Source organism: Heterodontus francisci, chromosome 29 (genome assembly GCF_036365525.1).
Source record: "Heterodontus francisci isolate sHetFra1 chromosome 29, sHetFra1.hap1, whole genome shotgun sequence".
Lineage (NCBI taxonomy): Eukaryota > Metazoa > Chordata > Chondrichthyes > Heterodontiformes > Heterodontidae > Heterodontus > Heterodontus francisci.
Window position 1 is genome coordinate 49,864,052 of NC_090399.1, and position 72,089 is coordinate 49,936,140.

Below are 72,089 nucleotides of genomic sequence, written 5' to 3' on the forward strand. Positions count from 1 at the left end.
TATGCCTGTGCTGGGACGAGGGAGCAGTACCCCAGGACATGCGCGATGCCAACATCATCACCCTCTATAAAAACAAAGGTGACCGCGGTGACTGCAACAACTACCGTGGAATCTCCCTGCTCAGCATAGTGGGGAAAGTCTTTGCTCGAGTCGCTCTGAACAGGCTCCAGAAGCTGGCCGAGCGCGTCTACCCTGAGGCACAGTGTGGCTTTCGTGCAGAGAGATCGACTATTGACATGCTGTTCTCCCTTCGTCAGATACAGGAGAAATGCCGTGAACAACAGATGCCCCTCTACATTGCTTTCATTGATCTCACCAAAGCCTTTGACCTCGTCAGCAGACGTGGTCTCTTCAGACTACTAGAAAAGATCGGATGTCCACCAAAGCTACTAAGTATCATCACCTCATTCCATGACAATATGAAAGGCACAATTCAACATGGTGGCTCCTCATCAGAGCCCTTTCCTATCCTGAGTGGTGTGAAACAGGGCTGTGTTCTCGCACCCACACTTTTTGGGATTTTCTTCTCCCTGCTGCTTTCACATGCGTTCAAATCCTCTGAAGAAGGAATTTTCCTCCACACAAGATCAGGGGGCAGGTTGTTCAACCTTGCCCGTCTAAGAGCGAAGTCCAAAGTACGGAAAGTCCTCATCAGAGAACTCCTCTTTGCTGACGATGCTGCTTTAACATCTCACACTGAAGAATGCCTGCAGAGTCTCATCGACAGGTTTGCGTCTGCCTGCAATGAATTTGGCCTAACCATCAGCCTCAAGAAAACGAACATCATGGGGCAGGATGTCAGAAATGCTCCATCCATCAATATTGGCGACCACGCTCTGGAAGTGGTTCAAGAGTTCACCTACCTAGGCTCAACTATCACCAGTAACCTGTCTCTAGATGCAGAAATCAACAAGCGCATGGGTAAGGCTTCCACTGCTATGTCCAGACTGGCCAAGAGAGTGTGGGAAAATGGCGCACTGACACGGAACACAAAAGTCCGAGTGTATCAGGCCTGTGTCCTCAGTACCTTGCTCTACGGCAGCGAGACCTGGACAACGTATGCCAGCCAAGAGCGACGTCTCAATTCATTCCATCTTCGCTGCCTTCGGAGAATACTTGGCATCAGGTGGCAGGACTATATCTCCAACACAGAAGTCCTTGAAGCGGCCAACACCCCCAGCTTATACACACTACTGAGTCAGCGGCGCTTGAGATGGCTTGGCCATGTGAGCCGCATGGAAGATGGCAGGATCCCCAAAGACACATTGTACAGCGAGCTCGCCACTGGTATCAGACCCACCGGCCGTCCATGTCTCCGTTATAAAGACGTCTGCAAACGCGACATGAAATCGTGTGACATTGATCACAAGTCGTGGGAGTCAGTTGCCAGCATTCGCCAGAGCTGGCGGGCAGCCATAAAGACAGGGCTAAATTGTGGCGAGTCGAAGAGACTTAGTAGTTGGCAGGAAAAAAGACAGAGGCGCAAGGGGAGAGCCAACTGTGCAACAGCCCCAACAAACAAATTTCTCTGCAGCACCTGTGGAAGAGCCTGTCACTCCAGAATTGGCCTTTATAGCCACTCCAGGCGCTGCTTCACAAACCACTGACCACCTCCAGGCGCGTATCCATTGTCTCTCGAGATAAGGAGGCCCAAAAGAAAGAATATTTCTGTGGAAAGCCTTGGGCTGTTTTACTATAACTAACAGTGCTATATAAATATAAGTTGTTTGTAGCCACATGATTCATAAAGACAAAACCTGCAGAAAGATGAGCAGTTGTCCTGGATCTAGAACAGGACGTCTGGAGGGCAGGTTACAAGGGAAAACTGCAGGAAAAGACTCAGATGATCAACGACATTGGGTAAATGACGTGGGGAGAAATAATACAGGGACCTGAACATGCAGTTACCCAAAGATGACCTTGAAATTCAGTGATAGGAGATGTGTTGGTTCACATGTACAGTTACAAGAGGTCAATGTGAGCCATTTCTGTTCTTCCTGTCATTGCTGAGTTTTGCTAATTCCTTGTGCTGCTTTATTTTGCTTGACTGGACTCGTGGCTTTAGGGTTTGATTCCAATGGTCTGATTATGTCCAGGAGAGACACTGCCATGTGACAAAGATTAAATTACTTATGTAGAAACAAGTGAAATATGCTGCTGTTAAATAGAAATATGTTGAGAGGGTGGAAGCTTCAGATCCTGCAGAGCTCGGGAAACTGGTGTGTCACCTCTGGATCTGAATTCAGCCCAGGTGAAGGGTGGAAATCTGGCCTGGTGTAATGTGGCAGTGGTCAGTCCTGAATGGATGGTTTCACTGCTCCGAATGGTTCCTAATTGAGCAGTAATTGTATAAACTCAGCAGCCTGGCTCTGAGAGGTTACACGAGTACTGGTGTGGCTAGTGACACACTGTCACCGTGTGCACATCCTCTCCTGACTGAACTGGTCACCAAGGCCTTTCCTGACATAGGAGAACCTGGCAAAAGATATTCTCAGCTTTGATGATGATAAATTAAACCTGGCACGCACACGAAGGGACTGAAGGGGGTGGGAGTGTCGTAGCTGTGGGGTTAGTCACAGGGTGTTCACTGATTTGCTTGTTTTATTCAGTTTTGGTAGATTGATCCTGTTTGAATCCTTTGGGAAAAATGGTCACCATGGAAACACTGCAATGTTGACCAATGATCAGCCTGCACCACCTGAAACCCCCAGAGTGAGTCAGGAAGTTCCTGCCTTTCAGGATGGGGACGGCCTTCACTGTGTTGAATGTGGGAAGTGGTTCTGCTGTGCCTGCCGAATGGACGCTCGCCTGCGAGTTCAGACGGGAGAGAAACCATTTCGGTTTAAAGTCTGTCAAAAGAGACTGCCCACCTCGTCGAAGCTGGTGATACATCAACACACTCACACCGCAGAGAAACCATTTTCTTGCCAAGTGTGTCAGAGGAGATTCTACACATCATGTGAGCTGACAGTTCACCACCAACCCAGACTGGAGAGAAACTCTTTGAATGTGATGTGTATAAGAAAAGGGTTTATAGCTCCAATAACGTTTTACAGCATCAGCAAACTCACAGCGGAGATAAACCATTTAAATGTACAGTGTCTAACAAGAGATTACACACCTCCTATAACTTGAAGGTGCATCAGTGAACCTTCACTGGAGGAGAAGCAGTTTGAATGTCCCCGGTGTGCCAAGTGGTTTATTTGGTCTTGCTCCTTGGTTGATCATCAGCAAATCCACACTGGAGAGAAACTATTCAAATGCACAGTGTGCACAAAGCAGTTTAGGAAGTCTGCTTACTTGACAGCTCATCAGCAGGTTCACACTGGGGAGAAAGCGTTTGAATGCTCTGTGTGTGCAAAGTGTTTTAACTTATCCAATATCTTGCTGCAGCATCAGAGAATCCACACTGAAGAGAAACCATTTGAATGTAGTGTGTGCAGAAAGAAATTTGACATGTCCAGCCACTTGATAAATCATCAGTGAACGCACACTGGGGAAAAGCCATTCGAATATATTTTGTGTGCAAAGCACTTTCAGCAATCCAGCCACGTAATAGATCATCAGCGAACCCACACTGGAGAGAAACCGTTTGAATGCACTGTGTGCACAAAGCAGTTTGACTCCTCCATTCATTTGATGCAGCACCAGAGAACCCACACCAGGGAGAAGCCATTGTCAGGCAGGCACCCCACCTGCCAAGAATGAGTCACATATTTTGCCACATGAATATTAAAATGTAAAATTGTTGCTGGGAAGAAAAGAAGGCCTATTCCAAGGGGTTGCCAAGCCCCTGACTTGGAAAGGACAAAGGGGCCACTCCCTGCTCCAGTTTAATCCACAATGGATATTTGATTACCAGACTTTGAAGGTGGAGAGGCTAACATTCCAGGTTAACTGCTAAGATGGCCGAATACACAAACAGATGTGGTCAGACCAGTTTAGTCACATGACTAACTGGCTGTTGGAGTTATTTGAATTTGCCACAGAGAATTTGAAGGCAGAAAGCTCTTTACTCCTGGACTGAGAACATCTCTCTGCTGTCTGTTCCCATCTCTTGCTCACGGAACTGAAGACCCATTGAAGACACATGAACCCCAAGAGAGAAAATGCTGCTACAGTGAACAAGGTTTAAGAAGAATACTGGGCCCCAATGAAAAGCAAGAGGACCTACAAAAGGACTACAGTGAGCTCGAAGCACAGTAACAAGAAACTCTGCTGATATTGCCTCAAACCTCTCTATTTTTCTTCTCTTTTCTGTCTATATTTGCATGTACGTATCACATATGCACGCGAGCGTGGGGCGCAGTGTGTATCCATAGGGGTAACCATATTAGAGTTTAAGTTTTAATAAATTTCACTTTTCTTCCTTCAGCCTAAGAAGGCCTATTTGTGCTCATTTCTTTGCCATTTAATTGGGAAAGCGATGAACAAGGATTCACCAAAGGGGGAGCTCAAAGTATAGTGTGTTTAAAATTAAACCCTGTTACACTAAGACCAGGTGAAGGCTGAAAGAGACTCCGAGACACCTTTCTCACGTGGTCATAACACTGTTCAGATGCACCAAGTGCTCGAAGCAGTTTAATTCATCCAGTTGTTTGCTGCAACATCAGCAAATCCATAGTGAGGAGGCCACTTGACCTGTTCTGTGTTGTGAGATACAATTTGAGACGTCTGGTTGTCTGTCACACCAGTGAACTGACACCAGAGAGAAAGTGTTGAATGCACTGGGTTCACAACTGTCCCTGTTTCACTAAGATTCACATGGTGAAAGCAACTAAAAACAGTTGAGGTTTGCAGTTGGTCAGTCTTTAGAATGGCCTCTTTTGCTGCAGTATCTGTGCCAATGAAGTTGATTATATCACTGCTCACAATCTCCGAACACCCTATCACACTTTCCCCGGTGAATGACAGAATTGTTGACTAACAGCACTGCATTTCTCCAAGGGAATGTGTAATTAGAAGAGCGTCATAGAAATTCTAGCACCGGCAGAGTAGGCCATCTGGCTCATTGTACCCTGTTAGCTCTGTAACTGGAACCCTGTCACTCCAATCCTGAATTCTTTTTTTCCCAAGTGTCCACGTTACGCATTTGCAGAAAGCGTTTTGGCCGTGTGGTTGACAGTGTGGAGGAGAGCTTTCGACTGTAGAAAGATATGGATGGCCTGGTCAGTTGGGCTGGAAAGTGGAATTCAATCCGGAGAAGTGTGAGGTAATGCATTTTGTGAAGTGCAGCAAGGCAAGGGAATATTCAATAAATAGGAGGATACTGATTGGTGTGGAGGAACAGAGGGACTTTGGAGTGTATGTCCCACTGATCCTTAAAGGTAGCAGAATAGGTCAATCAGGTGGTTAAGAAGGCGTATAGCACGCTTTCCTTTATTAGCCGAGGCATAGACTATAAGAGCAGGGAGGTTATGCTGGTACTGTATTCAACACTCATTAGACCACAGCTAGAGTACTGTGTACTGTCCTGGTCAACAGTTATAGGATAGGTGTGATTGCCCTGGAGAGGGTACAGAGGAGATTTACAGGAGATATTGCCAGAACTGGAAAATATTGGTCAGGGGTCCTCCTCTGAGCACTGTCTCCGGTTAGAGAGGGGGATTGGTCAGGGGCCCTGCTCCGATCACTGTCCCCGGGTTAGAGGGATTGGTCAGGGGTCCTGCTCCGATCACTGACCTTGGGTTAGAGAGAGGGATTGGTCAGGGGTCCTGCTCCGATCACTGACCTTGGGTTAGAGAGAGGGATTTGTCAGGGGTCCTGCTCCGATCATTGTCCTTGGGTTAGAGAGAGGGATTGGTCAGGGGTCCTGCTCCGATCACTGACCTTGGGTTAGAGAGAGGGATTGGTCAGGGGGCCTGCTCCGATCACTGACCTTTGGTTAGAGAGAGGGATTGGTCAGGTGTCCTGCTCCGATCACTTGTCCCCGGTTAGAGAGGGGGATTGGTCAGGGGTCCTGCTCACTGAATCGGGACAAAAGGCGCCATTTAATGTTATTGTTCAATATCAGGAAATACCTTTTGATGCCAACATAATTAAAATAATCTATTTAACTTGTGGCTGCTAAGAATCTTCTGGCACAAACCTTGGCTTCATGAAGAGACTGTTTTATTAAATAGCAGAATAATTAGAATTATACAATTATGTACAACTGATGCACAATCTAGAATTGTTTTAACGGCACAAAAACACCATTTCCCTTCAAAAATGCATGCCCTTTTCTAAAAACAAAGGCCCACCCCAGACTAACCCCTTATCAAAAGTTTTATTTGTGCTCATGATTAACTTCAACTTGCCGAGGCGCTCGAAATATCTCAGTATTCCTGGGTTGTGGTGTAGCTCGTGGTATGCAGTCAGGTTCAGTGCAGGATCTTCAGCTGGTCTGCAGTCAGGTTATGTGCAGGATCTTCAGCTGGTCTGCAGTCAGGTTATGTGCAGGATCTTCAGCTGCTCTGCAGTCAGGTTATGTGCAGGATCTTCAGCTGGTCTGCAGTCAGGTTATGTGCAGGATCCTCAGCTGGTCTGCAGTCAGGTTAAGTGCAGGATCTTCAGCTGGTCTGCAGTCAGGTGAAGTGCAGGATCTTCAGCTGGTCTGCAGTCAGGTTATGTGCAGGATCTTCAGCTGGTCTGCAGTCAGGTTATGTGCAGGATCCTCAGCTGGTCTGCAGTCAGGTTATGTGCAGGATCTTCAGCTGGTCTGCAGTCAGGTTATGTGCAAGATCTTCAGCTGGTCTGCAGTCAGGTTATGTGCAGGATCTTCAGCTGGTCTGCAGTCAGGTTATGTGTAAGATCTTCAGCTGGTCTGCAGTCAGGATAAGTGCAGGATCTTCAGCTGGTCTGCAGTCAGGTTAAGTGCAGGATTTTCAGCTGGTCTGCAGTCAGGTTATGTGCAGGATTTTCAGCTGGTCTGCAGTCAGGTTAAGTGCAGGATTTTCAGCTGGTCTGCAGTCAGGTTATGTGCAGGATCTTCAGCTGGTCTGCAGTCAGGTTATGTGCAAGATCTTCAGCTGGTCTGCAGTCAGGTTATGTGCAGGATCTTCAGCTGGTCTGCAGTCAGGATAAGTGCAGGATCTTCAGCTGGTCTGCAGTCAGGTTAAGTGCAGGATTTTCAGCTGGTCTGCAGTCAGGTTATGTGCAGGATTTTCAGCTGGTCTGCAGTCAGGTTAAGTGCAGGATTTTCAGCTGGTCTGCAGTCAGGTTATGTGCAGGATCTTCAGCTGGTCTGCAGTCAGGTTATGTGCAGGATCTTCAGCTGGTCTGCAGTCAGGTTCAGTGCAGGATCTTCAGCTGGTCTGCAGTCACGTTATGTGCAGGCTCTTCAGCTGGTCTGCAGTCAGATTATGTGCAGAATCTTCAGCTGGTCTGCAGTCAGGTTATGTGCAGGATCTTCAGCTGGTCTGCAGTCAGGTTATGTGCAGGATCTTCAGCTGGTCTTCAGTTAGGTTATGTGCAGGATCTTCAGCTGGTCTGCAGTCAGGTTATGTGCAGGATCTTCAGCTGGTCTTCAGTCAGGTTATGTGCAGGATCTTCAGCTGGTCTGCAGTCAGGTTCAGTGCAGGATCTTCAGCTGGTCTGCAGTCACGTTATGTGCAGGATCTTCAGCTGGTCTGCAGTCAGATTATGTGCAGGATCTTCAGCTGGTCTTCAGTCAGGTTATGTGCAGGATCTTCAGCTGGTCTGCAGTCAGATTATGTGCAGGATCTTCAGCTGGTCTGCAGTCAGGTTCAGTGCAGGATCTTCAGCTGGTCTGCAGTCACGTTATGTGCAGGATCTTCAGCTGGTCTGCAGTCAGATTATGTGCAGGATCTTCAGCTGGTCTTCAGTCAGGTTATGTGCAGGATCTTCAGCTGGTCTGCAGTCAGGTTATGTGCAGGATCTTCAGCTGGTCTGCAGTCAGGTTAAGTGCAGGATTTTCAGCTGGTCTGCAGTCAGGTTAAGCGCAGGCTCTTCAGCTGGTCTGCAGTCAGGTTATGTGCAGGATCTTCAGCTGGTCTGCAGTCAGGTTATGTGCAGGATCTTCAGCTGGTCTGCAGTCAGGTTATGTGCAGGATCTTCAGCTGGTCTGCAGTCAGGTTATGTGCAGGATCTTCAGCTGGTCTGCAGTCAGGTTATGTGCAGGATCTTCAGCTGGTCTGCAGTCAGGTTATGTGCAGGATCTTCAGCTGGTCTGCAGTCAGGTTATGTGCAGGATCTTCAGCTGGTCTGCAGTCAGGTTATGTGCAGGATCTTCAGCTGGTCTGCAGTCAGGTTAAGTGCAGGATCTTCAGCTGGTCTTCAGTCAGGTTATGTGCAGGATCTTCAGCTGGTCTTCAGTCAGGTTATGTGCAGGATCTTCAGCTGGTCTGCAGTCAGGTTAAGTGCAGGATCTTCAGCTGGTCTGCAGTCAGGTTAAGTGCAGGATCTTCAGCTGGTCTGCAGTCAGGTTAAGTGCAGGATCTTCAGCTGGTCTGCAGTCAGGTTATGTGCAGGATCTTCAGCTGGTCTTCAGTCAGGTTATGTGCAGGATCTTCAGCTGGTCTGCAGTCAGATTATGTGCAGGATCTTCAGCTGGTCTGCAGTCAGGTTATGTGCAGGATTTTCAGCTGGTCTGCAGTCAGGTTAAGTGCAGGATTTTCAGCTGGTCTGCAGTCAGGTTAAGCGCAGGCTCTTCAGCTGGTCTGCAGTCAGGTTATGTGCAGGATCTTCAGCTGGTCTGCAGTCAGGTTAAGCACAGGCTCTTCAGCTGGTCTGCAGTCAGGTTATGTGCAGGATCTTCAGCTGAGTATATGTATTTTTACTGTGTGTGAACAGTGCAGTGTGTCTCCAGGATCACATTGCTCCAGTTTCCTGACAGCAAACAGCGTTCCTGGATTCACAAAGAGCAGCAGGGCCTCTCCCGGTGGAATGACCAGGACTGAAGAGTTGCAGATTGGATAGCTGGTGTAAAGCGAGCAGGAGCTCACATTGGGGACCTCTTTAATTTGCACAGTAACACACGTCCCAGTTTGTGATCACAGCCCAAGAGCTCAGAGCCAGGAACATGTACAGTTCACCAGCCCAACACTCTCAACCCTATCATTTATTGCCAAGACCCTTTCCCAGTGCTGTTTCCTGCTGTGTCTCCAAGTTCGTGTGTGATATTTGCAATATTCACTCAGCAGTGGACATATTCTCTCTGTACTCTGACACATCAGTTTGGGAATCTACAGTTCAAAATGCCGCAGTTTAAGAGGAGCAGCATTTTTACCCTTAAAATATGATCCAGGATAGAAAAAAGGAAAGAGTTTCTCAGTGAATGTGTCAGTGAAAGTGTACAGAATGGACAGATCATCAGCGTTGTAAAAGGTCACCTCTCCTCCCTCATAGTCCAGGTAAACTCCGATGGTCCTGGGGTTCACACGTGGAGTCAGTAGGATGTGTCTGGTTTCAGTGACTGCATAGACACATTCATTGCTCAGCCACACAGTCCAGTAACCATGATTAGGCCCCAGCTTTATCGTTCCCTTCCGGTTAATTGACTCTCTGGCCACACCCAATGCCCACTCAGTCTTGTTCCTGACCTCGACCTCCCTGTAGTGTTTCCCTGATGTGAATCCTTGTGATCCCAGGATACATGGAACCCTGCCAAATCTCTCCGGGCTATCAGGGAGCTGCAATGCAGTGTCACTGTGTCTCACAGTGCAATTGTTAGACAGGATGAGATAACAACTCGCTGTGTTTGGGTCCAGGGTCAGTGAGGCTGGGACTGGGGAATAAAAATAACATCATGTAAAATATTTTAAACAGAGGAAACTGAATTGAAACAGGTTACTTACTATCTGATGTCTTTACTACTGGACTTGGCAATCAGCTCATATACGTAAATATCAGTAAATATTACAGACTGAGTACAGTGTACAGTTAGATATATTCCCAGACTTCAGTGTGCACAGTGAACAGATATTACAAACTGGGTACAATGTACAGTTAGATAATACTCTAGACTCCAGTATATAGAAAACAGATGTTACAGACTAGGTACAGTGCACAGTTAGATTTAACTAGACCCCAATAAAGACAGTGAACAGATGATACAGGATCTCAGTCTGATCATTGTCCAGTTGTCCTGGGTAAGAAAGGAACACAATCAACTCGGTGTCCCAGTCTGATCACTGTCCAGTGAGTCCTACTGAAAAGTGTGTGTGTCTGAAAATGAAATAAGATGATGTTCTGATGCCCTCGTGCTTGAATCACTCAATCTACGGTCTCACATCAAGAATGGCCCCTTGAGTGAGGTCCCTGATGGTGCTGTTCCCCTCTGATCTGTACCCAGTAACTGGCAGTACCTTCAGGAGAGGGGGAAGAGGGCAGGAAACTACAGAAAGTGGACACAAAGCTGTGGAGTTTCTTACCTGGAGAGATGATCTGTTTCATTTCTTTCCACACTGCGTAGAGTAATGGGCCTCGAAATACTGCGTATTTCATCCTTGGAAACACCAGTATCTCTTCATCTTCACCTCTCTCTGCTCCTTCATCTTCCTCACCTTTGTCCAGGTACCTGTTTCAATGGGATTGGTTTAATCATTCACTACAGGATGCAAACTGTGATCACAGTGTCAGACCGTGTGTGAATTTGAATTGGATGCTCACCTTTCTCTCAATCGTTTCAGCTCCTGCAAGACAGAGAATCAGAAACATGTTAATAAATATACAGTGCTGTTCAGAATGTGTTTTAATGATATCATCAGTTGTTTTAATAAAATGTGAATGGATCTGTGTGGAGTTTTCACTGACGGGTACCAGTGCTGTGATAGCATGTCAGTTACCCCTGGAGTACACTCGACAGTATTTCCTTTGCTGCTGAAGATTTTGGAGGTTCACTGATCAGTTCCTTTTATTTCTAGTCTCTATTTTCCCAGTAACTCAGAGCCTGTCTCAGGTCTGTTTCCCTGAGCTGAGGACGGTGATGTTATTCCTGACCTCCGAATCCCTCAATAGGGAGATAACAGTTTATTCACCAGCTCCTGGGCACTTCCAGACAGCTCTGGGGAAACATGCACCTGTGTATCAGACAAGAACAGGCTTATTGTGATGCCCACACAGTCAAACAGCCTCCTACTCACTGTTTGCATGGGTATCACACATGGGACTGAATCCCAATATGTCACTGCTCTCAGGACTAGTACACATGGGACTGAACCCCAGTATGTCACTGCTCTCAGGACTGATACACATGGGACTGAACCCCAATATGTCACTGCTTTCAGGACTAGTACACATGGGACTGAACCCCAGTATGTCACTGCTTTCAGGACTGATACACATGGGACTGAACGCCAATATGTCACTGCTTTCAGGACTAGTACACATGGGACTGAACCCCAATATGTCACTGCTGTCAGGGCTAGTACACATGGGACTGAGCCCCAATATGTCACTGCTCTCAGGGCTTGTACAATGGAACTGAATCCCAATATGTCACTGCTCTTAGGGCTAGTACACATGGGACTGAGCCCCAATATGTCACTGCTCTCAGGGCTTGTACAATGGAACTGAATCCCAATATGTCACTGCTCTCAGGACTAGTACACATGGGACTGAACCCCAATATGTCACTGCTGTCAGGACTAGTACACATGGGACTGAGCCCCAATATGTCACTGCTGTCAGGACTAGTACACATGGGACTGAACCCCAATATGTCACTGCTCTCAGGACTAGTACACATGGGACTGAGCCCCAATATGTCACTGCTGTCAGGACTAGTACACATGGGACTGAACCCCAATATGTCACTGCTCTTAGGGCTAGTACACATGGGACTGAACCCCAATATGTCACTGCTGTCAGGACTAGTACACATGGGACTGAACCCCAATATGTCACTGCTTTCAGGACTAGTACACATGGGACTGAACCCCAATATGTCACTGCTGTCAGGACTAGTACACATGGGACTGAACCCCAATATGTCACTGCTGTCAGGACTAGTACACATGGGACTGAACCCCAATATGTCACTGCTTTCAGGACTAGTACACATGGGACTGAACCCCAATATGTCACTGCTCTCAGGACTGATACACATGGGACTGAGCCCCAATATGTCACTGCTCTCAGGGCTTGTACAATGGAACTGAATCCCAATATGTCACTGCTCTTAGGGCTAGTACACATGGGACTGAGCCCCAATATGTCACTGCTCTCAGGGCTTGTACAATGGAACTGAATCCCAATATGTCACTGCTCTCAGGACTAGTACACATGGGACTGAACCCCAATATGTCACTGCTCTCAGGACTAGTACACATGGGACTGAACCCCAATATGTCACTGCTCTTAGGGCTAGTACACATGGGACTGAACCCCAATATGTCACTGCTGTCAGGACTAGTACACATGGGACTGAACCCCAATATGTCACTGCTGTCAGGACTAGTACACATGGGACTGAACCCCAATATGTCACTGCTGTCAGGACTAGTACACATGGGACTGAACCCCAATATGTCACTGCTTTCAGGACTAGTACACATGGGACTGAACCCCAATATGTCACTGCTGTCAGGACTAGTACACATGGGACTGAGCCCCAATATGTCACTGCTGTCAGGACTAGTACACATGGGACTGAACCCCAATATGTCACTGCTCTTAGGGCTAGTACACATGGGACTGAACCCCAATATGTCACTGCTGTCAGGACTAGTACACATGGGACTGAACCCCAATATGTCACTGCTTTCAGGACTAGTACACATGGGACTGAACCCCAATATGTCACTGCTGTCAGGACTAGTACACATGGGACTGAACCCCAATATGTCACTGCTTTCAGGACTAGTACACATGGGACTGAACCCCAATATGTCACTGCTTTCAGGACTAGTACACATGGGACTGAACCCCAATATGTCACTGCTGTCAGGACTAGTACACATGGGACTGAACCCCAATATGTCACTGCTGTCAGGACTAGTACACATGGGACTGAACCCCAATATGTCACTGCTTTCAGGACTAGTACACATGGGACTGAACCCCAATATGTCACTGCTGTCAGGACTAGTACACATGGGACTGAACCCCAATATGTCACTGCTGTCAGGACTAGTACACATGGGACTGAACCCCAATATGTCACTGCTGTCAGGACTAGTACACATGGGACTGAACCCCAATATGTCACTGCTGTCAGGACTAGTACACATGGGACTGAGCCCCAATATGTCACTGCTCTCAGGGCTTGTACAATGGGACTGAATCCCAATATGTCACTGCTGTCAGGACTAGTACACATGGGACTGAACCCCAACATGTCACAGGCAAGAAGTGGGGAAAATTAAGGAGCCATGTCACAAATACTCAATGAGGAAACCTCAGTAACCTGTAGGAGATATTCAGAATGTGAGTTCACAGGATATTGACGAGTCAGGGAAACCATTCCACCCATCAATTCTTCCATCTGAACAGGCTATCAGCACTCCCCCACATTGCATCATCTGATTGGTTCCTCTCCTAATACGAACATATGAATTAGGAGGAGGCCATTCAGCCCTTTCGATTCTGCTCTGCCATTTAATACAATCATGGCTGATCTGATTGTGGCCTCAACTCCACTTTCCTGCCCACCCCAATATCCTTTGACTCCCTTGTTAGTCAAGAATTTATCTACCTCTGCCTTAAAAATTTTCAATGACCCTGCTATCCTGTGGCTCATTCCATGTATTCCTCACTGTTGTAAGAGATAAACTTCCTAATATCAGTCCCAAAATTACATTTCCCAGATTCACTTGTCCAACAATTAAAGTTGGATTCTGACTTTCCTTCACCATCCTGTTTAATCTCCGTTCCACCTGAATAAAACCACCTCTCTGACACTTATTTTGACATTGGGTGATTATGTAACATGGGTGATATTGGCTCGGCCTCCCGTAAACACTTCTCTCCATTTCTGTTTCTATTGAGGTTATATTGGGAGATGTGTTCACTGGGTAACTGAGCTGATATCACACGGTTTACTCTCTCAATATTCCCTCCTCCTTTGCAAAGTGAAGCATTTCTCTCCAGTCTTTCCTTGTGGCTGAGAATGCTGACACTGGGAATTAGCCTCACCGCTCTGCTCTGCACTGCCTCACTCCACGGTTACTAGAGCTAAACACATTATTATCTCAAATGACATAGAGTCTACAGCACAGCAACAGCCCTGCAGCCCAAGTGGTTTAGGCTGGTGTCTGTGCTCCACACGAACCTCCTCTCACCCCTCTTCATCTAACTTCATCAACATTAGCTTCTTTTCTCACTCATGTGTTTATCCAGCTTCCCTTTAAATGTATCTACATTATTTTCCTCAACTCCAAATGTGGTTTAACCCAGGTTCTGCACAGGTTTAAATGTGTGTGTGTGTCCATTGACAGGAAAGGAAAATTCGGCAGAATGTAAAACCAGCTTCTGATACACTATCGCCCATTTTGTGCTGTCTCCCCAGGGGAATTTACATCTTTCTGTCTGTGGAACCACCTGCTAATGACCTTCAACCCTACAGTTTGTCTTGGTTGGGTCTGGTTTCCTCCAAACCCTTTCCCCATGTATTTAGCTTGATTTCTGATTGCTGCCTCAATGTTCCTCAGAAATCTCTTTATCTTTCCTTAGTTTAGGTGCAGCCCAGCTCTTTCCCACACCTTTACTGGACTTTTTACTCTGGTTCCAGTTATACTGCAGCCAGTTTGAGGAGCTGACAGTGTGGGATAGCCTCCTTGACACTGAGAACTCAATCCTGATGGATACCTCTTTGTCCTCAGTTATACTGCACATTGCATTGTTGTGATGTGGTTTGAGCCCTATTATTAAATGCTGTTTACACTCACACCGACAGCTTGGGGATTGGATTGTAACGGGTCACCTTGAGAAAAGAGATACTGTCTTGCTGATCGATGTCTACACAAAGCTTCAATATGTTCTCCTCAAGTGATGCCAATTCCTGTTCAATTCCTTTCAGGTTCTTCTCCATTGGTCGCAGATCTTCCTCCTTTTGCCTCCGCAGCCCTTCGATTAAATTTTTCTCCTTTTCTTCAAGATATCGATGAATTTTGGCAAATTGTGCAGAGATATCTTGTTCCAGGGATGCTGTGAGTTCCTAAGATGGTGAGAGATCATTTAAGCAGTGGGTTGTTAAAGGGTCACAGTGTTTAAAGGTAACAAGAGTAATACTCACACTCAGTTCTGAAATCCTCCTCTCCTGCTGCTCTTTTAATTCACTTTTACTTTTCTTTTCATCCTCCATGGAATCCAAGGACAATTTCAGCTGGTCCTAGAAATGGAATCAGATCTCACTGTAATCCATTGCAATGTCTGGTATTGTATTCACAAACTGTGGAGACAGGTGTTCAGGGAATGTTACATGTGACACTAGTGTGTACCCCTTTCTTAACAAAGGAAAATTGAAAAGTATTCAATTAGACCAGGTACAGCTTCAAAGCAACTACTGGTTTATTTTATAGAAAATATAGAAATGTGTTTGATAGATAGGTGCAGGGAAGATGTTTCCACTTTTCAGGAAAGCAAAATTAGGAAATTAGGAGTGCAGTAACATCATGGTTATGTTACTGGATGAGTAATCCAGAGGCCTGGACGAAAGGTGCAGAGATGTGAGTTTAAATCCCATCATGGCAGCTGGGGAATTTAAATTCAGTTAAATACATCTGGAATAAAAAAAACTCTATCAGTAATGGTGACCAAGAAACATAAGAACATAAGAAATCGGAGCAGAAGGAGACTATATGGCTCCTCAAGGTGCTCCACTCTTTATTAAGCTCATGGCCACTATCTCTCCCTACCCCCATTTCCCTTAATTAGAGACAGACATCGAGCAATCTCATCCTTAAAGATACTCAACGACTGAGTTTCCACAACCCTCTGGGGTAGAGAATTCCAAATATTCACAACCCTCTGAGTGAAGACATTTCTCCTCATCTCAATCTGAAATGTCCATCCCCTTATCCTGAGACTATGCCCTCTAGTTCTAGACTCTCCAGCCAGGAGAAACAACCTCTCAGCATCTATCCTGTCCAGCACTCTCAGCTGTTTGCTGATGATTGCACAATGTTCAGCACCATTCGCGACAACTCAGATACTGAGGCAGTCCGTGTCCATATGCAGTGAGACCTGGACAACATTCAGGCTTGGGATGATAAGTGGCAAGTTATATTCATGCCACACGAGTGCCAGGCTGTGATCACCTCCAACAAGAGAGAATCCAACCATCTCTCCTTGACATTCAATGGCAATACCATCAGTGAATCCCCCATTATCAACAGCCTGGGGGTTACCATTGATCAGAAACTGAACTGGAGTAGCTATATAAATAACATAGCTACAAGAGCAGGCTAGAGGCTAGGAATCCTGTGGCTAGTAACTCACCTCCTGACTCCCCAAAGCCTGTCCAGCATCTACAAGGCACAAGTTATGTGTGATGGAATATTTTCCACTTGCCTGGATGAGTGCAGCGCCAACAATACTCAAGAAGATCGATACCATCCAGGATAAAGCAGCCCGCTTGATTGGCACCCTATCCACCACCTTCAACATTCACTCCCACCACCATCGACACAGAGTGACAGCAGTGTGTACCATCTACAAGATGCCCTGCAACAACTCGCCAAGCTCCTTCAACAGCACCTTCCAAATCCGCGACCTCTACCACCGAGAAGGACAAGGGCAGCAGTTGCATGGGAACATCACCATCTCCAAGCCACACACCATCCTGACTTGGAATATTATCACCGTTCCTTCACTATCGCTGGGTCAAAATCCTGGAACTCCCTCCCTAATAGTACCTACCCCACATGGACTGCAGTGGTTCAAGAAGGCAGCTCACCACCAGCTTCTCAAGGGCAATTAGGGATGAGCAATAAATGCTAGCCGAGCCAGCAATGCACTCATCTCGTGAAAGAATAAAAGAATTGAATCTTTTGGTTTCAACATGTTCACCTCTCATTCTTCTAAACTCCAGAGACTATAGGCCTATTCTGCTCTATCTCGCCTCATAAGACTAATCAACCTTCCTTGCACTCCCTCTATGGCAAGTATGTCCTTCCTTAGGTACAGAGACTAAAATTGTGCACATACTCCAGAGTGTGGGCTCATGAAAGCTCTAGAATTGTGCCAAGATTTCTTTATTCTTGTGCTTGAACCACCTTACAATAAAGGCCTTTCTAATTGCTTGCTGTACCTGCATTTCAATTTGTTTTGTTTCATGTACATCAACACTGAACTCCCTCTGAACACCAAGATTTAATAGTCTTTCAACATTTAAAAAATATACAAGTTTTTTTCTTCCTATCGAAGTGAATAACCTCATCTTTCCCTACATTATACTTCATCTGCCACCTTCTTTCCCACTCACCTAACCTGAGTTTATTCCTTTACAGACGCAACTTATTGAATACCTTTTGAAAATCCAAATATACTACATCCACTGGTACTCTGCTAGTTGCATCTTGAAAAAACTCTTAACAGATTTGCCAAACATGATTTTCTTTTATAACACCATGTTGACTCTGCCTAGTTATATTATGATTTTCTAAGTGCCATTACCATTTCTGTAGTAATGGATTCCAGTATTTCCCTGATAACTGATATCAGACTATTTGACCTGTAGTTTCATTTTCTCTCTACCTCCTTTCTTGGAAAGCAGTGTGATATTAGCAACCTTCCAATCCACTCAGACCGTTCCCGAAGCCAGGGGATATTGGAAGATCACAACCATTGCATCTCTGTAACTGTCTCTTTTAGAACACTAGGTTATCAGCTGTCAGGTCCGAGGGATTTGTTGGCTTTCAGCTCCATTAATTTCTCCAGTACCTTTTGTACTAATATTAATTATTTTAAATTTCTCACTCTCATTAGTCCATTGATTCCCCACTAGTTCTGGTATTTTTTGTGTCTTCCATAGTCACACAAAATATTTGTTTAATGTCTCTGCCATTTCCTTATTCCCTACTTTTAATTTTCTTGTCTCAAACTCTAAGGAAACCACATTTACTTTTGCTACTCTCTTCCTTTTTACAATCTCTTTTTACATTTCCTGCTATTTTACTCATTCTGCTTTCTACACCTTCATTTCTTTTGGTCATGCTTACTGGTATCTAAAACTCTCTCAATCCTCAGGGCTTATTAGTCTTCTGGACAATATTATAGTCCTCTTATTCTAATACTATTCTTAAACTCTTTCGTTAGCCACAGATGGATAATTTTTCCTGTGGAGTTTCTTATTTCTCAATGGAATGTAGATTCATTGAGAGTTATGAAATATTTCTTTAAATATTTGCCATTGCTCATCTCTCGTCATACCTTTTAATCTAATTTTCCAATCTACCTTAGCGAATGCAACCCTTATACCTGTGTACTTGGCTTTAATTAATTTCAATATTCTAGTTTCAGACTTAGGTACGTCACTCTCAAGCACAAGTGAAATTCTATCATATTATGATCACGTTTTCCAGAGGATGCCTTACTATGAGGTTACTAATTAACCCTGTCTCATTACAAAAAAAAGATCTAAAATAGACTTTTCCCTGGTTGTTTCCACAAAACTGATATTACAGTTTGATCCCATTACAGAACCTGGCTGATATTCATTCCATTCAAATCAATTGGAAATGAAAATCGAGGTTGTTTCTATAACAGGTGGCTGATCTGTAGTGCCAGGTTCATGTTCAGGGGCACTGAGTGGGAAGTTGGAAATCTACTGCAGAGACAGATAGGTCAAAACAACAACAACTTGCATTTATTTTCACCTTGAATGCTGCAAAACATCCTAAAGCGCTCCATAGGAATAATTATCCCACAAAATGTGATACTGAGCTACATAAGGAGGTAATAGAGCAGGTGACCAAAATTTTGACCAAAGGGGTAGGTTTTCAGGAGTGCCTTCAAGGAGAAGAGAGAGGTTGTGAGGCTAGAGAGGTTTCGGGAGATTTCCCAGAGTTTAGGGCCTGGGCAGCTGACGGTTCAGCTGCCAATGCTGAAGGGATGAAAATTTGGGATGGACAAGAGGCTAGATTGGAGGAACAAAGGGATTTCGGATGGTTATGGGGCTGGAGGAGGTTGTAGATAGGGAGGGGCAATACTATGGAGGGATTTGAACAGGAGGATAAGAATTTTAAATTGAAGGTATTGCCAGACCTGGTAATGTGGTCAATGGAGTGAGTGTGTTCCTATTTCCTGTCAGTGTAGGGTTATAGGCTGTGCCCCATCTATAATGAACGATACTTCAGTTAAAGCCACATTACACTGCAGTAATAGTATGAAAAACAGTCTTAATGCAGGAAACTTCCTTAAAGCTACATTACACTACTGCTACGTTGCCAATTCTCCAGGATTATTCTGGAATCTCCAGGAATTGAAGTTTAATCTCGAGGAATTAAAAACAAAAAGTGCTGGAAATACTCAGCAGGTCTGGCAGCATCTGTGGAGAGAGAAGCAAAGTTAATGTTTCAGGTCAGTGACCTTTCATCAGAGCTGGCAAAGGTTAGAAATATAATAGGTTTTAAGCAAATAAAGTGGGGGTGGGGTAAAATAGAACAAAAGGGAAGGACAGAGGGTCACAGAGAATAACTGACAAGGAGGTCATGGGGAAAAAGCAAAGAGTGTGTCAATGGTGTGGTGAAAGACAAAGCGTTAGTGCAGAGAGGGTGTGAAATTACAGAATAAGGAAAGCCCTAGCCAAAAACACAAACATGAAAAATAACAGTGGGCAGGCACATGGTAAAAAAAAATGATGAAACAAACTAAAATAAAATGAAATAAAAATAAAAAGTCAAATTAAAAATCAAAAAGGGGTGTAGGGAGTAATCATGCTCTGAAATTATTTAATTCAATGTCAGGTATAGGCAGCTGGGATCAAGCAAGTCCCTCGAGGAGTATAGGGGATGTAGGAGTACACTTAAGAAGGAATAAAAGCAAAATACTGCGGATGCTGGAAATCTGAAACAAAAACAAGAAATGCTGGAGTCACTCAGCAGGTCTGGCAGCATCTGTGGAAAGAGAAGCAGAGTTAACGTTTCGGGTCAGTGACCCTTCAACGTTAACTCTGCTTCTCTTTCCACAGATGCTGCCAGACCTGCTGAGTGACTCCAGCACTAAAGAAGGAAATTAGGAGGGCGAAAAGGGGCCATGAGATTTCCCTGGCAGATAAGATAAAGGAGAATCCTAAAAGATTCTATAAGTATATTAAAAGGGTAGCTAGGGAGAGAGTAGGTCCCCTTAAGGATCAGTGTGGTAATCTATGTGTGGAGCCACAGGAAATGGGCGAGGTCTTAAATGAATACTTCTCATCTGTATTTACCATGGAGAAGGAAATGGAAACTAGTGAGTTCAAGGGATGGAACAGCGATATCCTGGAGCATATCAGCATTATAAAGGAGGAAGTGTTGGAGGTTTTGACGCACATTAAGGTGGGTAAATCCACAGGGCCTGACCAGGTGTATCCTAGGATGCTATGGGAAGCAAGGGAGGAGATTGCTGGGGCCCTGGCAGAGATTTTTGTATCATTGTTAGCCACGGGTAAGGTACTGGAAGACTGGAGGATAACTAATGTTGTGCCTTTATTTAAGAAGGGCAGCAGGGATAAGCCAGGGAACTACAGGCCGGTGAGCCTTACATCAGTGGTGGGAAAGTTATTGGAAGGGATTCTGAGAGACAGGATTTATATGCTTTTGGAAAGGCAAGATCTGATTAGGGATAGCCAGCATGGCTTTGGACGTGGGAAATCATGTCTCACAAATTTGATTAAGTTTTTTGAGGAGGTGACCAAGAGAATTGACGAGGGCAGGGTGATGGACGTTGTCTACATGGACTTTAGCAAGGCCTTTGACAAGGCCCCGCATGGTAGGTTGGTCTGGGAGGTTCAAACACATGGTATCCAGGGTGAGCTAGCCAATTGGATACAAAATTGGATTGGTGATAGGAGGCAGAGGGTGGTAGTGGAGGGTTGCTTTTCAGATTGGAGGCCGGTGACCAGTGGTGTGCCGCAGCGATCGGTGCTGGGCCCTCTGTTGTTTGTCAAATACCTATTAATGACTTGGATGTGAATGCAGGGGGCATGATTAGTAAGTTTGCAGATGACACCAAAACTGGTGGTATAGTGGACAGTGAAGAAGGTTGTCTAAGGTTACAACAGGATATAGATCAAGTGGGCAAGGGGTTGGCAAATGGAATTTAATGCAGACAAGTGTGAAGTGATGCATTTTGGGAAGTTAAACCAGGGCAGGACATATACAGTGAATGGCAGGGCCCTGGGAAGTATCGTTGAGCAGAGAGACCTTGGGGTGCAAGTACATAGTTCCCTGAATGTGGCAACACAGGTAGACAGGGTGGTGAAGAAGGCATATGGCATGCTTGCCTTCATCAGCCAAGGCATTGAGTACAAGAGTTGGGACATCATGTTACAGTTGTACATAACGTTGGTTAGGCTGTATTTAGAGTACTGTGTGCAGTTCTGTTCGCCGCACTACAGGAAAGATGTGATTAAGCTAGAGAGGGTGCAGAAAAGATTCACAAGGATGTTGCCAGGTTTGGAGGGCTTGAGTTATAAAGAGAGATTGGATAGGCTAGGTCTGTTTTCCCTGGAGCGAAGGAGGCTGAGAGGGGACATGATAGAGGTATATAAAATTATGAGAGGCATAGATAGGGTAGATAGCCAGAGTCTGTTTCCCATGGTAGGGGTGAGACTAAAATTAGGGGGCATAGATTTAAGGTGAGAGGGAGGAGGTTTAAAGAGGATCAAAGGGGTAAATTTTTCACACAAAGAATAGTGGGTATCTGGAATGAGCTGCCTGAGGAGGTGGTGGAGGCAGGAACAGTAGCAACATTTAAGAGGCATCTGGACAGGTACTTGAATGAGAAAGGCATAGAGTGATATGGAATTAATGCAGGCAGGTGGGATTCGTATGATAGGCATTATGGTCGGCATGAAGGCTGTGGGCCGAAGGGCCTGTTTCTATGCTGTACGACGCTGACTCAATGTTCACTCCTGTCGACTGTATCATGCCTGATCAGTAAATGAGGTGCTGTTCCTTGAGCTTGCGTTGATGTTCACTGGAAAACTGGATCCTTGTTCCCATCCTACTCTGGCCCCCTCCCTCAACTCTTTTTCCGGTACATTGATGACTATATCAGTGCCGTTTCCTGCTCCCACCCCGAACTGGAAAAATTTATCAACTTTGTTTACAATTTCCTCACCTTTTACATGGTCCATCTCAGACACTTCCCTTCCCTTCCTCGACTTCTCTGTCTCCATCTCTGGGGATAGGCTGTCTACTAATATTCATTATAAACCCACTGTCTCCCACGGCTACCTTGACTACACTTCCTCACACCCTGTCTCCTGCAAGGACTCCATTCCACTCTCCCAGTTTCTCCATCTCTGCCGCAGCTGCTCTGATGAAGCAGCCTCCCACAACAGCGCTTCTGAAACGTCTTCCTTTTTCTTTAATCGACGATCCCCCCCCCCCACTGCTGTTGACAGGGCCCTCAACCAGGGTCTGGCCCATTTCCCGTACCTCTGCCCTCACCACTTCCCCTCCCTCCCAGAACCATGACAGGGTTCCCCTTGTCCTCACTTTCCACCCCACCAGCCTCCACATCCAAAGGATCATCCTCTGCCATTTCTGCCACCTCCAGCGTGATGCCACTACCAAATACATCTTCCCCTCCCCTGTCAGCATTCTGAAAGGATCGTTCCCTCCGCAACACCCTGGTCCCATTATACAGCACAGAAACAGGCCCTTCAACCATCATGTCCCTGCCGGCTATTCTAATCCCATTTTCCAGCACTTGGCCCATAGCCTTGTATGCTATGGCATTTCAAGTGCTCATCTGGATACTTCTTAAATGTTGTGAGGGTTCCTGCCTCCACCACCCCTTCAGGAAGTGTGTGCCAAATTCTAACCAACAGCTTCCTTTTTGTTCTCTTTTGCCGCCCCCCCCACTTTATTTGCTTAAAATCTATTACATTTCTAACCTTTGCCAGTTCTGACGAAAGGTCACAGACCTGAAACGTTAAATTTGCTTCTCTCTCCACAGATGCTGCCAGACATGCTGAGTATTTCCAGCACTTTTTGTTTTTATTTCAGATTTCTAGCATCTGCAGTATTTAACTTTTTTTAATCTCCAGGAATTTGCTGCAAGTAAACGGAACAAATAAAATTATAGGGACAATAAAAAAAATTACTTTGCCTACATTTTTACAAATGTGTTTTTAATGGGGAAAAAGGCTGTTTGACTGATGGTCAGAATCATCCAATCAGGTAATAAGAGCCAGATTACTTTCCAATTGGCTAGGAAGACAGGGCTTGGAAGGATGGACATGTGGAGCGACCAATGGCATGAGCCCGGGGGCGGGGTTGTTACTGTGAGAGGACATGTGATTTAACCTCCAGGGATACATCCAAAACAGAGTTGGTTACCCTGACTACAGCAGTCGGGCGAACACAAATTGGAACGGAGGAAAATGTTGCTTGAATCGGTATTAAGCTCGTGTGAGTGTAAATATCTGCTGCAATACAATAGTTCACACACTATTAACAGATCATCTCTCAGATTGCTCACTGTCACAATGTCAGTACTGAGCTGAAAGTGAGCAAACAGGAGGACTGAGCAAAATTTGTTCATTAATTTCAAACAGCACTCATAACATCCCAATAAATACTGTGAACAATGGAGACAGTAACTCTGTGTCCCCTTACCTTGTACTTTTGAACCGCCACCTGTAGAGACAGAAACTTGTGAGTTGAATGTGCGGGAGAGTCGACACAACTGGCACAGACCAGAGTCTCATCCTCCTCACAGAACAACAGCAGCTTCTCATCGTGTTCCTCACAGTGAAACTGAGCCTCCTCCGGATTCAGGTTCAGCTCCAGCTGCCGAGCTGACTCGGAGAGATTGGCCAACACCCTGTTACTGGTGTAGTTTCTCCTGAGGAAAACTGTCTGACATTCCGGGCAGCACACAGCCTGACGCTGCTTTCCCCAACACTTCTGGATACAGGATTTACAGAAGTTGTGCTCACAGTCCAGTCTCACCGGCTCCACAAACAGGGAAAGGCAGATGGGGCAGGTTAAATCATTTTTCATGGGTTCACTGACGGCCATCTCAGTTTCTGCTCCTTATGCAGTCGCTCACTTTGCTTTCAGTTTCATTTCCTCCAGTTTATTATAAAACTCACTTCTTCATCTCTTAAAGGGGCATTGTGATCCGACAGAATTGTCTGGCAAATCATACTTCCTTTGAATGTCCAACATTTCAAATACAAAGGCACCTATATGCTTCTACCTGACGGTCGTGGATTAATGATACCAATCTGGGGAGCGGGCAGGAATTTGAACTGAGACTCCTATCGTGTCAACGACACAAAGTGAATCAAAACGATATCTCGACTACTGTTCTGGCAGAAATCGAATAATTTACACATTCACCGCATGTGGGAGAAACGCCACTTCTAGGAATTTGAGGATAACACATCCTCATCCGAGCATTGTTTCGACAGATTCCCCAGGGATTCCATGCAAGGGATCTCTTTTCCAAACTCATCCCACTGCCCCGGGCACTCCCCATAGCCCTGTATCAATCCCAAACGAATCCCAATGCCCCGCGCTCTCCCCATAGCCCTGTATCAATCCCAAACGAATCCCAATGCCCCGTGCTCTCCCCATAGCCCTGTATCAATCCCAAATGAATCCCAATGCCCCGCACTCTCCCCATAGCGCTGTATCAATCCCAAACTCATCCCACTGCCCCGGGCACTCCCCATAGCCCTGTATCAATCCCAAATGAATCCCAATGCCCCGCGCTCTCCCCATAGCCCTGTATCAATCCCAAACTAATCCCACTGCCCCGCACTCTCCCCATAGCCCTGCATCAATCCCAAACTAATCCAACTGCACTGCTCTCTCCCCATAGCCCTGTATCAATCCCAAACTCATCCCACTGCCCCGGGCACTCCCCATAGCCCTGTATCAATCCCAAACGAATCGCAATGCCCCGCGCTCTCCCCATAGCCCTGTATCAATCCCAAACTAATCCCACTGCCCTGTTCTCTCCCCATAGCCCTGTATCAATCCCAAACTAATCCCACTGCCCTGTTCTCTCCCCATAGCCCTGTATCAATCCCAAACGAATCGCAATGCCCCGCGCTCTCCCCATAGCCCTGTATCAATCCCAAACTAATCCCACTGCCCTGTTCTCTCCCCATAGCCCTGTATCAATCCCAAACTAATCCCACTGCCCTGCTCTCTCCCCACAGCCCTGTATCAATCACAAACTAATCCCACTGCCCTGCTCTCTCCCCATAGCCCTGTATCAATCACAAACTAATCCCACTGCCCTGCTCTCTCCCCATAGCCCTGTATAAATCCCAAACTAATCCCACTGCCCTGCTCTCTCCCCATAGCCCTGTATCAATCCCAAACTAATCCCACTGCCCTGCTCTCTCCCCACAGCCCTGTATCAATCACAAACTAATCCCACTGCCCTGCTCTCTCCCCACAGCCCTGTATCAATCACAAACTAATCCCACTGCCCTGCTCTCTCCCCATAGCCCTGTATAAATCCCAAACTAATCCCACTGCCCTGCTCTCTCCCCATAGCCCTGTATCAATCCCAAACTAATCCCACTGCCCTGCTCTCTCCCCACAGCCCTGTATCAATCACAAACTAATCCCACTGCCCTGCTCTCTCCCCACAGCCCTGTATCAATCCCAAACTAATCCCACTGCCCTGCTCTCTCCCCACAGCCCTGTATCAATCCCAAACTAATCCCACTGCCCTGCTCTCTCCCCACAGCCCTGTATCAATCCCAAACTAATCCCACTGCCCTGCTCTTCCCCACAGCCCTGCATCAATCACAAACTAATCCCACTGCCTTGCTCTCTCCCCATAGCCCTGTATCAATCCCAAACTAATTCCACTGCCCTCCTCTCTCTGGTTCCAATCTGACAGCTTGGCCCCGCCCATCTGTCTATCTGCGGGTGACACGTGATCCGCCGCCATCTTGGTGAGGGAACCCGGGGTGAAATGACGCTTGGCGCCACCAGGGGAGGGTGAGCGGCTGCGGGACGGCTTTGGGAGCTGGGAGGAAGGAGAGCAACCTGTCCTGTGTACTGGTTTGTGCTGGGTCTGGGCGAGGGCTGGGGATCTTCTCCCTTCGCTTCCTCCGGTCTGTCACTTAAAGCGGCAACGCATGTGGTGGCGTCCACCGCCAGCGGAATTTAAAAGGGGCAGTTCCGAAGAAGGGTCACTGACCCGAAACGTTAACTCTGCTTCTCTTTCCACAGATGCTGCCAGACCTGCTGAGTGATTCCAGCATTTCTTGTTTTTATTTCAGATTTCCAGCATCCGCAGTATTTTGCTTTTATTTAAAAGGGGCGGACGGTGCGTGGTGCGATGGACATGTGTTTTTCTGGTTCTGGACTGTTGGGGTTTTGCGCCGGGATGGGTGAGATAGAATAATGCGTGTAATGGGAGTGTAATATTGAGAGAGAAATATTTTTGGGTGAAAAGGAAAGGTTTGGGAGACGAGGGGTTATTGAGGGCGAGGCTTGAATAACAACAAGTGATTCTCTGGCTACAATGGATAGATGAGAATGGAACCAGGCAAGTGCAGACCTACCAACTGGATGACAGTGCAGAGGCGTTGGAGGAGGATGGTGTGGTTAATCATATCAAAGACTGTAGTCAGGATGAGGAGGGATTGATTTGCATATGAATTCCTATAACTTCTTGATACTTTGGTGTTTTTCAATATTGTTTGTACTCTTTGAATAAAATAACCTCTCTTGGAATTTGCATTTGTCACAGTCACAGTGACTTGGATCAGAGCTGTTTTGGTAGTGTGTTCGGGACAAAAATCTGATTGGAGGGACTCAAACATGGAATTCTAGGAAAGATTAGCACGGATTTGGGAGGTGATAACACATTCAAGGAGCTTGGAGAGGAAAGGGAGACTGGAGGTGAGGAGGGGGTTGATGACAGCAGATTTGAAGGGGAGGGGGCAAACAGCTGAAGAGAGAACCATCAACAATATCAACTAACATAGGGGCCAGGAAAGTAAGTTGAGTGGTCAGTTTAGTGGGAATAAGTTTGATGCATCAGAAAGTGGATCTCATGAACAAGATGAGCTCAGAGAGGAAATGAGGGGAAAAGGGAGAAAAACCAGATAAAGATACAAGATCAAAGCTCAGAACCATCGGGAATATTTGGTCCGGTGGGTTGAGGAATAGAGGGAAGTGGAGAGGTAGTTGAATAGATGGTGTCAAAGAAATTGTGAGCTCCTCGCATTTATTGTTGGAGGCGATGGTGGAGAGGCAGGGGAAGAGGTTGAAGAAGACAGTTTGTGGTGGAGGAGAGGAGCCAGGGGTTAAATTTGCATTCCAGGATGATTCTGCAATAGTGAGCACTTTTGGTCGAGGAGAGCAGGACCCAGTCGTGTTTTACGTGCTCCAGCGAGATCTGGCAGTGAATGGCTCAGCCAGTTGTCTGACATAAATGTTCAAGTCTGTGTCCCTTGGAATTAAGGGAGCAGCGATGAGAGCCATTCGGTGGAGTGACCAGGGTAAGAGAGAGTCGTTGTTTTGATGGGGATTAGGTGAAGGTCACTCTCACCTCAGCCCATCTTTTGAAACTTATTCCCCCTTAGGAACATAGGAACAGAATTAGGCCGTTCAGCCCCTCAATCCTGTTATGCCATTCAGTTAAACAATGGCTGATCTGTATCCTAACTCCATCTACCCACCTTGGTTCTCCAACTCTTCATACAAAAATGCCTAACAAAATCAGTCTGCATTTTGAAATATTCAATTGACCCCACAACCTCAACAACCTTTTTGGGGATCGAATTCCAAATTTTCACTCGCCTTAGTGTGAAATAAGTGCTTCCTCACATCACCCCTGAATGTCCTAGCTCTCATTTTAATGCTAAGCCCCCTTGTTCTGGACACTCTCACCAAAGGAAATAGTTTCCCTTGACCCCACATCACATCCTTTAATCATCTTAAACCACCTCAATTCAACCACCCCTTCGTCTTATATAACATGAAGAATACAAGTCTATGAACTCTGTCCTCATAATTTAACCTTTTTTTTTAATCTTCATTCACCTCACCATTGAGGCTTTCAGCTACCTAGGCCACTGTACACCGGAATTCCCATTCTACACCCCTCTGCCTCTCCACCCCCTCATCTTTTAAGATCCTCCTTAAAAACCCACTTTGTTGACCAAGTTTTTGATCCTATTTCCTTTGATTATATTTCTGTGGAAAGCCTTGGGCTGTTTTACTATAACTAACAGTGCTATATAAATATAAGTTGTTTGTAGCCACATGATTCATAAAGACAAAACCTGCAGAAAGATGAGCAGTTGTCCTGGATCTAGAACAGGACGTCTGGAGGGCAGGTTACAAGGGAAAACTGCAGGAAAAGACTCAGATGATCAACGACATTGGGTAAATGACGTGGGGAGAAATAATACAGGGACCTGAACATGCAGTTACCCAAAGATGACCTTGAAATTCAGTGATAGGAGATGTGTTGGTTCACATGTACCGTTACAAGAGGTCAATGTGAGCCATTTCTGTTCTTCCTGTCATTGCTGAGTTTTGCTAATTCCTTGTGCTGCTTTATTTTGCTTGACTGGACTCGTGGCTTTAGGGTTTGATTCCAATGGTCTGATTATGTCCAGGAGAGACACTGCCATGTGACAAAGATTAAATTACTTATGTAGAAACAAGTGAAATATGCTGCTGTTAAATAGAAATATGTTGAGAGGGTGGAAGCTTCAGATCCTGCAGAGCTCGGGAAACTGGTGTGTCACCTCTGGATCTGAATTCAGCCCAGGTGAAGGGTGGAAATCTGGCCTGGTGTAATGTGGCAGTGGTCAGTCCTGAATGGATGGTTTCACTGCTCCGAATGGTTCCTAATTGAGCAGTAATTGTATAAACTCAGCAGCCTGGCTCTGAGAGGTTACACGAGTACTGGTGTGGCTAGTGACACACTGTCACCGTGTGCACATCCTCTCCTGACTGAACTGGTCACCAAGGCCTTTCCTGACATAGGAGAACCTGGCAAAAGATATTCTCAGCTTTGATGATGATAAATTAAACCTGGCACGCACACGAAGGGACTGAAGGGGGTGGGAGTGTCGTAGCTGTGGGGTTAGTCACAGGGTGTTCACTGATTTGCTTGTTTTATTCAGTTTTGGTAGATTGATCCTGTTTGAATCCTTTGGGAAAAATGGTCACCATGGAAACACTGCAATGTTGACCAATGATCAGCCTGCACCACCTGAAACCCCCAGAGTGAGTCAGGAAGTTCCTGCCTTTCAGGATGGGGACGGCCTTCACTGTGTTGAATGTGGGAAGTGGTTCTGCTGTGCCTGCCGAATGGACGCTCGCCTGCGAGTTCAGACGGGAGAGAAACCATTTCGGTTTAAAGTCTGTCAAAAGAGACTGCCCACCTCGTCGAAGCTGGTGATACATCAACACACTCACACCGCAGAGAAACCATTTTCTTGCCAAGTGTGTCAGAGGAGATTCTACACATCATGTGAGCTGACAGTTCACCACCAACCCAGACTGGAGAGAAACTCTTTGAATGTGATGTGTATAAGAAAAGGGTTTATAGCTCCAATAACGTTTTACAGCATCAGCAAACTCACAGCGGAGATAAACCATTTAAATGTACAGTGTCTAACAAGAGATTACACACCTCCTATAACTTGAAGGTGCATCAGTGAACCTTCACTGGAGGAGAAGCAGTTTGAATGTCCCCGGTGTGCCAAGTGGTTTATTTGGTCTTGCTCCTTGGTTGATCATCAGCAAATCCACACTGGAGAGAAACTATTCAAATGCACAGTGTGCACAAAGCAGTTTAGGAAGTCTGCTTACTTGACAGCTCATCAGCAGGTTCACACTGGGGAGAAAGCGTTTGAATGCTCTGTGTGTGCAAAGTGTTTTAACTTATCCAATATCTTGCTGCAGCATCAGAGAATCCACACTGAAGAGAAACCATTTGAATGTAGTGTGTGCAGAAAGAAATTTGACATGTCCAGCCACTTGATAAATCATCAGTGAACGCACACTGGGGAAAAGCCATTCGAATATATTTTGTGTGCAAAGCACTTTCAGCAATCCAGCCACGTAATAGATCATCAGCGAACCCACACTGGAGAGAAACCGTTTGAATGCACTGTGTGCACAAAGCAGTTTGACTCCTCCATTCATTTGATGCAGCACCAGAGAACCCACACCAGGGAGAAGCCATTGTCAGGCAGGCACCCCACCTGCCAAGAATGAGTCACATATTTTGCCACATGAATATTAAAATGTAAAATTGTTGCTGGGAAGAAAAGAAGGCCTATTCCAAGGGGTTGCCAAGCCCCTGACTTGGAAAGGACAAAGGGGCCACTCCCTGCTCCAGTTTAATCCACAATGGACATTTGATTACCAGACTTTGAAGGTGGAGAGGCTAACATTCCAGGTTAACTGCTTAGATGGCCGAATACACAAACAGATGTGGTCAGACCAGTTTAGTCACATGACTAACTGGCTGTTGGAGTTATTTGAATTTGCCACAGAGAATTTGAAGGCAGAAAGCTCTTTACTCCTGGACTGAGAACATCTCTCTGCTGTCTGTTCCCATCTCTTGCTCACGGAACTGAAGACCCATTGAAGACACATGAACCCCAAGAGAGAAAATGCTGCTACAGTGAACAAGGTTTAAGAAGAATACTGGGCCCCAATGAAAAGCAAGAGGACCTACAAAAGGACTACAGTGAGCTCGAAGCACAGTAACAAGAAACTCTGCTGATATTGCCTCAAACCTCTCTATTTTTCTTCTCTTTTCTGTCTATATTTGCATGTACGTATCACATATGCACGCGAGCGTGGGGCGCAGTGTGTATCCATAGGGGTAACCATATTAGAGTTTAAGTTTTAATAAATTTCACTTTTCTTCCTTCAGCCTAAGAAGGCCTATTTGTGCTCATTTCTTTGCCATTTAATTGGGAAAGCGATGAACAAGGATTCACCAAAGGGGGAGCTCAAAGTATAGTGTGTTTAAAATTAAACCCTGTTACACTAAGACCAGGTGAAGGCTGAAAGAGACTCCGAGACACCTTTCTCACGTGGTCATAACACTGTTCAGATGCACCAAGTGCTCGAAGCAGTTTAATTCATCCAGTTGTTTGCTGCAACATCAGCAAATCCATAGTAAGGAGGCCACTTGACCTGTTCTGTGTTGTGAGATACAATTTGAGACGTCTGGTTGTCTGTCACACCAGTGAACTGACACCAGAGAGAAAGTGTTGAATGCACTGGGTTCACAACTGTCCCTGTTTCACTAAGATTCACATGGTGAAAGCAACTAAAAACAGTTGAGGTTTGCAGTTGGTCAGTCTTTAGAATGGCCTCTTTTGCTGCAGTATCTGTGCCAATGAAGTTGATTATATCACTGCTCACAATCTCCGAACACCCTATCACACTTTCCCCGGTGAATGACAGAATTGTTGACTAACAGCACTGCATTTCTCCAAGGGAATGTGTAATTAGAAGAGCGTCATAGAAATTCTAGCACCGGCAGAGTAGGCCATCTGGCTCATTGTACCCTGTTAGCTCTGTAACTGGAACCCTGTCACTCCAATCCTGAATTCTTTTTTTCCCAAGTGTCCACGTTACGCATTTGCAGAAAGCGTTTTGGCCGTGTGGTTGACAGTGTGGAGGAGAGCTTTAGACTGTAGGAAGATATGGATGGCCTGGTCAGTTGGGCTGGAAAGTGGAATTCAATCCGAAGAAGTGTGAGGTAATGCATTTTGTGAAGTGCAGCAAGGCAAGGGAATATTCAATAAATAGGAGGATACTGATTGGTGTGGAGGAACAGAGGGACTTTGGAGTGTATGTCCCACTGATCCTTAAAGGTAGCAGAATAGGTCAATCAGATGGTTAAGAAGGCGTATAGCACGCTTTCCTTTATTAGCCGAGGCATAGACTATAAGAGCAGGGAGGTTATGCTGGTACTGTATTCAACACTCATTAGACCACAGCGAGAGTACTGTGTACTGTCCTGGTCACCAGTTATAGGATAGGTGTGATTGCCCTGGAGAGGGTACAGAGGAGATTTACAGGAGATATTGCCAGAACTGGAAAATATTGGTCAGGGGTCCTCCTCTGAGCACTGTCTCCGGTTAGAGAGGGGGATTGGTCAGGGGCCCTGCTCCGATCACTGTCCCCGGGTTAGAGGGATTTGTCAGGGGTCCTGCTCCGATCATTGTCCTTGGGTTAGAGAGAGGGATTGGTCAGGGGTCCTGCTCCGATCACTGACCTTGGGTTAGAGAGAGGGATTGGTCAGGGGTCCTGCTCCGATCACTGACCTTGGGTTAGAGAGAGGGATTGGTCAGGGGCCCTGCTCCGATCACTGACCTTGGGTTAGAGAGAGGGATTGGTCAGGGGTCCTGCTCCGATCACTGTCCCCGGGTTAGAGGGATTTGTCAGGGGTCATGCTCCGATCATTGTCCTTGGGATAGAGAGAGGGATTGGTCAGGGGTCCTGCTCCGATCACTGTCGCCGGGTTAGAGAGGGGGATTGGTCAGGGGTCCTGCTCCGATCCCTGTTCCCGGTTAGAGAGGGGGATTGGTCAGGGGTCCTGCTCCGATCCCTGTTCCCGGTTAGAGAGGGGGATTGGTCAGGGGTCCTGCTCCGATCCCTGTTCCCGGTTAGAGAGGGGGATTGGTCAGGGGTCCTGCTCCGATCCCTGTTCCCGGTTAGAGAGGGGGATTGGTCAGGGGTCCTGCTCCGATCCCTGTTCCCGGTTAGAGAGGGGGATTGGTCAGGGGTCCTGCTCCGATCCCTGTTCCCGGTTAGAGAGGGGGATTGGTCAGGGGTCCTGCTCACTGAATCGGGACAAAAGGCGCCATTTAATGTTATTGTTCAATATCAGGAAATACCTTTTGATGCCAACATAATTAAAATAATCTATTTAACTTGTGGCTGCTAAGAATCTTCTGGCACAAACCTAGGCTTCATTCAGAGACTGTTTTATTAAATAGCAGAATAATTAGAATTATACAATTATGTACAACTGATGCACAATCTAGAATTGTTTTAACGGCACAAAAACACCATTTCTCTTCAGAAATGCATGCCCTTTTCTAAAAACAAAGGCCCACCCCAGACTAACCCCTTATCAAAAGTTTTATTTGTGCTCATGATTAACTTCAACTTGCCGAGGCGCTCGAAATATCTCAGTATTCCTGGGTTGTGGTGTAGCTCGTGGTATGCAGTCAGGTTCAGTGCAGGATCTTCAGCTGGTCTGCAGTCAGGTTATGTGCAGGATCTTCAGCTGGTCTGCAGTCAGGTTATGTGCAAGATCTTCAGCTGGTCTGCAGTCAGGTTATGTGCAGGATCTTCAGCTGGTCTGCAGTCAGGTTATGTGCAGGATCTTCAGCTGGTCTGCAGTCAGGTGAAGTGCAGGATCTTCAGCTGGTCTGCAGTCAGGTTATGTGCAAGATCTTCAGCTGGTCTGCAGTCAGGTTAAGTGCAGGATCTTCAGCTGGTCTGCAGTCAGGTTAAGTGCAGGATCTTCAGCTGGTCTGCAGTCAGGTTATGTGCAGGATCTTCAGCTGGTCTGCAGTCAGGTTATGTGCAGGATCTTCAGCTGGTCTGCAGTCAGGTTATGTGCAGGATCTTCAGCTGGTCTGCAGTCAGGTTCAGTGCAGGATCTTCAGCTGGTCTGCAGTCAGGTTATGTGCAGAATCTTCAGCTGGTCTGCAGTCAGGTTAAGTGCAGGATCTTCAGCTGGTCTGCAGTCAGGTTATGTGCAGGCTCTTCAGCTGGTCTGCAGTCAGGTTATGTGCAGGATCTTCAGCTGGTCGACAGTCAGCTTAAGCGCAGGCTCTTCAGCTGGTCTGCAGTCAGGTTATGTGCAGAATCTTCAGCTGGTCTGCAGTCAGGTTAAGTGCAGGATCTTCAGCTGGTCTGCAGTCAGGTTATGTGCAGGATCTTCAGCTGGTCTGCAGTCAGGTTATGTGCAGGATCTTCAGCTGGTCTGCAGTCAGGTTATGTGCAGGATCTTCAGCTGGTCTGCAGTCAGGTTAAGTGCAGGATCTTCAGCTGGTCTGCAGTCAGGTTATGTGCAGGATCTTCAGCTGGTCTGCAGTCAGGTTATGTGCAGGATCTTCAGCTGGTCTGCAGTCAGGTTATGTGCAGGATCTTCAGCTGGTCTGCAGTCAGGTTAAGTGCAGGATCTTCAGCTGGTCTGCAGTCAGGTTATGTGCAGGATCTTCAGCTGGTCTGCAGTCAGGTTATGTGCAGGATCTTCAGCTGGTCTGCAGTCAGGTTCAGTGCAGGATCTTCAGCTGGTCTGCAGTCAGGTTAAGTGCAGGATCTTCAGCTGGTCTGCAGTCAGGTTATGTGCAGGATCTTCAGCTGGTCTGCAGTCAGGTTATGTGCAGGATGTTCAGCTGGGCTGCAGTCAGGTTATGTGCAGGATCTTCAGCTGGTCTGCAGTCAGGTTCAGTGCAGGATCTTCAGCTGGTCTGCAGTCAGGTTATGTGCAGGATCTTCAGCTGGTCTGCAGTCAGGTTATGTGCAGGATCTTCAGCTGGTCTGCAATCAGGTTATGTGCAGGATCTTCAGCTGGTCTGCAGTCAGGTTATGTGCAGGATCTTCAGCTGGTCTGCAGTCAGGTTATGTGCAGGATCTTCAGCTGGTCTGCAATCAGGTTATGTGCAGGTTCTTCAGCTGGTCTGCAGTCAGGTTATGTGCAGGATCTTCAGCTGGTCTGCAGTCAGGTTATGTGCAGGATCTTCAGCTGGTCTGCAGTAACATTATGTGCAGGTTCTTCAGCTGGTCTGCAGTCAGGTTATGTGCAGGATCTTCAGCTGCTCTGCAGTCAGGTTATGTGCAGGATCTTCAGCTGGTCTGCAGTCACGTTATGTGCAGGATCTTCAGCTGGTCTGCAGTAACATTATGTGCAGGTTCTTCAGCTGGTCTGCAGTCAGGTTATGTGCAGGATCTTCAGCTGGTCTGCAGTCACGTTATGTGCAGGATCTTCAGCTGGTCTGCAGTAACATTATGTGCAGGTTCTTCAGCTGGTCTGCAGTCAGGTTATGTGCAGGTTCTTCAGCTGGTCTGCAGTCACGTTATGTGCAGGATCTTCAGCTGGTCTGCAGTAACATTATGTGCAGGTTCTTCAGCTGGTCTGCAGTCAGGTTATGTGCAGGATCTTCAGCTGGTCTGCAGTCAGATTAAGTGCAGGATTTTCAGCTGGTCTGCAGTCAGGTTATGTGCAGGATTTTCAGCTGGTCTGCAGTCAGGTTAAGTGCAGGATCTTCAGCTGGTCTGCAGTCAGATTATGTGCAAGATCTTCAGCTGGTCTGCAGTCAGGTTATGTGCAGAATCTTCAGCTGGTCTGCAGTCAGGTTAAGTGCAGGATCTTCAGCTAGTCTGCAGTCAGGTTATGTGCAGGATCTTCAGCTGGTCTGCAGTCAGATTAAGTGCAGGATTTTCAGCTGGTCTGCAGTCAGGTTATGTGCAGGATCTTCAGCTGGTCTGCAGTCAGATTAAGTGCAGGATCTTCAGCTGGTCTGCAGTCAGGTTATGTGCAGGATCTTCAGCTGGTCTGCAGTCAGGTTATGTGCAGGATCTTCAGCTGGTCTGCAGTCAGGTTATGTGCAGGATCTTCAGCTGGTCTGCAGTCAGATTAAGTGCAGAATCTTCAGCTGGTCTGCAGTCAGGTTAAGTGCAGGATCTTCAGCTGGTCTGCAGTCAGGTTATGTGCAGGATCTTCAGCTGGTCTGCAGTCAGGTTATGTGCAGGCTCTTCAGCTGGTCTGCAGTCAGGTTAAGTGCAGGATCTTCAGCTGGTCTGCAGTCAGGTTATGTGCAGGATCTTCAGCTGGTCTGCAGTCAGATTAAGTGCAGGATCTTCAGCTGGTCTGCAGTCAGGTTATGTGCAGGATCTTCAGCTGGTCTGCAGTCAGGTTATGTGCAGGCTCTTCAGCTGGTCTGCAGTCAGGTTAAGTGCAGGATCTTCAGCTGGTCTGCAGTCAGGTTATGTGCAGGATCTTCAGCTGGTCTGCAGTCAGATTAAGTGCAGGATCTTCAGCTGGTCTGCAGTCAGGTTATGTGCAGGCTCTTCAGCTGGTCTGCAATCAGGTTATGTGCAGGCTCTTCAGCTGGTCTGCAATCAGGTTAAGTGCAGGATCTTCAGCTGGTCTGCAGTCAGGTTATGTGCAGGATCTTCAGCTGGTCTGCAATCAGGTTAAGTGCAGGATCTTCAGCTGGTCTGCAGTCAGATTATGTGCAGGATCTTCAGCTGGTCTGCAGTCAGATTAAGTGCAGGATCTTCAGCTGGTCTGCAGTCAGGTTCAGTGCAGGATCTTCAGCTGGTCTGCAGTCAGATTAAGTGCAGGATCTTCAGCTGGTCTGCAGTCAGGTTAAGTGCAGGATTTTCAGCTGGTCTGCAGTCAGATTAAGTGCAGGATTTTCAGCTGGTCTGCAGTCAGATTAAGTGCAGGATCTTCAGCTGGTCTGCAGTCAGGTTATGTGCAGGATCTTCAGCTGGTCTGCAGTCAGGTTATGTGCAGGATTTTCAGCTGGTCTGCAGTCAGATTAAGTGCAGGATCTTCAGCTGGTCTGCAGTCAGGTTCAGTGCAGGATCTTCAGCTGGTCTGCAGTCAGGTTAAGTGCAGGATTTTCAGCTGGTCTGCAGTCAGATTAAGTGCAGGATCTTCAGCTGGTCTGCAGTCAGATTAAGTGCAGGATCTTCAGCTGGTCTGCAGTCAGGTTATGTGCAGGATCTTCAGCTGGTCTGCAGTCAGGTTAAGTGCAGGATCTTCAGCTGGTCTGCAGTCAGATTAAGTGCAGGATCTTCAGCTGGTCTGCAGTCAGGTTAAGTGCAGGATCTTCAGCTGGTCTGCAGTCAGATTAAGTGCAGGATCTTCAGCTGGTCTGCAGTCAGGTTATGTGCAGGATTTTCAGCTGGTCTGCAGTCAGATTAAGTGCAGGATCTTCAGCTGGTCTGCAGTCAGGTTATGTGCAGGATCTTCAGCTGGTCTGCAGTCAGGTTATGTGCAGGATTTTCAGCTGGTCTGCAGTCAGATTAAGTGCAGGATCTTCAGCTGGTCTGCAGTCAGATTAAGTGCAGGATCTTCAGCTGGTCTGCAGTCAGGTTATGTGCAGGATCTTCAGCTGGTCTGCAGTCAGGTTATGTGCAGGATTTTCAGCTGGTCTGCAGTCAGGTTATGTGCAGGATTTTCAGCTGGTCTGCAGTCAGATTAAGTGCAGGATCTTCAGCTGGTCTGCAGTCAGGTTAAGTGCAGGATCTTCAGCTGGTCTGCAGTCAGGTTCAGTGCAGGATCTTCAGCTGGTCTGCAGTCAGGTTATGTGCAGGATTTTCAGCTGGTCTGCAGTCAGATTAAGTGCAGGATCTTCAGCTGGTCTGCAGTCAGATTAAGTGCAGGATCTTCAGCTGGTCTGCAGTCAGATTAAGTGCAGGATTTTCAGCTGGTCTGCAGTCAGGTTATGTGCAGGATCTTCAGCTGGTCTGCAGTCAGATTAAGTGCAGGATTTTCAGCTGGTCTGCAGTCAGGTTATGTGCAGGATCTTCAGCTGGTCTGCAGTCAGGTTAAGTGCAGGATCTTCAGCTGGTCTGCAGTCAGGTTATGTGCAGGATCTTCAGCTGGTCTGCAGTCAGGTTATGTGCAGGCTCTTCAGCTGGTCTGCAGTCAGGTTAAGTGCAGGATTTTCAGCTGGTCTGCAGTCAGGTTATGTGCAGGCTCTTCAGCTGGTCTGCAGTCAGGTTATGTGCAGGATCTTCAGCTGGTCTGCAGTCAGGTTAAGTGCAGGATTTTCAGCTGGTCTGCAGTCAGGTTAAGTGCAGGATCTTCAGCTGGTCTGCAGTCAGGTTATGTGCAGGATCTTCAGCTGGTCTGCAGTCAGGTTAAGTGCAGGATCTTCAGCTGGTCTGCAGTCAGGTTATGTGCAGGATCTTCAGCTGGTCTGCAGTCAGGTTATGTGCAGGATCTTCAGCTGGTCTGCAGTCAGATTAAGTGCAGGATCTTCAGCTGGTCTGCAGTCAGGTTATGTGCAGGATCTTCAGCTGGTATGCAGTCAGGTTAAGTGCAGGATTTTCAGCTGGTCTGCAGTCAGGTTAAGTGCAAGATCTTCAGCTGGTCTGCAGTCAGGTTATGTGCAGGATTTTCAGCTGGTCTGCAGTCAGATTAAGTGCAGGATCTTCAGCTGGTCTGCAGTCAGATTAAGTGCAGGATCTTCAGCTGGTCTGCAGTCAGGTTATGTGCAGGATTTTCAGCTGGTCTGCAGTCAGATTAAGTGCAGGATCTTCAGCTGGTCTGCAGTCAGGTTATGTGCAGGATTTTCAGCTGGTCTGCAGTCAGATTAAGTGCAGGATCTTCAGCTGGTCTGCAGTCAGGTTCAGTGCAGGATCTTCAGCTGGTCTGCAGTCAGGTTATGTGCAGGATTTTCAGCTGGTCTGCAGTCAGATTAAGTGCAGGATCTTCAGCTGGTCTGCAGTCAGATTAAGTGCAGGATCTTCAGCTGGTCTGCAGTCAGATTAAGTGCAGGATCTTCAGCTGGTCTGCAGTCAGGTTATGTGCAGGATCTTCAGCTGGTCTGCAGTCAGGTTATGTGCAGGATCTTCAGCTGGTCTGCAGTCAGGTTATGTGCAGGCTCTTCAGCTGGTCTGCAGTCAGGTTAAGTGCAGGATTTTCAGCTGGTCTGCAGTCAGGTTATGTGCAGGCTCTTCAGCTGGTCTGCAGTCAGGTTATGTGCAGGATCTTCAGCTGGTCTGCAGTCAGGTTAAGTGCAGGATTTTCAGCTGGTCTGCAGTCAGGTTAAGTGCAGGATCTTCAGCTGGTCTGCAGTCAGGTTATGTGCAGGATCTTCAGCTGGTCTGCAGTCAGATTAAGTGCAGGATCTTCAGCTGGTCTGCAGTCAGGTTAAGTGCAGGATTTTCAGCTGGTCTGCAGTCAGGTTATGTGCAGGATCTTCAGCTGGTCTGCAGTCAGGTTATGTGCAGGATTTTCAGCTGGTCTGCAGTCAGGTTAAGTGCAGGATTTTCAGCTGGTCTGCAGTCAGGTTATGTGCAGGATCTTCAGCTGGTCTGCAGTCAGGTTAAGTGCAGGATTTTCAGCTGGTCTGCAGTCAGGTTATGTGCAGGATCTTCAGCTGGTCTGCAGTCAGGTTATGTGCAGGATCTTCAGCTGAGTATATGTATTTTTACTGTGTGTGAACAGTGCTGTGTGACTCCAGGATCACATTGCTCCAGTTTCCTGACAGCAAACAGCATTCCTGGATTCACAAAGAGCAGCAGGGCCTCTCCCGGTGGAATGACCAGGACTGAAGAGTTGCAGATTGGATAGCTGGTGTAAGCGAGCAGGAGCTCACATTGGGGACCTCTTTAATTTGCACAGTAACACACGTCCCAGTTTGTGATCACAGCCCCAGAGCTCAGAGCCAGGAACATGTACAGTTCACCAGCCCAACACTCTCAACCCTATCATTTATTGCCAAGACCCTTTCCCAGTGCTGTTTCCTGCTGTGTCTCCAAGTTCGTGTGTGATATTTGCAATATTCACTCAGCAGTGGACATATTCTTTCTGTACTCTGACACATCAGTTTGGGAATCTACAGTTCAAAATGCCGCAGTTTAAGAGGAGCAGCATTTTTACCCTTAAAATATGATCCAGGATAGAAAAAAGGAAAGAGTTTCTCAGTGAATGTGTCAGTGAAAGTGTACAGAATGGACAGATCATCAGCGTTGTAAAAGGTCACCTCTCCTCCCTCATAGTCCAGGTAAACTCCGATGGTCCTGGGGTTCACACGTGGAGTCAGTAGGATGTGTCTGGTTTCAGTGACTGCATAGACACATTCATTTCTCAGCCACACAGTCCAGTAACCATGATTAGGCCCCAGCTTTATCGTTCCCTTCCTGCTAACTGACTCTCTGGCCACACCCAATGCCCACTCAGTCTTGTTCCCGACCTTGACCTCCCAGTAGTGTTTCCCTGATGTGAATCCTTGTGATCCCAGGATACATGGAGCCCCATCAAATCTCTCCGGGCTATCAGGGAGCTGTAATGCAGTGTCACTGTGTCTCACATTAGTGCAGTTGTTAGACAGGATGAGATAACAACTCGCTGTGTTTGGGTCCAGGGTCAGTGAGGCTGGGACTGGGGAATAAAAATAACATCATGTAAAATATTTTAAACAGAGGAAACTGAATTGAAACAGGTTACTTACTATCTGATGTCTTTACTACTGGACTTGGCAATCAGCTCATATACGTAAATATCAGTAAATATTACAGACTGAGTACAGTGTACAGTTAGATATATTCCCAGACTCCAGTGTGCACAGTGAACAGATATTACAAACTGGGTACAATGTACAGTTAGATAATACTCTAGACTCCAGTATATAGAAAACAGATGTTACAGACTAGGTACAGTGCACAGTTAGATTTAACTAGACCCCAATATATACAGTGAACAGATGATACAGGATCTCAGTCTGATCATTGTCCAGTTGTCCTGGGTAAGAAAGGAACACAATCAACTCGGTGTCCCAGTCTGATCACTGTCCAGTGAGTCCTACTGAAAAGTGTGTGTGTCTGAAAATGAAATAAGATGATGTTCTGATGCCCTCGTGCTTGAATCACTCAATCTACGGTCTCACATAAAGAATGGCCCCTTGAGTGAGGTCCCTGATGGTGCTGTTCCCCTCTGATCTGTACCCAGTAACTGGCAGTACCTTCAGGAGAGGGGGAAGAGGGCAGGAAACGACAGAAAGTGGACACAAAGCTGTGGAGTTTCTTACCTGGAGAGATGATCTGTTTCATTTCTTTCCACACTGCGTAGAGTAATGGGCCTCGAAATCCTGCGTATTTCATCCTTGGAAACACCAGTCTCTCTTCATTTTCACCTCTCTCTGCTCCTTCATCTTCCTCACCTTTGTCCAGGTACCTGTTTCAATGGGATTGGTTTAATCATTCACTACAGGATGCAAACTGTGATCACAGTGTCAGACCGTGTGTGAATTTGAATTAGATGCTCACCTTTCTCTCAATCGTTTCAGCTCCTGCAAGACAGAGAATCAGAAACATGTTAATAAATATACAGTGCTGTTCAGAATGTGTTTTAATGATGTTATAAACTGTTGTTTTAATAAAATGTGAATGGATCTGTGTGGAGTTTTCACTGACGGGTACCAGTGCTGTGATAGCATGTCAGTTACCCCTGGAGTACACTCGACAGTATTTCCTTTGCTGCTGAAGATTTTGGAGGTTCACTGATCAGTTCCTTTTATTTCTAGTCTCTATTTTCCCAGTAACTCAGAGCCTGTCTCAGGTCTGTTTCCCTGAGCTGAGGACGGTGATGTTATTCCTGACCTCCGAATCCCTCAATAGGGAGATAACAGTTTATTCACCAGCTCCTGGGCACTTCCAGACAGCTCTGGGGAAACATGCACCTGTGTATCAGACAAGAACAGGCTTATTGTGATGCCCACACAGTCAAACAGCCTCCTACTCACTGTTTGCATGGGTATCACACATGGGACTGAACCCCAACATGTCACTGCTCTCAGGACTAGTACACATGGGACTGAACCCCAGTATGTCACTGCTCTCAGGACTGATACACATGGGACTGAACCCCAATATGTCACTGCTCTCAGGACTAGTACACATGGGACTGAACCCCAATATGTCATTGCTCTCAGGACTAGTACACATGGGACTGAACCCCAATATGTCACCGCTCTCAGGACGAGTACACATGGGACTGAACCCCAACATGTCACTGCTCTCAGGACTAGTACACATGGGACTGAACCCCAATATGTCACTGCTCTCAGGCCTAGTACACATGGGACTGAACCCCAATATGTCAATGCTCTCAGGACTGATACACATGGGACTGAACCCCAATATGTCACTGCTCTCAGGACCAGTACACATGGGACTGAACGCCAACATGTTACTGCTCTCAGGACTAGTACACATGGGACTGAACCCCAATATGTCACCGCTCTCAGGACCGATACACATGGGACTGAACCCCAATATGTCACTGCTCTCAGGACTAGTACACATGGGACTGAACCCCAATATGTCACTGCTCTCAGGACTAGTACACATGGGACTGAACCCCAATATGTCACCGCTCTCAGGACTAGTACACATGGGGCTGAACCACAACAGGTCACTGCTCTCAGGACTAGTACACATGGGACTGAACCCCAATATGTCACTGCTCTCAGCACTAGTACACATGGGACTGAACCCCAATATGTCACTGCTCTCAGGACTGATACACATGGGACTGAATCCCAATATGTCACTGCTCTCAGGACTAGTACACATGGGACTGAACCCCAATATGTCACTGCTCTCAGGACTAGTACACATGGGACTGAACCCCAATATGTCACTGCTCTCAGGACGAGTACACATGGGACTGAACCCCAACATGTCACTGCTCTCAGGACTAGTACACATGGGACTGAACCCCAATATGTCACTGCTCTCAGGACGAGTACACATGGGACTGAACCCCAACATGTCACTGCTCTCAGGACTAGTACACATGGGACTGAACCCCAATATGTCACTGCTCTCAGGACTAGTACACATGGGACTGAACGCCAACATGTCACTGCTTTCAGGACTAGTACACATGGGACTGAACCCCAATATGTCACTGCTTTCAGGACTAGTACACATGGGACTGAACCCCAATATGTCACTGCTCTCAGGACTGATACACATGGGACTGAACCCCAATATGTCACTGCTCTCAGGACTAGTACACATGGGACTGCACCCCAATATGTCACTGCTCTCAGGACTAGTACACATGGGACTGAACCCCAATATGTCACTGCTCTCAGGACTAGTACACATGGGACTGAACCCCAATATGTCACTGCTCTCAGGACTGATAAACATGGGACTGAACCCCAATATATCACTGCTCTCAGGACTAGTACACATGGGACTGAACCCCAATATGTCACTACTCTCAGCACTAGTACACATGGGACTGAACCCCAATATGTCAATGCTCTCAGGACTAGTACACATGGGACTGAACCCCAATATGTCACTGCTCTCAGGACTGATACACATGGGACTGCACCCCAATATGTCAATGCTCTCAGGACTAGTACACATGGGACTGAACCCCAATATGTCAATGCTCTCAGGACTGATACACATGGGACTGCACCCCAATATGTCACTGCTCTCAGGACTAGTACACATGGGACTGAACCCCAATATGTCAATGCTCTCAGGACTGATACACATGGGACTGCACCCCAATATGTCAATGCTCTCAGGACTGATACACATGGGACTGCACCCCAATATGTCACTGCTCTCAGGACTGATACACATGGGACTGCACCCCAATATGTCACTGCTCTCAGGACTAGTACACATGGGACTGAACCCCAATATGTCAATGCTCTCAGGACTGATACACATGGGACTGCACCCCAATATGTCACTGCTCTCAGGACTGATACACATGGGACTGCACCCCAATATGTCACTGCTCTCAGGACTAGTACACATGGGACTGAACCCCAATATGTCAATGCTCTCAGGACTGATACACATGGGACTGCACCCCAATATGTCACTGCTCTCAGGACTGATACACATGGGACTGCACCCCAATATGTCACTGCTCTCAGGACTAGTACACATGGGACTGAACGCCAACATGTCACTGCTCTCAGGACTAGTACACATGGGACTGAACCCCAACATGTCACTGCTCTCAGGACTGATACACATGGGACTGCACCCCAACATGTCACTGCTCTCAGGACTAGTACACATGGGACTGAACCCCAATATGTCACTGCTCTCAGGACTAGTACACATGGGACTGAACCCCAATATGTCACTACTCTCAGCACTAGTACACATGGGACTGAACCCCAATATGTCAATGCTCTCAGGACTAGTACACATGGGACTGAACCCCAATATGTCACTGCTCTCAGGACTGATACACATGGGACTGCACCCCAATATGTCACTGCTCTCAGGACTAGTACACATGGGACTGAACCCCAATATGTCACTGCTCTCAGGACTAGTACACATGGGACTGAACCCCAATATGTCACTGCTCTCAGGACTGATACACATGGGACTGCACCCCAATATGTCACTGCTCTCAGGACTAGTACACATGGGACTGAACCCCAATATGTCAATGCTCTCAGGACTGATACACATGGGACTGCACCCCAATATGTCACTGCTCTCAGGACTGATACACATGGGACTGCACCCCAATATGTCACTGCTCTCAGGACTAGTACACATGGGACTGAACCCCAATATGTCAATGCTCTCAGGACTGATACACATGGGACTGCACCCCAATATGTCACTGCTCTCAGGACTGATACACATGGGACTGCACCCCAATATGTCACTGCTCTCAGGACTAGTACACATGGGACTGAACGCCAACATGTCACTGCTCTCAGGACTAGTACACATGGGACTGAACCCCAACATGTCACTGCTCTCAGGACTGATACACATGGGACTGCACCCCAACATGTCACTGCTCTCAGGACTGATATGACCCTGCTATCCAGTGGCTCATTCCATGTATTCCTCACTGTTGTAAGAGATAAACTTCCTAATATCAGTCCTAAAATTACATTTCCAAGATTCACTTGTCCAACAATTAAAGTTGGATTCTGATTTTCCTTCTCCATCCTGTTTACTCTCCCTTCTACCTCAATAAAACCACCTCTCTGACACCTCAGGGTTTATTTTGACATTGGGTGATTATGTAACATGGGTGATATTGGCTCGGCCTCCCGTAAACACTTCTCTCCATTTCTGTTTCTATTGAGGTTAAATTGGGAGATGTGTTCACTGGGTAACTGAGCTGATATCACACGGTTTACTCTCTCAATATTCCCTCCTCCTTTGCAAAGTGAAGCATTTCTCTCCAGTCTTTCCTTGTGGCTGAGAATGCTGACACTCGGAATTAGCCTCACCGCTCTGCTCTGCACTGCCTCACTCCAGAGTTACTGGAACTAAACACACTATTATCTTGAATTACATAGAGTCTACAGCACAGCAACAGCCCTTCGGCCCAACGGGTTGAGGCTGATGTCTGTGCTCCACACAAACCTCCTCTCACTCCTCTTCATCTAACTTCATCAATATAACATTTTCTTTTCTCACTCATGTGTTTATCCAGCTTCCCTTTAAATGTATCTACATTATTTGCCTCAACTCCAAATGTGGTTTAATCCAGGTTCTGCACAGGTTTAAATGTGTGTGTGTGTCCATTGACAGGAAAGGAAAATTCGGCAGAATGTAAAACCAGCTGCTGATACACTATCGCCCATTTTGTGCTGCCTCCCCAGAGGAATTTCTACCCTTCTGTCTGTGGAACCACCTGTTAATGATCTTCCACCTTACAGTTTGTCTTGGTTGGGTCTGGTTTCCTCCCAAACCTCTCCCCATGTATTTAACTTGATTTCTGATTACTGCCTCAATGTTCCTCAGAAATCTCTTTGTCCTTCCTTAGTTTAGGTGCAGCCCAGCTCTTTCCCACACCTTTACTGGACTTTTTACTCTGGTTCCAGTTATACTGCAGCCAGTTTGAGGAGCTGACTGTGTGGGATAGCCTCCTTGACACTGAGAACTCAATCCTGATGGATACCTCTTTGTCCTCAGTTATACTGCACATTGCATTGTTGTGATGTGGTTTGAGCCCTATTATTAAATGCTGTTTACACTCACACCTACAGCTTGGGGATTGGATTGTAACGGGTCACCTTGAGAAAAGAGATACTGTCTTGCTGATCGATGTCTACACAAAGCTTCAATATGTTCTCCTCAAGTGATGCCAATTCCTCTTCAATTCTTTTCAGGTTCTTCTCCATTGGTCGCAGATCTTCCTCCTTTTGCCTCCTCAGCTCTTCGATTAAATTTTTCTCCTTATCGTCAAGATATCGATGAATTTTGGCAAATTGTGCAGAGATGTCTTGTTCCAGGGATGCTGTGAGTTCCTAAGATGGTGAGAGATCATTTAAGCAGTGGGTTGTTAAAGGGTCACAGTGTTTAAAGGTAACAAGAGTAATACTCACACTCAGTTCTGAAATCCTCCTCTCCTGCTGCTCTTTTAATTCACTTTTACTTTTCTTTTCATCCTCCATGGAATCCAAGGACAATTTCAGCTGGTCCTAGAAATGGAATCAGATCTCACTGTAATCCATTGCAATGTCTGGTATTGTATTCACAAACTGTGGAGACAGGTGTTCAGGGAATGTTACATGTGACACTAGTGTGTACCCCTTTCTTTACAAAGGCAAATTGAAAAGTATTCAATTAGACCAGGTACAGCTTCAAAGCAACTACTGGTTTATTTTATAGAAAATATAGAAATGTGTTTGATAGATAGGTGCAGGGAAGATGTTTCCACTTTTCAGGAAAGCAAAATTAGGAAATTATGAGTGCAGTAACATCATGGTTATGTTACTGGATGAGTAATCCAGAGGCCTGGACGAAAGGTGCAGAGATGTGAGTTTAAATCCCATCATGGCAGCTGGGGAATTTAAATTCAGTTAAATACATCTGGAATAAAAAAAACTCTATCAGTAATGGTGACCAAGAAACATAAGAACATAAGAAATCGGAGCAGAAGGAGACTATATGGCTCCTCAAGGTGCTCCACTCTTTATTAAGCTCATGGCCACTATCTCTCCCTACCCCCATTTCCCTTAATTAGAGACAGACATCGAGCAATCTCATCCTTAAAGATACTCAACGACTGAGTTTCCACAACCCTCTGGGGTAGAGAATTCCAAATATTCACAACCCTCTGAGTGAAGACATTTCTCCTCATCTCAATCTGAAATGTCCATCCCCTTATCCTGAGACTATGCCCTCTAGTTCTAGACTCTCCAGCCAGGAGAAACAACCTCTCAGCATCTATCCTGTCCAGCACTCTCAGCTGTTTGCTGATGATTGCACAATGTTCAGCACCATTCGCGACAACTCAGATACTGAGGCAGTCCGTGTCCATATGCAGTGAGACCTGGACAACATTCAGGCTTGGGATGATAAGTGGCAAGTTATATTCATGCCACACGAGTGCCAGGCTGTGATCACCTCCAACAAGAGAGAATCCAACCATCTCTCCTTGACATTCAATGGCAATACCATCAGTGAATCCCCCATTATCAACAGCCTGGGGGTTACCATTGATCAGAAACTGAACTGGAGTAGCTATATAAATAACATAGCTACAAGAGCAGGCTAGAGGCTAGGAATCCTGTGGCTAGTAACTCACCTCCTGACTCCCCAAAGCCTGTCCAGCATCTACAAGGCACAAGTTATGTGTGATGGAATATTTTCCACTTGCCTGGATGAGTGCAGCGCCAACAATACTCAAGAAGATCGATACCATCCAGGATAAAGCAGCCCGCTTGATTGGCACCCTATCCACCACCTTCAACATTCACTCCCACCACCATCGACACAGAGTGACAGCAGTGTGTACCATCTACAAGATGCCCTGCAACAACTCGCCAAGCTCCTTCAACAGCACCTTCCAAATCCGCGACCTCTACCACCGAGAAGGACAAGGGCAGCAGTTGCATGGGAACATCACCATCTCCAAGCCACACACCATCCTGACTTGGAATATTATCACCGTTCCTTCACTATCGCTGGGTCAAAATCCTGGAACTCCCTCCCTAATAGTACCTACCCCACATGGACTGCAGTGGTTCAAGAAGGCAGCTCACCACCAGCTTCTCAAGGGCAATTAGGGATGAGCAACAAATGCTAGCCTAGCCAGCAAAAGCCAAGAATAAAAGAAAAGAATCTTTTGGTTTCAACATGTTCACCTCTCATTCTTCTAAACTCCAGAGACTATAGGCCTATTCTACTCTATCTTTCCTCATAAGACTAATCAACCTTCCTTGCACTCCCTCTATGGCAAGTATGTCCTTCCTTAGGTACAGAGACTAAAATTGTGCACATACTCCAGAGTGTGGGCTCATGAAAGCTCTAGAATTGTGCCAAGATTTCCTTATTCTTGTAATTGAACCCCCTTACAATAAAGGCCTTTCTAATTGCTTGCTGTACCTGCATTTCAATTTGTTTTGTTTCATGTACATCAACACTGAACTCCCTCTGAACACCAAGATTTAATAGACTTTCAACATTTAAATAATAATCAAGTTTTTTTCTTCCTATCGAAGTGAATAACCTCATCTTTCCCTACATTATACTTCATCTGCCACCTTCTTTCCCACTCACCTAACCTGAGTTTATTCCTTTACAGACGCAACTTATTGAATACCTTTTGAAAATCCAAATATACTACATCCACTGGTACTCTGCTAGTTGCATCTTGAAAAAACTCTTAACAGATTTGCCAAACATGATTTTCTTTTATAACACCATGTTGACTCTGCCTAGTTATATTATGATTTTCTAAGTGCCATTACCATTTCTGTAGTAATGGATTCCAGTATTTCCCTGATAACTGATATCAGACTATTTGACCTGTAGTTTCATTTTCTCTCTACCCCCTTTCTTGGAAAGCAGTGTTATATTAGCAACCTTCCAATCCACTCAGACCGTTCCCGAAGCCAGGGGATATTGGAAGATCACAACCATTGCATCTCTGTAACTGTCTCTTTTAGAACACTAGGTTATCAGCTGTCAGGTCCAAGGGATTTGTTGGCTTTCAGCTCCATTAATTTCTCCAGTACCTTTTGTACTAATATTAATTATTTTAAATTCCTCACTCTCATTAGTCCTTTGATTCCCCACTAGTTCTGGTATTTTTTGTGTCTTCCACAGACACACATTGTTTAATGTTTCTGCCATTTCCTTATTCCCTATTATAATTTTTCTTGACTCAAACTCTAAGGGGCCCACATTTATTTTTGCTACTCTCTTCCTTTTTACATATTTACAGAAGCTCTTACAATCTCTTTTTACATTTCCTGCTATTTTACTCATTCTGCTTTCTGCACCTTCATTTCTTTTGGTCATGCTTACTGGTATCTAAAACTCTCTCAATCCTCAGGGCTTATTAGACTTCTGGACAATATTATCTTATTCTTAAACTCTTTCGTTAGCCACAGATGGATCATTTTTCCTGTGGAGTTTCTTATTTCTCAATGGAATGTAGATTCATTGAGAGTTATGAAATATTTCTTTAAATATTTGCCATTGCTCATCTCTCGTCATACCTTTTAATCTAATTTTCCAATCTACCTTAGCGAATGCAACCCTTATACCTGTGTACTTGGCTTTAATTAATTTCAATATTCTAGTTTCAGACTTAGGTACGTCACTCTCAAGCACAAGTGAAATTCTATCATATTATGATCACGTTTTCCAGAGGATGCCTTACTATGAGGTTACTAATTAACCCTGTCTCATTACAAAAAAAAGATCTAAAATAGACTTTTCCCTGGTTGTTTCCACAAAACTGATATTACAGTTTGATCCCATTACAGAACCTGGCTGATATTCATTCCATTCAAATCAATTGGAAATGAAAATCGAGGTTGTTTCTATAACAGGTGGCTGATCTGTAGTGCCAGGTTCATGTTCAGGGGCACTGAGTGGGAAGTTGGAAATCTACTGCAGAGACAGCTAGGTCAAAACAGCAACAACTTGCATTTATTTTCACTTTGAATGTTGTAAAACATCCTAAAGAGCTCCACAGGAGTAATTATCCCACAAAATGTGATACTGAGCTACATAAGGAGGTAATAGAGCAGGTGACCAAAAGTTTGACCAAAGAGGTAGGTTTTCAGGAGTGTCTTCAAGGAGAAGAGAGAGGTTGTGAGGCTAGAGAGGTTTCGGGAGATTTCCCAGAGTTTAGGGCCTGGGCAGCTGACGGTTCAGCTGCCAATGCTGAAGGGATGAAAATTTGGGATGGACAAGAGGCTAGATTGGAGGAACAAAGAGATTTCGGATGGTTATGGGGCTGGAGGAGGTTGTAGATAGGGAGGGGCAATACTATGGAGGGATTTGAACAGGAGGATAAGAATTTTAAATTGAAGGTATTGCCAGACCTGGTAATGAGGTCAATGGAGTGAGTGTGTTCCTATTTCCTGTCAGTGTAGGGTTATAGGCTGTGCCCCATCTATAATGAACGATACTTCAGTTAAAGCCACATTACACTGCAGTAATAGTATGAAAAACAGTCGTAATGCAGGAAACTTCCTTAAAGCTACATTACACTACAGCTGCATTGCCAATCCTCCAGGATTATTCTGGAATCTCCAGGAATTGAAGATTAATCTCCAGGAAGCAAAACAAAAAGTACTGGAAATACTCAGCAGGTCTGGCAGCATCTGTGGAGAGAGAAGCAAAGTTAATATTTCAAGTCAGTGACCTTTCATCAGAGCTGGCAAAGGTCAGAAATGTAATAGGTTATAAGCAAATAAAATGGGGGTGGGGCAAAATAAAACAAAAGGGAAGGTGTTCACAGAGTATAACTGAAAAGGAGGTCGAGGAACAGCACCACATTTACCAATTAGCCACAATACAGTCTACCAGACTGAGTTCAATAATTTCAGAGCATAACTACCCTCCATGTTTTTATTTTTAGTTTGACTTTTTTTAAAATTTCATTTTATTTCAGTTTGTTTCATAATTTTTTTTACCATGTGCCTGCCCACTGTTTTTTTCATATTTGTGCTTTTGGCACGGGCTTTCATTATTCTGTCATTTACCACCCTCTCTGCACTAATGCTTTGTCTTTCACCACACTATTAACACACTCTTTGCCTTTGCCCTATGACTTCCTTGTCAGTTATTCTCAGGACATGGGGTCACAATCAACACCTTCCCTTTTGCTACACCCCCACTTTATTTGCTTAAAACCTATTACATTTCTAACCTTTGCCAGTTCTGTTGAAAGGTCACTCTCTCCACAGATGCTGCCAGATCTGCTATTTCCAGCACTTTTTGTTTTTATTTCAGATTTCCATTTTGCTTTTATTAATCTCCAGGACTTTGCTGCAAGTAAAATGGGACAAAGAAAATTCCAGGGACAATAAAAAAAATTTCTTCGCCGACATTTTTACAAAGACTGCATTTGCTGACAACGCTACCACTAGGTGGCGCTGCAGTAGCATATGTGCAAATGCAGCCTGTGCCACGAAAATGTCACAGTCTGCGACGTGGGCAGCTGCCAGGACTAAAGATGGCGCTGCTCAAATAATCACACGAAGGCAACCTAAACACATGGCAACATACAATGGCAGGAGAGAGCGAGCGGGCGGGCTGGGTGTTGGGGGAGCAAGCGGGGGGAGGAGGAGAGCGCACCCGCAGCCACCACCAAGTTCTTCGGCCGCACTGTCCGTCACCCCCCACCCCCCACCCCCCCACTCTCTGCACCCGTTACGCGATGACATAATGTGCGCATGCGCCAACCAGTCCAGGCAATTCAGAACGCAGTAGGTTGGTGCAGTCTGATGACATCACTGCATGCTGCGTTTTGGATAATCACTTTGTTTTGCAAATGTGTTCGATGGGGAAAAAAGCTGTTTGACTGATGGTCAGAATCATCCAATCAGGTAATAAGAGCCAGATTACTTTCCAATTGGCTAGGAAGACAGGGCTTGGAAGGATGGACATGTGGAGCGACCAATGGCAGGAGCCCGGGGGCGGGGTTGTTACAGTGAGAGGTAGAACATAGAACATAGAACATAGAACAGTACAGCACAGTACAGGCCCTTCGGCCCACGATGTTGTGCCGAACCTTTAACCTACTCTAAGATCAAACTAACTACCTACCCTTCATTCTACGATCATCCATGAGCCTATCCAAGAGTCGCTTAAATGTCTCTAATGTATCTGCTTCTTCTACCACCGCTGGCAGCGCATTCCACGCACCCACCACTCTCTGTGTAAAGAAACTACCTCTGACATAGCCCCGAAATCTTCCTCCAATCACCTTAAAATTATGCCCCCTGGTGATAGCCCTTTCCACCCTGGGAAAACGTATCTGGCTATCCACTTTTTCTATCGATGCCTCTCATCATCTTGTACCCCTCTATCAAGTCATCTCCCATCCTTCTTCGCTCCAATGAGAAAAGCCCTAGCTCCCTCAATCTTTCTTCATAAGACATGCCCTCCAGTCCAGGCAGCATCCTGGTAAATCTGCTCTGCACCCTCTCTAAAGCTTCCACATCCTTCCTACAATGAGGCGACCAGAACTGAACACAATGTTCCAGGTGTGGTCGAACCAGGGCCATATAGAGCTGCAACATAACCTCGCAGCTCTTAAACTCAATCCCCCTGTTAATAAAAGCCAACACACCATACGCCTTCTTAACAACCCTATCAACTTGGGTGGCAACTTTGAGCGATCTATGGACATGGGCCCCAAGATCCTCCACACTACCAAGAATCCTGTCTTTAAGCCTATAATCTGCATTCAAATTCGACCTTCCAAGATGAATCACTTCACACTTTTCCAGGTTCCACTCCATCTGCCACGTCCCAGCCCAGCTCTACATCCTGTCAATGTCCCGTCGCAAACGACAACAGCCTTCCACACTATCCACAACTCCAGCAACCTTCGTGTCATCGGCAAACTTGCTAACCCAGCCTTCCACTTTCACATCCAAGTCATGTATAAAAATCACCAAGAGCAGAGGTCCCAGAACAGATCCTTGTGGAACACCACTGGTCACCGAGCTCCATGCTGAATAGTTTCCATCTACTACCACCCTCTGACTTCTATGGGCCAGCCAATTTTGTATCCAGACAGCCAACTTTCCCTGAATCCCATGCCTCATAACTTTCTGAATGAGCCTACCATGTGGAACCTTATCAAACTCCTTGCTAAAATCCATAAACACAACATCCACTGCTCTTCCTTCATCAATGTGTTTCGTCACATCTTCAGAGAATTCAGTAAGGCTTGTGAGGCATGATCTGCCCTTTACAAAGCCATGCTGACTGTCTCTAATCAAAGGTTATTGCGGAAAATAAAAGCTCATGGTGTCGGAGGTAACATACTGGCATAGTCTCTCTGTCTCTCTCCCTGACCACACATTTCCTCTCTCCAGCTCCACTGGTGCTGTGGAAGTTTGGATCCATAAAGTGGTGTGAGCTGCACTGCTGGTACCATCCAGCACATTGTACAGGACACCCAGGCTGGCCGGGGTGCTCGCGTGGCTGTAACATGCGTGTGTCTGTAGTGTAAGGAAGGGACTGAATATGGTGTAAATCAGCCATTCTGGCAGCTTTGACGTACGTCTTTGAAACTTCGACTGTGTATGTCCACTGACCGCCTGTGTTAGTCTCTCTCAGCTGAACATACATTAAGAAGCACGAGGAGCCCCTTCTATTTTTATTTAAAAGGACGAGGCATCCAACTTACACTTGAGGGGCTTTTGACTTGCTTCTGCTATTGTAAAGTTAGTGGAGGTGCAGTGGATTGTTTTCTGGAGGCTGTATTGTGAGCTGCAGCAGACATTCAGTGAGGACAGAGGATTTGGTGACCCAACTCTGGACGAGGTCTCGGGACTGTATTTACAGTGTCTCTGGGTCTGTAACATGACCAAGAAATGGAGCGGAAGCTGCAGAAAGGGGAAGCACTTTAAAGAGGGCGGAGGAGGGAGCTCTGCCCTACCAACCCTAGGCTTTCCAATAGCAAAACTAGCAGTGGTCCTAATACCGAGCCCTGGGGAACACCACTGTATACTCCCATCGAGTCCGAACAACAATCTTTCACAACATCTCTCTGTTTACTGTTCATTAGCCAATGTTATATCCACACTGTCACTGTCCCTTTAATCCATCGGGTTCAGTTTTCCCAACCTGTCTATTGAATGTCTCTTGATCAAACACCTTTTGAAAGTCCATATATATAACCTCAATCACACCACCTGCATCAACCCTCTCCATTGTTTCATGAAAGAACTCCACCAAGTTTACCTCAGCACCACCTCTCTCCACTCCTCCACTGTTGTTAAATTATCAGACTGCTTATCCGACATCCAGTACTGGATGAGAAGAACTTTCCTCCAATTAAATGTTGGTAAAATTGAAGTCATTGTTTTCACTCCGCACTCCAGCTCTGTTCCCCTGCTATTGATCCCACCCTGGTAACAGTCTGAGATTCAGACAGACTGTTTACAACTTTGGTGTCACATTTAATCACATAATGAGCTTCTAACATAATACTCACGCAATCATTACAATCGCCTATCTCCACCTCAGTAACAGAGCCTGACTTCACCCCTGTCTCAGCCCGTCTGCTGCTGAAATTCATTCATGCCTTCATTACCCCTAGACATGACCATTCCTGTTCACTCCTGTCTGGTCTACCGCATGCTACTCTCTGTAAACATAAGGTCCCCCCAGAACTCTGCTGCCCATGTCCTAACTCGCACCAAGGCTTGTTCATATATCACTGACTGACATTGACTCATGATCAGGCAATGTCTTTATTTAAATTTTTCACCTTGATTTCCCTCCATGACCTCGCCCCCGGCCTGTATCTGTAATATCCTCCAACCGCACAACCCTTCAATATATCTGAACTCCTCTAATTCATGACTCTTCTACCTCCCTGTTATTAACTGTTCCACCTTTGTTGGCCACACCTTCAGTTGCCTAGGCCCCGAGCACTGCAATACCCTCCTTACACCCCTCCATCTCTCCACCATGCTTACCTTCTTTAATGTACCCATTGAAACCTACTTTTTTGACCACGCTTTTGGTCCTCTGACCTAATATTTCCTTGTATGTCTCGGTGTCATATTTTAGATCATAGATCATAGAAAATACAGCACAGAACAGGCCCTTCGGCCCACGATGTTGTGCCGATCCTTTGTCCTCTGTCAAGGACAATTTAATCTATACCCCATCATTCTCCTTTATCCATATACCTATCTAAAAGCCGTTTGAAAGTCCCTAAAGTTTCTGACTCAACAACTTCCCCAGGCAAGGCATTCCATGCCCCGACCACTCTCTGGGTAAAGAACCTTCCCCTGACATCCCCCTTATATCTCCCACCCTTCACCTTAAATTTATGACCCCTTGTAACGCTTTGCTCCACCCGGGGAAAAAGTTTCTGACTGTCTACCCTATCTATTCCCCTGATCATCTTATAAACCTCTATCATGTCACCCCTCATCCTTCTCCGTTCTAATGAGAAGAGGCCTAGAATGTTCAGCCTTTCCTCGTAAGACTTATTCTCCATTCCAGGCAACATCCTGGTAAATCTCCTCTGCACCCTCTCCAAGGCTTCCACATCCTTCCTAAAATGAGGCGACCAGAACTGCACACAGTACTCCAAATGAGGCCTTACCAAGGTCCTGTACAGCTGCATCATCACCTCACGGCTCTTAAATTCAATCCCTCTGCTAATGAACGCTAACACCCCATATGCCTTCTTCACAGCCCTATCCACTTGAGTTGCAACTTTCAACGATCTATGCACATAGACCCCAAGGTCTCTCTGCTCCTCCACATGCCCAAGAACCCTACTGTTAACCCAGTATTTTGCATTCGTGTTTGTCCTTCCAAAATGGACGACCTCACACTTTTCAGGGTTAAACTCCATCTGCCACTTTTCAGCCCAGCACTGCAACCTATCCAAGTCCCTTTGCAGACGACAATAGCCCTCCTCGGTATCCACAACTCCACCAACCTTTGTATCATCTGCAAATTTACTGACCCACCCTTCGACTTCCTCATCCAAGTCGTTAATAAAAATCACAAACAGGAGAGGACCCAGAACTGATCCCTGTGGCACGCCACTGGTAACTGGGCTCCAGGCTGAGTATTTACCATCTAAGACCACTCTCTGCCTTCTATCAGTTAGCCAATTCTTAATCCAACTGGCCACATTCCCCACTATCCCATGCCTCCTGACTTTCTCCATAAGTCTACCATGGGGGACCTTATCAAATGCCTTACTAAAATCCATGTACACCACATCCACTGGTTTACCCTCATCCACTTGCTTGGTCACCTGCTCAAAGAATTCAATCAGGCTTGTGAGGCAAGACCTACCCCTCACAAAACCGTGCTGACTGTCCCGAATCAAGCAGTGTCTTTCCAGATGCTCAGAAATCCTATCCCTCAGCACCTTTTCCATCAACTTGCCTACCACCGAAGTAAGACTAACTGGCCTGTAATTCCCAGGGTTGTTCCTATTCCCTTTCTTGAACAGGGGCACAACATTTGCCACCCTCCAATCACCTGGTACCACCCCCGTCAACAGAGAAGATGAAAAGATCATTGCCAGCGGCTCTGCAATTTCATCCCTTGCTTCCCATAACATCCTTGGATATACCCCGTCAGGCCCGGGAGACTTCTCTATCTTCAAGTTATTCAAAAACCCCAACACATCTTCCCTCCTAACGAGCACTTCCTCGAGCTTACCAGTCTGTTTCACACCGTCCTCTTCAGTAATACACCCCTTCTCATTCGTAAATACCGAAGAGAAGTACTCATTCAAAACCTCACTTATCTCTTCCGGCTCAACACACAGTCTCCCGCTATTGTCCTTGACCGGACCTACGGTCACCCTAGTCATCCTCATATTTCTGACATACGCGTAAAAGGCCTTGGGGTTTTCTTTTATCCTACCCGCCAAGCATTTTTCATGCCCTCTCTTAGCTCTCCTAATCCCTTTCTTCAGATCCTTCCTGGCCATCTTGTATCCCTCCAGAGCTATGCCTGTGCCCTTTTTCCTCAACCTTATATACGCATCCTTCTTCTTCCTAACAAGACTCTCAACCTCTCTTGTCAACCACGGTTCCCTCACATGACCATCCCTTCCCTGTCTGACAGGGACATGCTTATCAATGGCCCCTACTATCTGCTCCTTGAAAAAGTTCCACATTTCGACCGTGCCCTTCCCTGCCAGCATATGCTCCCAACTTATGCTCCTCAGTTCCTGCCTGACAGCATCATATCTACCCTTCCCCCAATTGTAAACCTTGCCCTGTTGCACATACCTATCCCTCTCCATTACCACAGTGAATGCTACAGAATTGTGATCACTATCTCCAAAGTGCTCGCCCACCAACAGCTCTATCACTTGCCCTGGTTCATTACCTAGTACCAAATCCAATATTGCCTCCCCTCTGGTCGGGCAGTCTACATACTGAGTCAGAAAAGCTTCCTGGACATACTGCACAAACACTACCCCATCCAAACTATTCGATCTAAAGAGTTGCCAATCAATATTTGGGAAGTTGAAATCCCCCATAATTACTACCCTGTGACTTCTGCTCCTTTCCAAAATCTGTTTAACCTCCAGGGATACATCCAAAACAGAGTTGGTTACCCTGACTACAGCAGTCGGGCGAACACAAATTGGAACGGAGGAAAATGTTGCTTGAATCGGTATTAAGCTCGTGTGAGTGTAAATATCTGCTGCAATACAATAGTTCACACACTATTAACAGATCATCTCTCAGATTGCTCACTGTCACAATGTCAGTACTGAGCTGAAAGTGAGCAAACAGGAGGACTGAGCAAAATTTGTTCATTAATTTCAAACAGCACTCATAACATCCCAATAAATACTGTGAACAATGGAGACAGTAACTCTGTGTCCCCTTACCTTGTACTTTTGAACCGCCACCTGTAGAGACAGAAACTTGTGAGTTGAATGTGCGGGAGAGTCGACACAACTGGCACAGACCAGAGTCTCATCCTCCTCACAGAACAACAGCAGCTTCTCATCGTGTTCCTCACAGTGAAACCGAGCCTCCTCCGGATTCAGGTTCAGCTCCAGCTGCCGAGCTGACTCGGAGAGATTGGCCAACACCCTGTTACTGGTGTAGTTTCTCCTGAGGAAAACTGTCTGACATTCCGGGCAGCACACAGCCTGACGCTGCTTTCCCCAACACTTCTGGATACAGGATTTACAGAAGTTGTGCTCACAGTCCAGTCTCACCGGCTCCACAAACAGGGAAAGGCAGATGGGGCAGGTTAAATCTTTCGTCAGGGTTAAAATGGGTTTACTGACGGCCATCTCAATTGCTGCTCCTTATGCAGTCACTCACTTTACTTTCAGTTTCATTTCCTCCAGTTTATTATAAAACTCACTTCTTCATCTCTTAGAGGGACATTGTGTTCAGACAAAATTATCTGGCAAATCATTATTTCTTTGAATGTCGAACATATCAAACACAAAGGCATCGATATTCTTGGAACTGACGGTCGTGGTTTAAAGATGCCAATCTGGGGAGGGGGCAGGAATTTGAACTGAGACTCCTTTCAAGTCAATGACACTCAAAGAGCAACAGAACGACATCTTCACCACTGTCCTGGCAGAAATCCAATCATTTACACTTGTCACTGCATGTCGGAGAAACTTCACTTCTGGGAATCTGAGAATTCCCACTCCAGCTTGTTCAATCAGATTCCCTGGGGATTTCATGCAAGGGATCTCTTTTCCAAATTAATCCCATTGCCCCACTTTCCCCCATAGCCCTGTATCAATCCCAGACTGAACCCACTGATCCCCTCTCTCCGCATTGCCCTGTATCAATCTCAAACTAATCCCACTGCCCCGCTGTCTATCAGGAGGTTGGGACTTGGTTCCTGATATGTCCTCATGTCCGGGGGTTAGTTTGAAAACTGGAAGCACATAGCAGGCTTGACAGCATCGATGGACAGAACAGAAATGTTATCAGTTTTGTGTGTATGAAATGATAGATTTTCAGTTCTCTGCACCCCATGGATGCTGAGTGACCTGTTGTGTTCTTAGCATTTTCTGTGTCTTGTTTCTAGCTGCTTGTCAAGGCTGCTGCTGTGTATCTTGCCCTTCCTCACAATTTTGAAACATACTTTGAGTAAAGCTCAACAGAAAGGGACATTTCAACACCTCATGGTGGAAATGTTTCTTATTGCCCCCAAATTGAGATCGTGATTCTGTTGCTCCCAATCATCTTGGGTAACAGATTTGACTTTTTAATGTGCATTTTACAAATACCTATAGTCTCCCTTTTAAAATCTATGTGGCTTCATTTTATTTTAGAATCCAATACCTGAAATCCAAATCTTTTCCAAATCCTGTCTCTGGGAAGAATGGTCAACAGGGGCTAAAATGCGATGTTGGATTGAGAATGGACCACTCGGCCCCTTGCACCTGTTCTACCATTCTATTAGATCATGGCTGATCTGTACCTCAATTCTATTTACCTGCCTTCTCACCAAGTCCATTACTGCCATTACCCAATAAAAATCTGTCAATCTCAGTCTTGAAAAATTTCATTTGACCCATTGCATCTATAGCATTTTGGGGAGAGAGTTCCAGATTTCCCCCACCATTTGTGTGAAAAAGTGCTTCCTGATTTCACTTCTGAATGGCCTACCTCTCATTTAAAGACTTTGCCCGCTTGTTGTGATTCCTCTGTATTTAGCCCAGTGAATCCTATTATCATATTTAACACTTCTGTTAGATCACCCCCTCAAGCTCCTAAACTCGAGGGGATACAAAGTAATTTTATGCAACCGGTCCACATAACTTAAACCTTTAAATGATGGTGAATCTACAATGCACCCCCTCCAAAGCCAATATATCCTTCCCAAAGTGTGGTCCCCAGAATCCTTCCTGTTCCCCTGTCAATACTTATATAATCATCTTCTTTGGCCTCCTTCTCTCGAGAGACAATGGGTAAGTGCCTGGAGGTGGTCAGTGGTTTGTGAAGCAGCGCCTGGAGTGGCTATAAAGGCCAATTCTAGAGTGACAGGCTCTTCCACAGGTGCTGCAGAAAAATTTGTTTGTCGGGGCTGTTACACAGTTGGCTCTCTCCTTGCGCTTCTGTCTTTTTTCCTGCCAACTGCTAAGTCTCTTCGACTCGCCACACTTTAGCCCCGCCTTTATGACTGCCCGCCAGCTCTGGCGAACACTGGCAACTGACTCCCACGACTTGTGATCAATGTCACAGGACTTCATGTCGCATTTGCAGATGTCTTTGAAGCAGAGACATGGACGGCCGGTGGGTCTGATACCAGTGGCGAGCTCGCTGTACAATGTGTCTTTGGGGATCCTGCCATCTTCCATGCGGCTCACATGGCCAAGCCGTCTCAAGCGCCGCTGACTCAGTAGTGTGTACAAGTTGGGGATGTTGGCCGCCTCGAGGACTTCTGTGTTGGAGATACGGTCCTGCCATCTGATGCCAAGTATTCTCCGGAGGCAGCGAAGATGGAATGAATTGAGACGTTGCTCTTGGCTGACATATGTTGTCCAGGCCTCGCTGCCATAGAGCAAGGTACTGAGGACACAGGCTTGATACACTCGGACTTTTGTGTTCCGTGTCAGTGTGCCATTTTCCCACACTCTCTTGGCCAGTTTGGACATAGCAGTGGAAGCCTTTCCCATGCGCTTGTTGATTTCTGCATCTAGAGACAGGTACTAGGTAATCATTGCCCCCAAATAACACCCCTTGTGTTCCATAATTTTAGAGAGGCTAGAGAAAGGAGGATTGCTATTGCTAAAGCAGAGAAGGCTATGGGGAGATTTAATATAAGTGTCTGTCCACCACAGACAAGGAAGTGGACAATAGGCTTTCAAAAGCAAGCAGTACGTTTGGCAGACTTCACAAATGAGTGTGGAGCAACCACAGCCTCAGAGCTCAGACCAAACTCAAAGTGTACAAAACCGTAGTCCTCACCACCCTCCTGTATGGCACCGAGTCATGGGTCCTATATCACCGTCATGTACACCTTCTAGAGCTCTTCCATCAGCGCTGCCTCCACAGCATCCTCAAGATCCATTGGCAGGACCGCATTGTAAACACTGACGTCCTGGAAACAGCCAACATCACCAGCATTGAGGCCATCCTCCTGCAAAGCCAACTGCATTGGATGGGTTACATTGCCTGGATGGATGTCGCCTGCCCAAGATCATGTTGTGTGGAGAGCTGACCACTGGTAAAAGGAACAGTGGGGCCCCACGCAAACATTTCAAAGACTCCCTGAAGAAGTCCCTCTCTGTGTGCCACATCGACCATTGCCAGTGGAAAGTGTGGGCCATAGATTGTGATGCCGGGAGATGCGACATCGGGAGGGCCACAGACACCTTTGAGACTGACCGAAGAACCAGCATGAAAGAAAAAAGGAGAAGGATAGATCCAATTGCCCCCAGCAGCAACTACACCTTCACTTGTACCCGCTGTGGGAGAATCTGCTGGTCACGGATAGGCCTGACTGGCCAACAGTGGGCCTGCAACCGATGAATACAACCTTCCCAAAATCTTCATCCACAAAGAAATGCCAGGAAGAAGAAGCAAAGAAGAATAGAAGTGTTCAAAATTGTGTGGGGTTTTGATAGAGTAAATGAGGAGAAACTGTATCAACTGACAGGAGGGTTGATAAACAGAGCACAAAGCTTTAAAATTATTGGCGAAAGAACTAGAGGGAAAATGAGAAGATTTTTTTTCGTACAGTGAATTGTGATCTTGAATGCACTGCCTGAAAGGGTGATGGAAGCAGATTCATTGTAACTTTCAAAAGCGAATTGGATACAGATTTGAAAAGGAAAAATTTGCAACAAATTGGATAGCTCTTTCAAAGAGCTGGCATTGACATGATGGACTGAGTGGCCTGCTGCAGGGCTGTCTGATTTCAATGAAAACTTAATTCTCCAACTTTGCCCTCCTTGTTCCACTGACACCCCTGAGCCTGTGCACTGTCTCACCGACCAATGTAACAGTCCCATGCCACAAACCCCCACAGAAATGTGTAAATCACTGAGAAAAGCCCCAGTTGTTTCAGCCATACTTTATACAGTGCATGGCATCGATTCACAATCTTCATCTCAGCCTGATCCCTTTCTCTCTGGCACGTCCTACTTGTTAATTATTACCTCTGGTCAAATAGATGCTCAGTTTTGATTGATCAGATCAATGCCAGCTGGTGACTGAGCAGTGGTTTGTACAGACCATAATGTTATCAGCAGTAATACCCTGGGCGATGGAGCAGCTCCTTTCCTGATTAATACATCAGGGATTATTTCCACTGGAGCGGAAAAGGCTTGGGAGAGATTTAATAGAGTAAAAAAAAAATACAGTGATGAGGGAAAGCTCATTTCAGACGTGATGCTTCCATCCTCTAGGGAGAGAGAGAGAGAGAAAGAGAGAGAGAGAACAAAACAGGCATGGATGCTTCTGCTCTCTGGAGAGAATGGAGACGGACAGAAACAAAGAACTAGAGAGGTTTTCTTTTTGTGATAGTTAGAACGGTCATTTTTCACCCCTCCGAAATCAGAAGAGGTTCAGAAGCCGAGGGTTTTCAGGCAGGCTAGAAGGTTGAGAGTGTTGTAAAGAGGTTTGAACCATTCTTCAGTGGTTAGAAGTTGTTTAAAAGCAGTATTTGGAAGTCTTATGGTAGTGTTTGACTGAACTGAAGCAAAAGAGTTGCCATGTGTTGTTCCAGATTTGCTGAAAATTATTTTTAAAGTGCAGCTTTGCTCCTTCTACTGTTCTGGGTGATGGTTTGAAATGTGAAACTTGTTTCCTGCCCAACAGATTCATGCACTTAACCCATGACCTGTGCAGTAAAATGGGGACCTTGGTCAGAGCTGGTTTCCTTTGACGATCTCCACTGAGTAGTTAATTGTGGTACCAGAGCTTTCGCCTTTGGGATAGCTTCCACCCATTTGAAAACTGGTCTGCTAAAGTTAAAAGATATTTGTTTCCTCTTGCAGTTGTAGTTTGTAATGAAGACCATGGTCCCTGTTGTAGTAGGGTCACTTGTGCTGGGGGCGATGAGAGGGGGGTTGTGGGTACCTTTAAGTTGTAGTGGTTGTATTTACACGAGCACATGTGAGACATTGGTTACAGTGTGTTTTTACATCATTAATCATTTCCAGACAACAGCCCAAGTTTCTTACCCACAGTAAGGTTTTCATTATCTTGTACAGTTACTCAGTCATTGTATGCCATGTACAGTAAAATGGCTTGACTCTCTAAAGCCCCTCTGGGTATTGGGGAATGGATTGTATAGAACACAATTTCTTGTCAACTTATTTAAATCATAAAATGGCACAGCTCAGGAGGCCATTCGACCCATCATGCCTTTGCAAGCTCTTTGGTAAAGCAATCCAATTACTCTCAATCCCCTGCTCTTTCTGCATAGCCCTGTACATGTTTTCCCTTCAAGTATTTATCCAGTTCTCTTTTGAATGTTACTATTGAATCTGCTTCCTCCTCCCTTTCAGGCAGTGCATTCCACATCACAACCACTTGCTGTGCAAAATTATGTTTCCTCCTGTCGCCTCTGGTTCTTTTACCAAACGCCTTCAATCTGTGTTCCCTTGTTACTGATCCTTATGCTGCTGCAAGTTGCTTCTCTTTATTTACTCTTTCAAAAAACATTCATGATTTTGAACACCTTTATCAAATCCCCCCTAAACCTTTTCTGCTCTAAGGAGAAGAATCTCAGGGTCTCCAGTCTCCCCTTTTAACTGAAGCCCCTCATCCCTGATACAGTTCTGGTAAATCTCTTCTGTATCCTCTCCAAGGGCTTGACATCCTTCCTAAAGTGTAGTCTCTTGAACACAATATTCCAGGTGACCAGTGTTTTATAAAGCATAATTTCCTTGTTTTTGTACTCTTATGTCTGTATTAATAAAGCCCTTGTTTTTCAACTTGTCCTGTCACCTTCAAAGATTTGTATTCATATAGAATCATAGAAAGTTTAAGGCACAAAAAGAGGCCACTTGGCCCATCGTGTCTCCATGTCTCTCCTTTCCTGCACCCTCTTTAATATTGTATCATTTAGTTTATATTGCCTCTCCTCATTTGCCTTCCTAAATGTATTACTTGACACTTCTATGAATTAAATGCATCTGCCATGTGGCTGTCCATTTCACTCATCTGTCTATGTTGTTACAACCTCAGTGAGACCGTTAACGTTAAAAATACGAGATATGAAACCCCCGACCAATTTAAAGAATTACACGACAAAATTTCACATTTTACAACTTTTATTAGAACAACTAAACTAAAAGAAATTCCGTTGAACTAAATAGTGCTTTGTGAGTAGCTGATACCCCTAATTACAGAGAAAGATATTTTCTTTACTTATTAAAACACTTGAAAACCTCGCACCACACTTATATATTACACTTTGATGGCAAAATCGTTGTGGTTAAAAAGTCCCAAACTCCTCCCAGTTGCAATGGGCTGGATCTCCCAAACCTTTTCAAAAACCAGTGTACTCTTTGCTCACTTCTCCGAGCACTTCTGACCTGGGCATCCACGAATAAGGTGATTCCCTTTGTGATCCTGTTGATCTTTTCCTTCTCCTCAAAATTCAACCTTCAAAACAGATTCAAGTCGTCACAGCCTTTCACTGTATCAGGCTTCTCTGAGAGCAGGTGTTCCTTCTCTCTCCCTTGAGGCCTCCACTGCTGGTTGTCGTCCTTCCTTACAGCCTGCTCTGAGACTACAACCACTGGCTCCTAATCACAAGTCAATAGCTTATTGTCCTTTTCCAATATGTAAAGTCCACATATCTGGTTTCAGTAGTACCACCTGGGCTTTTCATTGTTTCTTGGTGTTAGCAGCTGTCATGCACATTTCATCCTCAGAATCACTGACTCCATACTTACAATCCAAAAGTCTGGGAGGGTGAAACACATTGTTCTCCAGGTATTATACCGCTGCAGTCTCTGATTTTCAAAAAAAGTCTTTGATCCCTGCTCTCTGTTGTCCTGGTAAACAAGATTTCTGTCTTGCCTTAAAGATGAGTGGATGTGAGGTCACCTTGCTTCTCTAACTCCATCTTCAACTTTTAAAAATCACAATTTTTCAAACATAATAGTGTTAGAAAGTCCAGCTTTCATAACAATTCCCTCCTGAAGCCTGTTACTATCCTCCTTATTCTTTCCGACATTTCCGAGTTTCATATTATTGTCTAAAAACTTTGGAATTATGTCCTATGCATACTCAAGTCCAGGCAATATATATTAAAAAGAGCAGTGATCCTAATACTAACCCTTGAGATCAGTCTACCTCCAGTCTGCAAAATAACCATTCATCACTCTGTTTTCAGTCCCTTGATCATTTTTGTATCCATGCTACCATTGTCTCAATAATCACTAGGGCTTGAATTTTGCTAACAAGTTTATTACTGATACTTTGTCAAACACTTTTTGAAAGTCCACATACATAGGATCAACTGCACTATCCTTGTCAACCCTCTCTGTTACTTCATCAAAGAACTCAATCAAGATGGTCAAATATGATTTGCCTTTAACAAATGCAATAAATGTCATTTTTAGCCTATACTTTTCAAAATGCCAATTAAGTTTTGTCCTGATTATTGTCTCTAGATGTTACTCCACGCGGGGAGGCAGTGGCGTACTGGTATTGTCACTGTACTAGTAACCCAGAGACCCAGGTATTGCTCTGGGGACATGGGTTCAAATCCCACCACAGCAGAAGGTGGAATTTGAATTTAATTAGTAAATCTGGAATTTAAAAGCTAATCTAATGATGGCCATGAAACCATTGTCGATTGTTGTAAAAACCCATCTGGTTCACTAATGTCCTTTAGGGAAGGAAATCTGCTGTCCTTACCTGGTCTGGCCTACATGTGACTCCAGATCCACAGCAATGTGGTTAACTCTTACAAGCCCTCGAAATGGCTTAGCAAGCCATTCAGTTCAAGGGCAATTAGGGATGAGCAATAAATGCTGGCCTGGCCTGCGACGCCCACATCCCATGAAAGAATTAAAAAAAAACACTGATGTTAGGCTGGCTGGTCTGTAGTTGTCAGCTTTAATATTCTTCCTTTTTAAAATGAGGTTGTAACATTCACAATCCTCCAGTCCTTTAGTGAAATTTTGGCGAAATTTGAATGAACAAATAGTTATGTTTCCCTCAAGAAACCAGAAATCAGATTTTGGTATTTTCTGCTTGCAGTTATTGGATATGTGGGGCTGAATTTTACTGTCGTCGGATGGGAGCCGTCCACTGAAAAGCGGGCGGCAAACTCCAGTCCTCCTGGCCTGGTGATCCGGACTGCATTTTACAGTCCCCAGGCCTTTAATTAGTCTGAGGTGGGACTTCCACCTCATTGAGGCAGGAAGTCCCGCCGAATGGAGCTACCGGCCAATCAGCGGGTCGGTAGTTCTTAGTCTCAGCAGCGCAACCGGGAGCGGTGGCCATTGCTGGGACTGCAACCCAGGTGAAGACAGAAGATGTCAGGGAGCCCCGGAGAACAGGTATGTTTTTGGGGCCTCGCCGGGGGCAATCGGTCAGGTCCCGGTGAGGCAAGGGTGGTCTATTGTTGGGATGGGGTTGCATTGGGAGTGGTTGGGCATTGGGGGCAGCTCTCAGTCGGGCACAGGGTGCCTGATCACTCCATTTTACGCCCAGCGCTCCCAGCCGCCATTCGCTCTTTGAAGGGGGGAGGGGGGAGTGTAAGATTCTGGCCGTGGTATCTATTCTATTATCATTTTCCCTTTTTATTTATATCACACTGTTATTGGGGAAGGTGCTTCCTAAATCTCCCTCCCATGGGCACTGTGATGTACTAATCAGCCGCTCGATCATTCCCAGACTTATCTCACCCTGCATTGCAGCATTGTCCCTTTTACTTTTTAAAATATTAATAGCAAGCAGAACATTATTTCCTAAGAAATAAAATGTATGGAAACAAATGGACATAGTGGGCAGGCTTACCATCAGCGGAAGTGATATCACTTGGCGCGAATCGGATTGGCTGAAGACTGGCATCTGTGATGCTGGGGTCCTCAGGAGGAGGCCGAGATGGATCATCCACTTGGCAATTCAGGATGAAGATTGTTGCAAATGATTCAACCTTGTTATTTGCACTAACGTGCTGGGCTCCCCCATCATTGAAAATGGAGATGTTTAGAGAGCCTCCTCTTCAGGTTAGTAGTTTAATTGTCCACTGCCATTCAGGAATGGACATGGTAGGACTGCAGGGCTTTGATCTGGTCCACTGGTTGTGTGATCACTTTGCTCTGTCTATTGCATGCTGCTTCCACTGTTTAGCATGTATGTAGTCCTGTTTTTTACCTTCACTGACCACGTGTGGTTGCACAACGGACTGACGAGCCAGTGTTAAGTGGATAGCCCTGATTGTGCAGCAGCCGCCCTCTGGTTTAACTCCGGTGGCTCAAATACTGAGAGAACAGCCCAGAATGAAGACATCATGACTGCTGGCAGGATAGTGGGAATTCGCTTACACGATGTACTGAGCACGGGCGCACACCAACTGTCCTTTCAGGAAGTGAAACCCTTTGCGGGTGCAACGGAGCTGTATTGCATAGCCCATTTCTTAGATACACATGCAACAGGTGTGTGTTGGGTTTATATATCCATGTCTGCAGATTTATATACCCAGTAGTGTGGGTTTTATTAGTATTGAGGTGTGGGTTTATATTTGGTGATATGGGTTCATGTGCTATGATGCAGGTTTGTAAATACAGTGACATGGGTTTGTAGATACAGTGGGGCAGGTTTGTAGATACAGTGGGGCAGGTTTCTAGATACATTGAGGTGGTATATAGACACAGTGACACGGGTTTGTCGATACAGTTGGGTGGGTTTTTAGATACAGTGGAACGGTTTGTAAATACATCGAGGTGGGATTTTAGATACAGTGGGGTGGGTTTGTAGATACAGTGGGTCGGGTTTGCAGATACAGTGGGCGGGTTTGTAAATACAGTGATGCGGATTTGTAGATACAGTGGGGCGGGTTTGTAGATACAGTGATGCGGGTTTGTAGATACAGTGATGCGGGTTTGTAGATACAGTGATGAGGGTTTGTAGATACAGTGATGCGGGTTTGTAGATACAGTGATGAGGGTTTGTAGATACAGTGATGCGGGTTTGTAGATACAGTGGGGCGGGTTTGTAGATACAGTGGGGCGGGTTTGTAGATACAGTGATGAGGGTTTGTAGATACAGTGATGCGGGTTTGTAGATACAGTGATGAGGGTTTGTAGATACAGTGATGCGGGTTTGTAGATACAGTGGGGCGGGTTTGTAGATACAGTGATGAGGGTTTGTAGATACAGTGATGCGGGTTTGTAGATACAGTGATGAGGGTTTGTAGATACAGTGATGCGGGTTTGTAGATACAGTGGGGCGGGTTTGTAGATACAGTGGGGCGGGTTTGTAGATACAGTGATGAGGGTTTGTAGATACAGTGATGTGGGTTTGTAGATACAGTGATGAGGGTTTGTAGATACAGTGATGCGGGTTTGTAGATACAGTGGGGCGGGTTTGTAGATACAGTGATGAGGGTTTGTAGATACAGTGATGCGGGTTTGTAGATACAGTGGGGCGGGTTTGTAGATACAGTGATGAGGGTTTGTAGATACAGTGGGCGGGTTTGTACAGTGGGGCGGCTTTGTAAGTACAGTGGTACGGGTTTGTCGATACAGTGATGTGGAATTATAGATACAGTGATGCGGGTTTGTAGATACAGTGATGCAGGTTTGTAGATACAGTGGTACGGGTTTTTGGATACAGTGATGCAAGTTTGTAGATACAGAGGGGCGGGTTTGTAAATACAGTGATGCGGGTTTGTAGATGCATTGGGTGGGTTTGTAGATGGAGTGCTATTGTTTTGAGAGTAACAGGAGCAGGAGTAGGCCATTCAGCCCCTCAAGCCTGTTCCATCATTCAGTTAACTCATTGGCTGAGCTTTATCTATAATACTTGGGAAGCTCAGAGTAAAGGTTTGAAGGAGCAAATGGAAAAATAAACAAGGTGTTCCCTTTGTTAAGCAAGAAATAAATGCTAAGAAATGACAAGGCCTGTTTGAATTATTAGATCCAAGAAAGGAGACAGAAAATTCTGAGTTAACTTTTTAATATAAAGGATGAAGTGGGTGAAATAAAAACAAACCAAACAATTATGTTACAAGAAGAAACTAAGTAATGTTGGACTGAGTTTGGTAGAGAGCAATAACGATTACAAAATGAGATCCAGGAGTGAGAAAAGAGGACAAATGATCTAACACAGCAAAAGGAAGACTCGTAATAACAGTTAGCGAAAGCGAAATTGAACAATGATAAATTGGTTAAATTGAACATAGGGACAGGAGGAGGCCTTTCAGTCCCTCGAGCCTGTTCCGCCCCATTCAATTAGATGATAGAAGATCTGTATCTTAACTCCATCTACCTGCTTTGGTTCTGAAACCCTTCATACCCTCGCCTAACACAAAACTATCAATCCAGTTTTGATATTTCAGCTGACCCCCAGAGTTAACTTTGTTTTTGAGGGAGAGAGAGTTGCACAATGTGTGTGAAGAAATGTTTCCCGACTGCACCTGTGAATGGTCTAGCTCTAATTGTACATTTATTCTAAGTATGTTTCTCATGATTTATTGAGCAATGTTCATTAAAATGGAGTTCCTGTCAAATTGAACTGTATGGAAAGGGTCAAATACTCATGATAATTGAAACATGGACTTATCTGCTGAGTACGGACATGGGTTGCAGTTACGATGACTCACTGAGGATGAAAATATTTAACTGGTGAACCGTAGTAAGGAACAGCTATTGAGAGCAATTCAAACTAAGATAAAAAATAAAAGCAAAATACTGCGGATGCTGGAAATCTGAAACAAAAACAAGAAATGCTGGATTCACTCAGCAGGTCTGGCAGCATCTGTGGAAAGAGAAGCAGAGTTAACGTTTCGGGTCAGTGACCCTTCCGAAGAAGGGTCACTGACCCGAAACGTTAACTCTGCTTCTCTTTCCACAGATGCTGCCAGACCTGCTAAGATAAAAAATACCTTGGAGTACTTAAAACAGATAAAAAGGGAGGGTTCAGAAAAGACTAAAAAAGTGTCGAAGGCTGAAAACAAGGTGTGGAAAAAAATGAGTCGAAAACAAGAGGATTATAAAAGTTGGATGAGAGTTGACATTTTTGTTGTGAGACATGAGGAGCCAATGGCAGAGCTGGTTTGATCAAGATAGAAGAGGTGAAAGACCTTTCAGGTTCTCTCTTGGTGGACAGTGAGAAGGAGGCTGGATATAATGTACAACACAATGTAAGTGAAAGAAATGAGAATTTCTGACCTCTCTCGACCTGAGTCCCGCTGAAACCAAAAATAGATGCTGACACAGGAGGTGCAACTGATTCTGTGACCCGGACTGTGTATAGAGACTGTCGACACTGTTATGGTCAGTTAGTCTGGGGAAACAACTTTAACAGTTGGAACTCCAGGTGAGACAAAGAAAGTAAGACTTGCATTTATATAACACTTTTCACCAAAACCAGATGTCTCGAAGCACTTTACAGCCAACGAGGTACATTTGACGTGTATTCACTGTTGTAATGCACAAAACATGGCATGCAATTTGCACACAGCAAGATCCCACAAACGGCAATGCAATAATGACCAGATAATCTGTTTTTTGTGATTTTGATTGAGGGATAAATGTTGGCCAGGACGCTGGGGTTAACTCCCCTGTTCTGTTTTGAAATCATGGCATTGAATCTTATACATCCATCTGAGCAGGCAGATAAGGCCTCAGTTTAACATCTCATCCAAGTACCTCCAAAAGCACAGAATATTGATGAGTCACACAAGAATAGCATGGTATGATCAAATGTAGCAACAAGAAATAAATTAAGAAAAGGGTTCCTCTCAAAGATATCTGCTTCCTGATTCTGTTCCTGAGTTAAACAAAATTAGTAATACTGAGCCAGGCAAACAGGTTAATATGTAACCTTGGACAGTCAAAAATAAAAGTTGAGCTGGAAAAATAGCAAACTCATCCCAATGTCCCACATAATCCTCTGTGAATCTTACACTAATCCCACTGCCCCGCTCTCTCCCCATAGCCCTGTATCAATCCCAAACTAATCCCACTGCCCCACTCTCTCCCCATAGCCCTTTATCAATCACAAATTAATTCCACTGCCCTGCTTTCTCTCCATAGCCCTGTATCAATCACAAATTAATCCCACTGCCCTGCTTTCTCTCCATAGCCCTGTATCAATCACAAATTAATCCCACTGCCCCACTCTCTCCCCATAGCCCTGTATCAATCACAAATTAATCCCACTGCCCCACTCTCTCCCCATAGCCCTGTATCAATCACAAATTAATCCCACTGCCCCACTCTCTCCCCATAGCCCTGTATCAATCCCAAACTAATCCCACTGCCCCACTCTCTCCCCATAGCCCTTTATCAATCACAAATTAATTCCACTGCCCTGCTTTCTCTCCATAGCCCTGTGTCAATCCCAAACTAATCCTGAGTTTATGCACGGTTGTTCATAAATTTAAAACATTCTTTCACTATGATCAGATATCTTCTGTGCTAGTTTGTAGCTTAATGAAGTACAGAATGAAGTCATTTGAGAATTATTATTTATCAATATTTTAAAGTAAACCATCTGTGTCAGCAGAGAGATTGAGACAAGGAGGCACAAAGTTCGGGATTGTGATTGGAGTAGCAGCCCTCTCATTCACTGTTCCTGGTGTCGTCATTGGAATTTACTTCTGGAGAAAGAGGCAATATGGCGAGACTGGCAGAGATCAGCGGAAAGCAGCAAAGATGAGCAAAGATCGTCTGAAACCAGCAGAGACCAATAGTTTCCTCACTGCTGGCCAACAACTTCCATTTTCAGTCAATAATTCCCTGAAGGACTTATTTTCTTCATTCTCCCATTTTTTCCTGAAGTTCCAATCTCTCAATTTGGTTACCCCCAGAGCATATACCCCATGCTCCTTCTTCAGATATGTGATGGGACAATGTAGAGGGAACTTTACTGTGTAGCCAACCCTGCTGTGCCAGTCCTGGGAGTGTTTGACAGGACTGTGTAGAGGGAACTCTACTCTGTAAGTAACCCATTTTTTCTTCTGAAGTTGGCCTTTATACCCCAGGCCCCTTTTACTTTGTATTTTGTCGAGGCGGCATTTATTTCCCAGGCCCCCTTTATATGCCAGTACACACCAACTGGGAGGACGCTCGATGTACAGGTATCTCTGCAGGGTCCAAAGATGGAGAGTCGCAGCCTGTGTACGGAGGCATACATAGAACATAGAACATACCAG

At 45.7% G+C, this 72,089-nt stretch overlaps 1 protein-coding gene across 1 annotated transcript; it reads right to left on the reverse strand.

Annotated features, from left to right (window-relative positions):
• Positions 1-8,180: 8,180 nt before the first annotated feature.
• LOC137346278 (zinc-binding protein A33-like) lies at positions 8,181-58,081 on the reverse strand. Its single transcript, XM_068009745.1, has 11 exons — positions 57,646-58,081; positions 46,163-46,258; positions 45,851-46,084; positions 41,082-41,104; positions 40,844-40,989; positions 40,010-40,197; positions 15,176-15,271; positions 14,864-15,097; positions 10,612-10,634; positions 10,374-10,519; positions 8,181-9,727 (listed from the first exon to the last, which is right to left on the reverse strand). Exons 1-11 carry the CDS (start codon positions 58,057-58,059, stop codon positions 9,186-9,188), a joined length of 2,142 nt encoding a protein of 713 aa, XP_067865846.1. The 5' UTR covers positions 58,060-58,081; the 3' UTR covers positions 8,181-9,185.
• Positions 58,082-72,089: the final 14,008 nt, after the last annotated feature.

What these genes read in the sequence shown, in the direction of transcription:
- LOC137346278 (XM_068009745.1), bottom strand. Translation starts at nt 58,059, where the DNA reads ATGGCCGTCAGTAAACCCATTTTAACCCTGACGAAAGATTTAACCTGC. An exon ending in AACACTACTGGGAGGTCAAG is followed by an intron (nt 15,272 to 40,009) that starts GTCGGGAACAAG and finishes TTCCATTTCTAG; the next exon opens with GACCAGCTGAAATTGTCCTT. An exon ending in GAAACAGATCATCTCTCCAG is followed by an intron (nt 9,728 to 10,373) that starts GTAAGAAACTCC and finishes TTTATTCCCCAG; the next exon opens with TCCCAGCCTCACTGACCCTG.